This window comes from Elaeis guineensis, chromosome 1, assembly GCF_000442705.2.
Source record: "Elaeis guineensis isolate ETL-2024a chromosome 1, EG11, whole genome shotgun sequence".
Taxonomy (NCBI): Eukaryota; Viridiplantae; Streptophyta; class Magnoliopsida; order Arecales; family Arecaceae; genus Elaeis; species Elaeis guineensis.
Window position 1 is genome coordinate 50,102,019 of NC_025993.2, and position 72,089 is coordinate 50,174,107.

The window sequence follows — 72,089 nt, forward strand, 5'->3', positions numbered from 1 at the left end:
ACAGCAGGAGTGTGTCAGGTTATATCTTTACTCTGAATGGTGGAGCCATCTGCTGGAAGAGTTTCAAGCGGCATACTGTGGCAGACTCTGTTTGTGAAGCGGAGTACATCGCAGCATCAGATGCCACGAAGGAAGCTGTGTGGCTGAGAAAATTCAGCAACGAGCTCGGAGTAGCACCCTCCCTCGATGGTCCAGTCCTGCTCTACTGCGACAGCATTGGTGTCATAGCTCAGGTGAAAGAACCCAAAGCACATCAGCGGACGAAGCACATCTTGCGCCGCTTCCACCTGGTCTGAGAGATCGTGGATCGAGGTGACGTCGACCTTCAGAAGATCGACGGAAAGGAGAACCTAGCCAACCCCTTCACTAAAGCCCTGACAATAAAGGAGTTCGATAACCACAAGTCGAAGATGGGTATTAGATACTGTGCCGAGTGGCTTTAGGACAAGTGGGAGTTGTTGGGAAATGTGTCCCAAAAAGCTAATCATCAAGCTGTTGACGGTTGAGCAACCAAGTATTGTAATTGATTTGTTAATAAATAAAATATATTTGGCATCTTCATCATAAGCTTTCATCTTCTAATGAACTCCGTTCTTATGATGAAGTCCTTAGGACTATTTAGATTCGATAAAGAGAGGATTTATCGATTAGTCCTTAAAACTGTTCACGACCAAATGATAGGCTGTTAATAAGGACAACAGCTTCTATCGAGCATAGGTCGCTGTAGGCCATATGGGTTGGTTGTCCTCTTAACCAAGGAGTGTGGAGATACTGGTATGGCATACAGGTGAGATATAAGGGTACATCATCATTGAACGTGACCAACTCCAGAGTATTCTACTGTCGAGAATATCTCTGATGGGATATAGGTATAAGTGTCCCTTAGACCTGAGATCACCTCAGTGACTTGCAAGCAACTCACTGTGCTTTGGTACTGGACTAACTGAATTTCTAATTCAAGGATGGAAGGCTTCTGGGCACAGTCAAGTACTTGCAAAGTCAGAGTATGATCGAGATGGGATTGACCACTCCAAGAGTTGGAGAAGAATGAGTCGCTGTATTTCAATTTAGCAAAACCTTGGCCAGGGTAATCCATTAGATGGATTTGATATTTTGAAATACAATGTGGACAACCTGATCAGAGTTGACAGTTAAACTCTGGGGTGTCCTATGATCATTTTGATCAAGGGGATGAATTATATGAAAACTATATCCACATGGGTTCTAAGGATGTTGTTCTACACATTCGACCTATCCGATCATCGGGTACCATTGCTAGATGGTCACTTCGATTGGTATAAAAATTTGTTCCTATGCTACCGGCTTAGGTTCGAACCTATGAGGTCACACACATTAGAGTTCATGATCCGATCAGATGGTTGATCAACGATTAAGAATCATTCTAGGGTTAAATGATCAATACGATTGACATTTAACCCAGTGCAAGTGTTGCAGGAGGATCTATTAGCAATTCGATTGCTGATTGGCTTAATTTGATTAAGCCAATGGGTGAGATTAAGTCTAATTAAATATAATTTAATTAGATTTGGTTTGGGCTTGATTGGATCAAGTCCAATTGGTTTATTGGATAAGCCAAGTGCAAGGAAAAACTAGTCCTAGTTCAACTAGGACTTGGGTCAATCTAATTTCTAATTTGATTAGAAAATTAAATCAGATTTAAATCTAATTTAATCTGATTAAATTAGGTTTTTAATTAGGTTAGGACCTATTTTAATTGGGTTGATCTAATTTTGATTTGATTTGGTTTGGAAAACCAAATTAAAACAAGTCATAAGACAGAATCCTAGTAAGACTAGGATTCCACCTTGCGCCACATAAGCCTTCTCCACGCCCTCTCTCTTATTCAATGCCAATCTCCACTTATTTTGTGTGACAAAAGCCCTCTCCCAGATCTCTCTCACGTTCACAAAAGGTCTCCTCTGTTCTTTCTTACATGAAAGGTGGTTTGGATCAAATCTAAAAGGAATAAGTTTGGATTTCGAATTCTATGAGATAGAGTTTTAGAAATCCAAAACTCTTTCAATTTTGCACCGAATTTATCCAATTTTTTTTGAAATTTTCATGGATTTTAGGGTATATATTTCACACCCTTTTCTGGTGATCCATTCATAAAAATATGAAGGAGGTGCTCAAGAGTTGGGCGTCCCTTAACTTGCCATGTTTGGATAAGCCTTGACTAGGTGTTTGACCTAGATAAGAACTCTATCATATCTCTCTATATAAGATGAGTTTCTTTGTAAAATTTTAGGAGAAGTTAGATATTTAAGAGACCTTTGTGCCATCCAAAAATTAGAGAGAAATACTTTTGGGTCGTGGATATATATATAGATGCAAGTTTGGATATCTAGAGAGAAAAACGTGAAGAAGAAGAGGGTCTTCTTCTAGGGTTTTTGTTTTCATATCTTTCCTCCCTCCATCTTGAGTTTTCTGAGAGTGTCTCAGATCTAAAACTCCTCCTTCTACTTTTCATCTTTGGAAGAGTCCAAATCAAGAAGAAGGAGGTACCTGATCGACCATCAAAGAAGGATCAGCGCAGTACTAGCATACTGTGCTGATTTCCTGAAGCAGGACTTCTGATCGAGATTCGTGGGCTCGTGTGGATGACTCCTAGAGGTCGGACATGTGTGCGGCTTGCAACATCATCCTCAAGCCCAGATCAACAAGGTTAGAACGTCTAACTTGCAAGGTAATAGATCTGATCTATTATTTAATACATACATTAGATGTAGTATAGAAACATGTTGATATGATCAACATGTAGTTCATGCTATATTTATATATTTTAATTTTTGATTTAATGCTATATAATAATTATGTAATAGGATCTTAGATCTAGAGATTTTCTGATTTTAAAAAATAAATTTTGATTTATTTTAGTCTTTCGCTGTATGATCTTGAAAAAGTTTCAAGATCTAACCCTGAAACCCTAGATAAGGTTCCTACAAAAATATGGTTGTCTAAGGAGTTCTCTATGAAAGATCTAGGAGAGGCATCCTTTATACTGGGTATTAAGGTCTATAGAGATAGACCAAATAGGATGCTGGGACTTTTACAGAAGATGTATATAGAGGAGGTGCTAAAAAGGTTTAGTATGGAAAACTCCAAAAGAGCTTTAGTACCTTTTAGACATGGCATTCATCTCTCCAAGAAGATGTGCCCTAGCACACTTGAGGAGATTGAACGCATGAGCAAGATCCCTTATGTTTCGACAATAGGAAGCCTCATGTATGCCATGCTATGTACACAACCTGATATAGCCCATGCTGTGAGTGTCACAAGCAGATATCAGTCGAATCCAGGCAAAGAGCACTGGACTTCTGTGAAATGTATCCTTAAGTACTTGAGAAGGACTAAGGATATGTTTCTAGTCTTTGAGAATGGAGAACTCCAGGTTCAAGGATTTACAGACTCAGACTTTATGTTTGATATAGATGATCGAAAATCGATATCTGAAAGTCTGTTCATTTGCAATGGTGGTGCAGTTAGCTGGAAGAGTTCCAAGCAGATAATGATTATTGATTCCACCATGGAGGCAGAATATATTACTGCATTGGAAGCTGCGATGGAGGCACTCTGGTACAAGAAGTTTATCGCAGAGCTTGGAGTGATGTCATCGGATGCCATCCCTCTTTACTACGATAATAATGGTGCCATAGCCCTAGCTAAGGAGCCAAGGTCTCACCAGAAGTCCAAGCATATCGAGCGGCGATTCCATATGATCCGTGATTATCTCAAAAAAGATTATGTCGAGGTTAAGAGAGTTGACTCCATAGACAATATGGCAGATCTACTGACAAAGTCACTAGGCCAGTAGAAGATCGAAGCCCACCTTAAGAAGATGGGACTTAAATATGTAGCCAATTGGCATTAGGTCAAGTGGGAGTTTGTTAGATGTGTGCCCTAGATGCCAGATTGGCTGACACATTTCTATACAAATCTAAGAGCAAATTTATAATTTTGACTATAAATAAATAAAAGGATTACTCTACTATCACATTGTGTACATTATGTCTGTGATACATCCTTTGAGTTAGTAGGAATATTAATTCATATTTTCAAGAGTTGAAAATTTAAGGCATGAATTTACATAACTAACTCATAAACAGCTCCTGACCATAGGATCATCACGAAGATGATGATCGATCCGAAAGGTTGGTGTACGATCGCTTCCTTAAAGTAGATGTGTCTTGAGTCTATGGTGTAGAGACACTGGAGCAAGAGTACAGGTATTCGTTGAGAATGAGAGTACTGAGCGTGACCACCTCGAGCAGTCATAAGAAAATCTACCTTCTCGTCGATGACTAGCTCGATGCTGTAGCTGTATGTCTAGTTCTTTGACCTGAGGTACATCGATAGTTCACCTTGAGTGTGTTATAGTTTGACTACACCATAACTCGATCTTCTAGCCATGCAAAACCCTGAGGTGTATGTTGGCTGTAGCATATTCATTATAGGAACCAGATCGCACCAAGAAGAGATCTATCAACCTCGGTAGATGAGAGGAGTAGTCCTATGATGATCGAAAGATTGAGTCCTTAAGCCCATGGCCATGGCAGAGTAAAATAATGAAAAAGAGTTTTTCATTGAGGTTTCACATCAGACTCGAATCAATCGATTGATTCATATGACTGATGTTGGGTTTGACGAGTTCACCTTAACCCTAATTCAGTCGGAACTCATGATAGAAGAAGTCAATCACACAGGTAGCTGCACCGAGAGGTTCATCTTTATTTCTGATGGGTTGCCACCATATACTACTTGGTGTCACTGGTGGATTTTGAGAGCAATTAGAATGATCTTGATGATCGATCATTCTAATTGTCTGAATCAGAAGAGTTCTGGTCCATCGAAAGGAGTTTTGATGATGTCGATGATGAGATTGTAGGAACCAGATCTAGGGTTTCAGGGTCAGATCTTGAAACCTTTTCAAGATCATACAGCGGAAGACTAAAATAAATTAAAATTTATTTTCTAAAACTAGAGAATCCCTAGATCTAAGATCCTATTACATGATTATTACATGGCATTAAATCAAAAATTAAAATATATAAATAAAGCATGAACTACATGTTGATCATATCAACATGTTTCTATACTACATCTAATGTATGTATTAAACAATAGATCAGATCTATTACCTTGCAAGTTAGACGCTCTAACCTCGCTGATCCGGGCTTAAGGATGATGTTGCAAGCCGCACACGCGTCCGGCCTCTAGGAGTCGTCCACACGAGCCCACGAATCTCGATCAGAAGTCCTGCTTCAGGAAATCAGCACAGTATGCTAGTACTGCGCTGATCCTTCTTTGATGGTTGATCAGGTGCCTCCTTCTTCTTGATTTGGACTCTTCCAAAGATGGAAAGTAGAAGGAGGAGTTTCAGATCTGAGACACTCTCAGGAAACTCAAGATGGAGGGAGGAAAGATGTGAAAACAAAAACCCAAGAAGAAGACCCTCTTCTTCTTCACGTTTTTCTCTCTAAACGCCCTAACTTGCGTATTTTATATCTCCACGACCTAAAGGTATTTCTCTCTGATTTTTGGACGGCAGAAAGGTCTCTCAAATATCTATCTCCCCTTAAAATTTCATGAAGAAACTCATCTTATATAGAGAGATATGATAGAGTCCTTGTCTAGGTCAAACACCTAGTCAAGGCTTATCCAAACATGGCAAGTAAAGGGACGCCCAACTCTTGAGCACCTCCTCCATATTTTCGTGCATGGATCACTAGAAAAGGGTGTACAATGTAAACCCTAAAAGCCACGAAAATTTCAAAAAATTTTTGGATAAATTCGGTGCAAAATTGAAAGAGTTTTGGATTTCTAAAACTCTATCTCATAGAATTCGAAATCCAAACTTATTCCTTTTAGATTTGATCCAAATCACCTTCCATGTAAGAAAGAAGAGAGGAGACATTTTGTGAACGTGGGAGAGATCTGGGAGAGGGCTTTTGTCGCACAAAATAAGTGGAGATTGGCATTGAATAAGAGAGAGGGCGTGGAGAAGGTTTATGTGGTACAAGGTGGAATCCTAGTCCTACTAGGATTCTGTCTCATAACTTGTTTTAATTTGGTTTCCCAAACCAAATCAAATCAAAATTAGATCAACCCATTTAAAATAGGTCTTAACCTAATTAAGAACCTAATTTAATCAGATTAAATTAGATTTAAATCTGATTTAATTTTCTAATCAAATTAGAAATTAGATTGACCCAAGTCCTAGTTGAACTAGGACTAGTCTTTCCTTGCACTTGGCTTATCCAATAAACCAATTGGACTTGATCCAATCAAGCCCAAACCAAATCTAATTAAATCATATTTAATTAGACTTAATCTCAGCCCATTGGCTTAATCAAATTAAGCTAATTAGCAATCGAATTGCTAATCGATCCTCTTGCAACACTTGCACTGGGTTAAATATCAATCGTATTGATCATCTAACCCTAGAACGATTCTTAATCGTTGATCAACCATCTGATCGGATCATGAACTCTAATGTGTGTGACCTCATAGGTCCGAACCTAAGCCGGTAGCATAGGAATAAATTCCTATACCAATCGAAGTGACCATCTAGCAATGATACCCGACGACCGGATAGGTCGAATGTGTAGAACAACATCCTTAGAACCCATGCGGATATAGTTTTCATATAATTCATCCCCTTGACCAAAATGATCATAGGACACCCCAGAGCTCAACTGTCAACTCTGATCAGGTTGTCCACATTGTATTTCAAAATATCAAATCCATCTGATGGATTACCCTGGCCAAGGTTTTGCTAAATTGAAATACAGCGACTCATTCTTCTCCAACTCTTGGAGTGGTCAATCCCATCTCGATCACACTCTGACTTCGCAAGTACTTGACTGCGCCCAGAAGCCTTCCGTCCCTGAATTAGAAATTCAGTTAGTCCAGTACCAAAGCACAGTGAGTTGCTTGCAAGTCACTGAGGTGATCTCAAGTCTAAGGGACACTTATACCTATATCCCATCAGAGACATTCTCGACAGCATAATGCTCTGGAGTTGGTCACGTTCAATGATGATGTACCCTTACATCTCACCTGTATGCCATACCAGTGTCTCCACACTCCTTGGTTAAGAGGACAACCAACCCATATGGCCTACAGCGACCTATGCTTGATAGAAGCTGTCGTCCTTATTAACAGCCTATCATTTGGTCGTGAACAGTTTTAAGGACTAATCGATAAATCCTCTCTTTATCGAACTTAAATAGTCCTAAGGACTTCATCATAACAACGGAGTTCATTAGAAGATGAAAGCTTATGATGAAAATGCCAAATATATTTTATTTATTAACAAATCAATTACAATACTTGGTTGCTCAACCGTCAACAGCTTGACGATTGGCTTTTTGGGACACATTTCCCAACAACTCCCACTTGTCCTAAAGCCACTCGGCACAGTATCTAATACCCATCTTCGACTTGTGGTTGTCGAACTCCTTTATTGCCAGGGCTCTAGTGAAGGGGTCGGCTAGGTTCTCCTTTCAGTCGATCTTCTGAAGGTCGACGTCACCTCGATCCACGATCTCTCAGACCAGGTGGAAGCGGTGCAAGATGTGCTTCATCCGCTGATGTGCTTTGGGTTCCTTCACCTGAGCTATGGTACCAGTGCTGTCGCAGTAGAGCAGGACTGGACCATCAAAGGAGGATGCTACTCCAAGCTCATTGATGAATTTCCTCAGCCACACAGCTTCCTTCGCGGCATCCGATGCTGCGATGTACTCCGCTTCACAAACAGAGTCCGCCACAGTATGCTGCTTGGGACTCTTCCAGCAGATGGCTCCACCATTCAGAGTAAAGATATAACCCGACACACTCCTGCTATCATCATGGTCAGATTGAAAGCTGGAGTCTGTGAACCCCACAAGTTTCAGATCTGACTCGCCATAAACCAACCATTGGTCCTTAGTATTTCTCAAATACTTAAGGATGGCTTTAACCACTTTCCAGTGGTTTTCTCCAAGATCAGATTGGTATCTACTCACTACTCCTAGTGAGTATGTCACATCTGGTCTTGTACATGTCATGGCGTATATGATAGATCCCACGGCTAAAGCATATGGGACTCTACTCATACGCTCTCTCTCTTCAGGAGTTGTCGGACAATCCTTCTTAGAGAGAGAAATTCCATGGCCTATCGGTAGATAGCCCTTCTTGGAATTTTCCATGCTGAACCTCTTCAGCACAGTGTCTATGTACATGGACTGGGATAACCCAAGCATCCTTTTAGATCTATCCCTATAGATCTTCATCCCTAGGATGTAGGATGCTTCACCCAAGTCCTTCAGGGAGAACTGTGATGACAACCAAACTTTTATTCCCTGTAGTGCGGGGATGTCATTCCCGATTAAGAGAATGTCATCCACGTATAAGACAAGGAATACCACAACTGGACCATTTGCCCATTTATAGATGCAGGGATGTTCTCCATTCTTAATGAAGCCATACATTTTGATCACCTTATCAAAACGCATGTTCCAACTCCGAGAAGCTTGCTTCAATCCATAAATGGATCTCTGAAGCTTGCACACCTTGGACTCATCTGTGGATGTAAACCCTTCAGGTTGTATCATATACACCTCTTCAGTCAGCTCTCCATTCAGGAAAGCTGTCTTTACATCCATCTGCCAGATCTCATAATCCAGATGGACAGCTATTGCAAGCATTATCCGAATAGATTTGAGCATTGCCACAGGAGAAAATATCTCGTCATAGTCAATACCATAACGTTGACGATACCCTTTGGCAACCAGACGGGCTTTATAGGTCTCCACCTTTCCGTCTGCGCCCCTCTTCCTTTTGAAGACCCATTTACACCCAATGGGTTTAACCCCTTTAGGTGGGTCAACCAATGTCCATACATCGTTGACCTTCATGGACTCCATTTTGGATTTCATGGCTTCAAGCCATTTCTCGGAATCAGGTCTCTGCATAGCATCCATATAGGTGATCGGATCCTCATTATTCTCATCAAGTTCGATGGGATCACCGTCCCAGACCAAGAAACCGTAGTATCTGTCCGGCTGACGCGGTACTCTACCGGATCGCCTTAATGGTACAGGTATATTGGGCTTCGGATCTGATCTAATCATATCCGACTCAGGTTCAGCTATTGGTGTCGGTCCTTCTACCTGTTGAACTTCATCAAGTTCAACCTTAGAGGCAACGGTTCCTTCACCAAGGAACTCCTTTTCTAAAAAGATTGCCTTAAGGCTGACGAACACCTTTTGTTCATCAGCATGGTAGAAAAAATATCCTTTTGTCTCTTTGGGGTACCCTATGAATGAGCATTTGTCAGATCTAGGTCCAAGTTTGTCTGTGACTAATCGTTTGACATAGGCCGGGCACCCCCAGACCCTAAGGTGTGAAAGTGCTGGCTTATGTCCCGTCCATATCTCATATGAAGTCTTAATTACAGACTTACTTGGAACCCTATTTAATAGATAACAAGCCGATTCGAGTGCATATCCCCAGAAGGATATCGGCAAGCTAGCAAAACCCATCATGGATCGGACCATGTCTAACAGAGTCCGATTCCTCCTTTCAAACACACCATTATGCTGTGGTGTTCCTGGAGGAGTCCATTGGGAGAGAATCCCATTCTCTCCTAGATATGTGAGAAACTCACTAGAAAGGTATTCTCCTCCTCGATCAGATCGAAGAGTTTTAATACTCTTCCCAGTTTGTTTTTCTACTTCACTTCGGAATCGTTTGAACATTTCAAATGAATCCGACTTATGTTTCATCAGATAGACATATCCATATTGGGATAGGTCATCCGTGAAAGCTATGAAGTAGAAATATCCACCTCTAGCACTGGTGCTCATGGGCGCGCATACATCAGTATGTACTAGGCCCAAGAGCTCAGTAGCTCTCTCACCTTTTCCAGTAAAAGGTGACTTGGTCATTTTACCAAGAAGACAGAACTCACAGGTTGGAAGTGATTCACAATCACTGACTTTGAGGATTCCCTCTTGAGTCAACCTGTTTATTCTGTTCTTATTTATATGACCTAGCCTCCAGTGCCATAAGTAGATATTTGACACACTATCTAATCTAGGGTGCTTGCCAGTAGAATAGACTCTTATCAGGCTTGATCTTTTTGGTCTGGCTCTACACAGATGTCCCAGTCTAAACTTGCACCTTCTTGACTTTCTTCTTCTTGTTCTTCTTTCCTTTCTCAAAAGGTCGAGAACCAGAAGATGAACCTCCCACTGAGTTCACTGAGTTCACCGACTCCTTGAGGAGTTGGTGATCCTTCTCAAAGTTCTGAAGCAACCCCATTAACCCATGGTAGTTTACTTCAGGCTTTGTCATTCTATAATGAGTGAGGAATGGGAGACAAGACTTGGGCAGCGAGTTCAGTATTGCATCTTTCCCAAGCTGCTCATGCAAGGGAAAGCCGAGCTTGCTCAATCGTTCCATCAGCTCGATCATGTACAATACATGATCAGTGATAGAGACTCCATCCTGTATTTTGGCGTTGAAGATGGCACAACTAGTCTTGTGCCTCTCTACGTCATCGGGTGTGCCAAAGGTATCCTCCAACACTTGAAGCATGTCCTTTGGCTGAGCCATCTCGAATCTGTGACTGAACTCGTCACTCATGATAGCAGCCAGCATGATACAGCGCACCGTGGTCCGGTCACTGAGCCACTTCTGGTAAGTGTCTCTGACTGTTCCACGTGCATTGACAACTGGCTCCTCAGGTGCAGGATCCATTATCACATATAGGATCCGTTCATGCTCTAGGACTATCTTCAACTTTCGGTACCAGCTACCGAAGTTGGGTCCCACCAACTTATCATTGTCCAACAATGATCGGAGCGATAGGGAAGTGGCCATATCTACACAAAAGAAAACCATAACCTAATTAGTAATTGATTCATTAAACCTAAAGATTTGGACTTTAATCAAAAGGTTTCTCCCACTATTTTATTCGAATTGATAGCCTCTACCTTCAATTCGAGGAATTACCCTAATTCCTTAGCGGGTACAAGAATCCACTTAGACTGCACACAAGCCCAACTTTGGTTGGCCAACCCATGTACATCTAAGGGTAGGTTCATAACCAATTGTTTCTCTAAACAATTTCTAGTAATTTTAATTTTGCCCCAGAAACCTAATCAGTAGGCTTTGGCCTCCACTGTAAGGATCCAGTTAGGTCCAACCATTAACATGATCATACTTGGTGTATCTAACCAACGAATGATTAAGCCCAACTTTGGTTGGCTCACCTAACCACCATTAGAGAGACACTTCCAAGTCATCATATGATGAGTGATAATTCCATTAGTCAACAAGCACCAGGCCTTTGGGTCTGCAATGATTATTGAGTTCATGGACTCATTATCAAACACCTTAATGGGAGGCTATGACTCAGTTATCTCCATAACTTTATCATTTTAAGGACCTAATAATTTTAGAGGATTAAATAATATAGAGGATGAGGTCAGATGAACCAGCTTATCATGATCCTCCCACTGACTTCATCAAGTCAGCTTAAGGGAGACCATTAAAAGGGCTGGTCTAGGAGCACCTAAATCAGTCACACTGATTTACCTAGCTGACATGGGTCAGCTCGAATAGTCAAGTGATCCGATCAAAACATAATTTCACCAAGAGGCCAGGTAAGTTCGATCAGTGGGAGGGTATGCCAAAGCTTGCCTTAGACACCATCATGAATGGCCAGGTAAGCGGGCTCCCAATTAAAAACCACCGGTCTGGTTTACCTTAGACACCAACTGGTTTAATTAGTTTCGATTAGATCAACCTAACAGTTCGTGCTAGACCGCTTAGCCAAGAATCAAGTCCATTTGGTTCTCGTTAAAGACATGGACTTGACCAACTACAACTATTGTAATTGATCTAGAGAATCCTTGACCTAATCTAAGACAACAATTGATTAGATTTAGTCAATTCTCTAATTAAGTCCATCTTTAATCTAACCATAGGTCTAACCCAATTAATGGACCTAATTCCCACTAACCCATTAACCCAATGTGTTATGATTTGTGTCTTAGGTTCTTCAATTCACAATCCTAGAACCTAATCAAACAACTTCTTAATTCTTAATTAAGTTTTGGGCTGAAGGTTGGGTTCGGCTTTTCAAAAAAAATCATTTTCATATTTGTAAAACAATTTTATAATATGATTCTACCAATCATATTGCATGTTTGATTCATAATCAAGATGCAAGTGAAATAAACATGAAACTACTTTAGATCTAATCTGAACAGGTTCACGTAATTGAAATAATTTCAACTTTAAATAATTTCTTTGCATAAAAATTATTAACAAAGAGATTTTATTTCAGATTTAAACATCTTTTAAATCTAATAAATTATAAATTTAATCTAGATCATATCTAACAAATTTATGATTAAAGATAGATCTACACAAACTAGGACAACCTTTGCACTGTAAGGGGTAAACCTTACAGCAGGACAACCTTGCAGTTTGTGATTGATCTAAAATTTTAATTTCAGATTTAATAATCAGATTATAAATTAGATCTAATCTAAAAAATAATCTAAGCATGTACAAATAATCATGTAATAAAGAACCTAGGCTCTGATACCAATTGTAGGAACCAGATCTAGGGTTTCAGGGTTAGATCTTGAAACTTTTTCAAGATCATACAGCGGAAGACTAAAATAAATTAAAATTTATTTTCTAAAACTAGAGAATCCCTAGATCTAAGATCCTATTACATGATTATTACATGGTATTAAATCAAAAATTAAAATATATAAATAAAGCATGAACTACATGTTGATCATATCAACATGTTTCTATACTACATCTAATGTATGTATTAAACAATAGATCAGATCTATTACCTTGCAAGTTAGACGCTCTAACCTCGCTGATCCGGGCTTAAGGATGATGTTGCAAGCCGCACACGCGTCCGGCCTCTAGGAGTCGTCCACACGAGCCCACGAATCTCGATCAGAAGTCCTGCTTCAGGAAATCAGCACAGTATGCTAGTACTGCGCTGATCCTTCTTTGATGGTTGATCAGGTGCCTCCTTCTTCTTGATTTGGACTCTTCCAAAGATGGAAAGTAGAAGGAGGAGTTTCAGATCTGAGACACTCTCAGGAAACTCAAGATGGAGGGAGGAAAGATGTGAAAACAAAAACCCAAGAAGAAGACCCTCTTCTTCTTCACGTTTTTCTCTCTAAATGCCCTAACTTGCGTATTTTATATCTCCACGACCTAAAGGTATTTCTCTCTGATTTTTGGACGGCAGAAAGGTCTCTCAAATGTCTATCTCCCCTTAAAATTTCACGAAGAAACTCATCTTATATAGAGAGATATGATAGAGTCCTTGTCTAGGTCAAACACCTAGTCAAGGCTTATCCAAACATGGCAAGTAAAGGGACGCCCAACTCTTGAGCACCTCCTCCATATTTTCGTACATGGATCACTAGAAAAGGGTGTACAATGTAAACCCTAAAAGCCATGAAAATTCCAAAAAAATTTTGGATAAATTTGGTGCAAAATTGAAAGAGTTTTGGATTTCTAAAACTCTATCTCATAGAATTCGAAATCCAAACTTATTCCTTTTAGATTTGATCCAAATCACCTTCCATGTAAGAAAGAAGAGAGGAGACCTTTTGTGAATGTGGGAGAGATCTGGGAGAGGGCTTTTGTCGCACAAAATAAGTGGAGATTGGCATTGAATAAGAGAGAGGGCGTGGAGAAGGTTTATGTGGTACAAGGTGGAATCCTAGTCCTACTAGGATTCTGTCTCATAACTTGTTTTAATTTGGTTTCCCAAACCAAATCAAATCAAAATTAGATCAACCCAATTAAAATAGGTCTTAACCTAATTAAGAACCTAATTTAATCAGATTAAATTAGATTTAAATCTGATTTAATTTTCTAATCAAATTAGAAATTAGATTGACCCAAGTCCTAGTTGAACTAGGACTAGTCTTTCCTTGCACTTGGCTTATCCAATAAACCAATTGGACTTGATCCAATCAAGCCCAAACCAAATCTAATTAAATCATATTTAATTAGACTTAATCTCAGTCCATTGGCTTAATCAAATTAAGCTAATTAGCAATCAAATTGCTAATCGATCCTCTTGCAACACTTGCACTGGGTTAAATATCAATCGTATTGATCATCTAACCCTAGAACGATTCTTAATCGTTGATCAACCATCTGATCGGATCATGAACTCTAATGTGTGTGACCTCATAGGTCCAAACCTAAGCCGGTAGCATAGGAATAAATTCCTATACCAATCGAAGTGACCATCTAGCAATGATACCCGACGACCGGATAGGTCGAATGTGTAGAACAACATCCTTAGAACCCATGCGGATATAGTTTTCATATAATTCATCCCCTTGACCAAAATGATCATAGGACACCCCAGAGCTCAACTGTCAACTCTGATCAGGTTGTCCACATTGTATTTCAAAATATCAAATCCATCTGATGGATTACCCTGGCCAAGGTTTTGCTAAATTGAAATACAGCGACTCATTCTTCTCCAACTCTTGGAGTGGTCAATCCCATCTCGATCACACTCTGACTTCGCAAGTACTTGACTGCGCCCAGAAGCCTTCCGTCCCTGAATTAGAAATTCAGTTAGTCCAGTACCAAAGCACAGTGAGTTGCTTGCAAGTCACTGAGGTGATCTCAAGTCTAAGGGACACTTATACCTATATCCCATCAGAGACATTCTCGACAGCATAATGCTCTGGAGTTGGTCACGTTCAATGATGATGTACCCTTACATCTCACCTGTATGCCATACCAGTGTCTCCACACTCCTTGGTTAAGAGGACAACCAACCCATATGGCCTACAGCGACCTATGCTTGATAGAAGCTGTCGTCCTTATTAACAGCCTATCATTTGGTCGTGAACAGTTTTAAGGACTAATCGATAAATCCTCTCTTTATCGAACTTAAATAGTCCTAAGGACTTCATCATAACAACGGAGTTCATTAGAAGATGAAAGCTTATGATGAAAATGCCAAATATATTTTATTTATTAACAAATCAATTACAATACTTGGTTGCTCAACCGTCAACAGCTTGACGATTGGCTTTTTGGGACACATTTCCCAACAGAGATCACGACATGTCTTATTACCATACAAAAATGAACCTAACTGGGTCACACAAATAAGAGTTAGGGTCTAGATGTCATCAATTAAGCTAGTCCAGTTCGATTGATTTGGATTAGATCCAATTAGGTTCAAGAAAATCATGCTAGCACACGATTGAGCCTAACTTTCTCCTCGTGTAATCTTTTGTATCTCGACTGAGCCAAATGTGATTTGACTCACCCAGAGAACCTTGAGAAGGTTTCTCACAGTCTGACTGGAGCCAATCCAACTTAGAAAGGATTTGTCTTAATTCATGAGATGAATTTAAGATAACACTTGCTAATTCCTGTCACCTGCTATTTCCATTTTAGGACATTGGTCAAACGTTGACCCATGGAACTTGGACTGAAGGCCACTTGGCAAGAGGTCATTGGATAGTTTTAGTAGAGTGTCCACCTACTAAATTGGGCCTCAAAGTGGGTTCCATATTCAGATTGGACGTGCGTCCCAAGTGGATAAGGATAGAGTCCCATGAGATGAGGACTCTGATCCCTTGATTAACTTGGATTGTGGGGTGCAAATCTCACTGTGCTTATCCAGTGTTGGCACCAATAGTAGGAGGGATTATGGGGATTCTTATCTGATATGATCAGATGACATCACTCCGCCAATCAGAAGTTTTTTAAAATTAATTGAAATTTTTTGATTGATCGAATGATGTGGCACTGCATGGTGCAGCGGGGTCTATTTAAACCTTATCTGCGCCTAGGGTTTAGAGACTCTGTGCAATAACTAGCAAAAGCCTAAATTCTCTCCACTTGTCTATATCCCCTCTTCTCCTCTCCCTCCCCTCTTCATGTCCAAGAGGTTGGGCGTCCATCTGGTGCTTGTCCAAGGTGTGGTGGCTTCCTGATTAGAAGGCTGCAGAGATTTGTCGAGAAGCTGCTGCTCCAGCTTCAGAAAATCTTTCAAAGAACTTTCAGATCATATCCAGATCTGATTTTTGGAGTAAAGATTCATGAGGAGAAGACAATCCAGATCTTGCTTGAGTGGATACCGGTAGAGGCAAGGCGACTGCGTGGTTATTTTAGAACCTCGGGCATGAAAGGTTTTAATTCAACGGCGGAAGCACGGATTTCAAAGCAATTATTATGAAATCATAAAAATAAAAACTAACTCCAAGATCACCTTATCAGAAATTAAACCATATAATATGCATTAATATCAAATAAAAGATATAGAAACATACCTCTTATCGCTAAACCCTGATTTGTGCTTAGTTGCCGGCAGCAATCTGTTTGGGTTTCCACCAGGTGCCCACGTGTTCACCCTCCAATGTTGATCCACACGGAGACTCAACCAACCCTCTAGCACTTATTAAAAATACTCTGCAATTAAATTCTAATTTATCAGAATTTAAATGCAATTTGGGCAGAACCTCCTTTCTTGGCTTTGCTGTCACACTCTTGGACCTTTTCTTCCCTTTCTTTCTTGCTCCTTGTCTCCTTAATTTTTATTCTAATTCTCTAAGCCTTTTGGAATATTTTTTATCCTTTATCAAGACCTTATCTAGGCTAGAGATTAAGAATAAAGAAAATTGGACAAGCAGAGCCTCTTGTAAGAAAGAAAGAAGATTTCAGAAATCCACCAGACTCCTCAGCGTGCACCCCTATTTATATTGCACGTAAAGGTGCAATCCAAAACATCTCACACCCTCTTACAATTTATCTCATGCCTCTTGTCTATTTCTCATGCCCCATAAGTTAAGAAATGCCATGTGTACATTAAAGTTGGGTTGAAGAGACGTCTTATTTCAGAAAGACTCTTCGATCTTAACTTACGGTGTTCAGATGAGAAGTCACGAAGCTTCTCTTATTGGTGCCATCAACCCATGCCTTTGAATCTGGAAGGAAGCCCATCCAATGGCCAAGATAGATGGTGCCAACTTGAAGAATGGTGCAAGAGATTAAGGGGCGTGGATAAGTTAAAACTTATCTCCCCATTTGAAATTTCAAAGGGGCGCTTCCAAGGGGTGGCGCATTGATTTAATCTTTATCCCTTCTCCTAATTTTTTTATGATGTCTTTAATAATCAGAAGGACTCTTAGGCACCTCCTAAGATATTTGAAAAAATATTCGTAGAATAAAAGTTACGGAGAAAAATAGGATAGACCAAGTAAAGGGGCGTCATCTCCTATCCATGCGCCATGTGACACATGCGCATGGATTTAATTCTTACCACTTCTCCTAATTTTTTCTATGAGGAGTTTAATACTTAGAAGGACTCTTAGGTGCCTCCTAAGTCATCTGAAAATCATTCATTGAATAAAAGTTACGGACAATAATAGGATAGACCTTATCTAAAGGTGGTGCCAACTCCATCCATGCACCATGTGGCTCATGCGCATGGATTCAAATCCACACGCCAAGAGAGAGACTCTTAGGTGTGTGGTTCTCTGGTTTTTGGCACCCAACAGCAAGCCCAATTAAAACACTTCGAACCCACTTCAAGACCAAATCCAATTTGGCTCAAATTGGTTCTAAATTAGCCCAAATCGGAACCCGATTCGAATTCGATTCGAATCTAAATGCTAGGGTTTGCAACATGTGCTAGCATGTTCAACTTGCAAATATGGTTTAATCAAATTAAACCCATGATCAATTTCCTTTGTGTGTGACCCATCGGGTTCCACATCTAGCCAGTAGTGAGTCTAGGTGCAATTTAAACTAATTTGGTTAGAACACAATCTAGCCGATTTAGGTCAAATCAAGCTGAACCGTTTTGATCAATCAGAACAGCTTTTAATTAATGATCGAATTAAACTCTTTAATTTGATCAAACTCACAAGACATGATTGACATCTTGCAACATATCATGTCTACCTGAAAGATATAAAATTTTGATAAAAATACCAAAAATACCCTTCAGTGGAAAATTACCGTGCAACTTGATCTTACGATCATCCTGCATCCCGAATATAAGTTTGGGTATGGAAAAATGTCAAACCCAATTTTATGTTCACATTTCTCTTGATCAAATAATAATGATTCGATTTATGAAACATTAGAAATTATTTCTAATTTTTCATAATGCTCTGATCAAAGTCTTCCTGAATCATTATTTGATTGAAGCAGATAGGATGCGATCTCCTCTTACTAGGAGTGATCGTTTCCATATTGACCTACTCACAACCTTCATGAGCAATCCATCATATTCAGAACATCCTGTACATGATTAAATCATGAATGAGTATGATCCAAAATATGGATTCATGCTTATAAGGTTATATGGCAGTCTCAGGTCAAAAGATTTACATGCACAATTCCCACTATAAGAAAAAATCTGTTGACATGTAGATAAGACTTCATCAGATATTCTTTAAGTGGATCAATTTAGTGAATTCATTCTCTAATGAACACTTACATCCTTATATTAGTGTCATACACAAGTAATTGTGAGATCAATTACCCTCTCTGTCGAGCATACATAGGATGTACCAGTCTTACCGAAAATATTGATCCCCTACTCAATGTTCCATCGACTAGAAATATTTAAAATTAGAGTTTTAAAGTTTTAGGTCTCACTTGGTATGATCGCATCATAACCCTAAAACCATAGCCCTAATTTATGGGGTTCATCAAAATAAGATGCAGCATATGATGAACTAAATGCCTTTATTTATTTAAAACATCAGTACATGAGTTGTCGGGAGACAAAAAATATCCATCTATTTATACATTTTGATTGGCTTATAGGGCATATTCCTTTCAATCTCCCACTTGCACTAAAGCTAATCTCCCTTATATTTCAACCCCATACAATCGAGATGGCGATCGAATTGCTGCTGTGGTAAAGCTTTAGTGAATGGATCCGCTATATTATTTTTTGTGTCTACTCGTTCAATAATAACATCTTGTCTTTCAATTATTTCACGAACGAGATGGAAGCATCTCAAAATGTGCTTAGATTTATGGTGAGACCTGGATTCCTTTGCTTGAGCAACTGCTCCAGTATTATCACAATAAAGTGGTACTGGGTTCTCAATCTCAGGAACAACGTCCAATTCAGTGATGAACTTCTTCATCCAGATAGCTTCCTTGGCAGCTTCACTTGCAGCTATGTATTCTGCCTTTGTGGTTGAGTCAGCTACTGTTTGCTACTTAGAACTCTTCCAACTCACTGCTCCACCATTCAAAGTAAAGACATACCCTGAAATAGATTTGCTATCATCTGGGCCTGATTGAAAACTAGAATCAGAGTATCCTTCTAGTTTAAGATCAGATCCACCATATATAAGAAAAATATCCTTAGTCCTTCTTAAGTACTTTAGAATATTTTTCACAGCCTTCCAATGATCCTCTCCTGGATCAGTCTGAAATCTACTGGCTATGCCTAAGGCATAAGCTACATCAGGCCTGGTACATAACATAGCATACATTATTGATCCTACAGCCGAAGCATAAGGAATAGAACTCATTCTATTTCTCTCTTCAGTTGTCTTAGGAGACATCTTCTTAGAGAGATGTATGCCTTGACTCATGGGTAAATAACCTCTTTTACTTTCATTCATACTGAATCTTTTTAGTATTAAGTCAATATACCTAGACTGAGATAAGCCTAGCATCCTTTTAGATCTATCTCTATAGATCTTTATACCAAGTATATAGGATGCTTCCCCCAAGTCTTTCATGAAAAATATATTTGATAGCCATAATTTGACTGTTTGTAACATTGGGATATCATTCCCAATAAGGAGTATGTCATCTACATACAGAACCAAGAAAACTAGGGCACTCCCACTAGTCTTCTTATACACACAAGGTTCATCCACATTTTTGATGAAGCCAAATTCTGTGATTGTTACATCAAAGCGGATGTTCCAACTCCTTGAGGCTTGCTTTAATCCATAAATGGATTTCTTAAGCCTGCATACTAGATTTGGTCTGTCATTTGAGACAAAACCCTCTGGCTGTGACATGTAGACCTCCTCTTCTAGAAAACCATTTAAGAAGGCGGTCTTCACATCCATTTGTCATATTTCATAATCATAGTATGCTGCTATTGCAAGCATTATCCGAATAGATTTGAGCATGGCAACAGGTGAAAAAGTTTCATCATAATCAATACCCTGTTTTTGTCTGAAACCTTTAGCTACCAATCTAGCTTTATAGGTTTCTATTTGACCATCTGCTCCAATCTTTTTCTTATAGACCCATTTGCACCCAATAGGGTTTACCCCTTCTGGTGCATCAACCAAAGTCCATACTTTGTTGGTGTACATGGAGTCCATTTCGGATTTCATAGCATCCTGCCATCTGTCTGAGTCCTTACTCATGATAGCTTTTGTATAGGTCAAAGGTTCGTCATTCTCAATGACTTGGGCTTCATTATTTTCAATAATGAACCCATACCTTATAGGTACATGTCGTACCCTCTCTGACCTACAGATAGGAGTTATGTGTTCTAGTTCTTCTTTATTTATGTGAATATTTGGTTGAGAAATATCTATTTATTTTTGTTGAATTTTATTAATTTCAATATTTCTCCCACTGCCTCTTTCTAGGATAAATTCTTTCTCCATGAAAGTGGCATGCCTACTTACAAATACCTTTTGTTCAGTAGGGTGGTAGAATAGATATCCTATACTATCCTTAGGATATCCTACAAACAAATATTTATCTGCTCTAGTATCTAGTTTATATCCAAAATTTCTTTTGACATATGCTGAACATCCCCATATCTTAAAATATTTAAGATTGGGCTTCTTACCTCTCCATATTTCATATGGAGTGCTAGATACAGATTTAGAAGGTACTTTATTCAAGATAATTATTGCGGTCTCTAAAGCATAACCCCAGAAGGAAGTAGGCAATTCAGTGAAGCACATCATGGATCGTACTATATCTAATAAGGTACGGTTCCTCCTTTCGGCTATACCATTTAATTGTGGCATATAAGGAGGTGTCCATTCAGAGATAATTTTCTTTGCTTTAAGATGGCCTAAAAATTCATTGGACAAGTATTCTCCTCCTCGATCAGATCGAAGGATTTTTATATATTTTCCAGTTTGTTTTTCGACCATGCTTTGATACTCTTTGAATTTATCAAAGGCTTCAGATTTATGTTTCATAAGATACACATATCCAAACCTAGATAAATCATCTGTAAATGTAATAAAATATGAGTATCCACCTGTAGCATGAGTTGTCATAGGGCCACATACATCTGTATGTACAAGTCCTAACAACTCGTTTGTCCTATCTCCATGTCCACTAAATGAAGTCTTGGTCATTTTACCCATGAGACATGATTCACAAGTTTCTAATGATTCACAATCATAAGAATCAAAGAACTTTTCTTTGTACAACTTGTTAATCCTAGTCTCACTAATATGACCAAGTCGACAATGCCAAAGTAAGGTATTATTTACATTATCTCTCTTATGTTTACTATTTTCATCAACATAAAAAATATTATCATTCAAGCATAGAGTCAACAAACCATTGTCAAAAATGCCATGACAAATTATTTCATTAGAAAAATTAATCGTGCAACCATTGCTCGTTACAGATATTTGATATCCTTGTTTTATCAACAAGGGTACAGATACAATATTTCTAATGATCTTAGGCATGTAATAACAATTTGTTAGCTCTAAGATCTTCCCAGAAGGAAACTTCAAGATATATGTCCCTACAGCTTCTACTTGGATAGAATCTCCTCCAGCACCATAGAGCTCAAAGTCTCCCTTCCTCAAACTTCTAATTTTCTGCAGCCCCTGCAATGATTTGCAGATATGAAAATCATAGGCAGTATCTAATACCCATGAGTTTGAAATGGAAGAATTCAATGATAATATTGTATGTATCTCATACATACCTTTTGGTGCATTATTTGCACCAGTCTTCACTGTTGCAAGATAAGCCTTGCAATTCCTTTTCCAATGACCTGCCTTGCCGCAGTGGAAGCAGGTCGACTGTCCAGAGGTCTTCTTTCCCTTCTTTCTCTTATTTATACCACCTTTAGGGTTCAGCCTCCTTTTAGAACCCTTTTTGCCTGCCTTCTTCTTGGAGATCCCATCCACAAGAAGAAGAGGAGCCTTATCCTTCTTGATATGGCTCTCTGCTGTTTTGAGCATATTTAACAGCTCAGGTAAGGAAGAATTTAGTTTGTTCATGTGATAGTTCACGACAAACTGAGAAAATGATTTTGGAAGTGATTGCAGGATTAGATCCTAACTCAACTCCCCATCCATAACAAAACCTAATTGACCTAATTGAGTGATCAGGTCAATAACCATCAAAACATGGTTTTATACGGATGACCCCTCTGTCATTCTGGCATGGAATAACTGCTTAGATATCTCATATCTTGCAGTCCTACTCTGTTCTCCATAAAGCTCTTTTAAATTGAGCAATATGGAATGAGTGTCCATGCTATCATGCTTCCTCTGTAACTCATTTGTCATAGAGGCAAGTATGATACACTTGACAGGTAAAGAATCATTTTGCCACATCCTATATGTGGTTTTTTCTTCCTCTGTGGCATCCTCCCCAACTGGCTCAATGTCAGGGGTATCGAGAATGTAAGAAAGCTTCTCTTGACTAAGTACTATTTTAAGATTTCTCAATCAGTCCACATAGTTGGTACCAGTTAATTTATTTGTATCCAAAATGGAGCGAAGTGAAAGTGAAAAAGCCATTAATCTACATAATAAAGAACATTACATAAGCAAACAACTCAAGATGATATACACAATTAAATTAGGACTTTAATTTTATTGTGTCTCCCACTATTTTTATCAGACATCATAATTCTCTAGTATGATGTTTGAGAAAACCCTGATTGATTTTCTTAATGGGATTGAGACCCTAATTCCTTATAAAAGATCTTGTGATTGCACAACAAACCTTTTATAAGTTTAAAGGTAGGAAACTCTTTCCAATTGCATCTCATGCAATTCTCAATAAAAACCCTGGCCTCTAAAATATTAATAGCCTTGTGTTTACACAATAGACCATAATGTTTTAGTTAAGTAGGACCCTTCATTTTATTACAGTCAAAATAAAATATAAATACTTTTGTGGTTACACAACAAAGCATTATACTCAAAAATTGCTGTAAGCATCTCGATGCGCCAGAACAATATTATGTTAGTTTCCATAATTGGTCTTGTGGTTACACAACAAACCTAATATGGTTCGTGACATAATAATGTCCTAGCATGAAGGAAGGCCATAATGTAGTGAATATAACACCGAGCATCCCAGCCAAGAATTAAATTAATCTAATCAGCCAGGTAAGTGGAAGAGAGGTGGGGGTCCCCCCGTTGCTTTCCTTAGACACCAATAAATTTTGGCCAGGTCAGACAACAGAATCAATTAGAAACCACATTCTCTTTACCAATCATGAATCACTTTCCTAGACACCGATTGATCAATTAGACATCATCGACTGGTTCTGCTATTGGTTAATTACACTACAACTTAATATTATTTTACAGAGGGTTTTTTAGGTCTCAATACATATTTAATTTCTATATCATAATAAATACATGAATAAAAGAAATTAGCATCATAGTGAACATAATTCAATATGACAAAGCAATATTCTATAATTATATACATCATATTTTAATTATGAAATAATGAATATGATCTCATCATATAGCATCATAGTGAAAATAATTCAATATTACAGAGCAACATTCCAAAATTATATATATCATGATTTAATTATAAAATAATGAATATGATCTCATCATATTAATATCATATTAAAACATAAATAATGATCATATCATATTTATAAGAGTGCCTTTTAAATCATTAACATATCATCATATGATTTAATTCTAACAAGGTGGCTCTGATACCACTGAAATGTTTTAATTCAACGGCAGAAGCATGGATTTCAAAGCAATTATTATGAAATCATAAAAATAAAACCTAACTCCAAGATCACCTTATCAGAAATTAAACCATATAATATGTATTAATATCAAATAAAAGATATAGAAACATACCTCTTATCGCTAAACCCTGATTTGTGCTTAGTTGTCGGCAGCAATCTGTTTGGATTTCCATCAGGTGCCCACGTGTTCACCCTCCAACATTGATCCACACGGAGACTCGACCAACCCTATAGCACTTATTAAAAATATTCTATAATTAAATTCTAATTTATCAAAATTTAAATGCAATTTGGGCAGAACCTCCTTTCTTGGCTTTGCTGTCACACTCTTGGACCTTTTCTTCCCTTTCTTTCTTGCTCCTTGTCTCCTTAATTTTTATTCCAATTCTCTAAGCCTTTTGGAAGATTTCTTATCCTTTATCAGGACCTTATCTAGGCTAGAGAGAAAGAGTAAAAAAAATTGGACAAGCAGAGCCTCTTGTAAGAAAGAAAGAAGATTTCTAAAATCCACCAAACTCCTCGGCGTGCACCCCAATTTATATTGCATGTAAAGGTGCAATCCAAAATATCTCACGCCCTCTTATAATTTATCTCACACCTCTTGTCTATTTTTCATACCCCATAAGTTACGAAATGCCATGTGTACATTAAAGTTGGGTTGAAGAGACGTCTTATTTCAGAAAGACTCTTCGATCTTAACTTACGGTGTTTAGATGAGAAGTCACGAAGCTTCTCTTATTGGTGCCATCAACCCATGCCTTTGGATCTGGAAGGAAGCCCATCCAATGGCCAAGATAGATGGTGCCAACTTGAAGAATGGCTCAAGAGATTAAGGGGCATGGATAAGTTAAAACTTATCTCCCCATTTGAAATTTCAAAGGGGCACTTCCAAGGGGTGGCGCATTGATTTAATCTTTATCCCTTCTCCTAATTTTTTTACGATGTCTTTAATACTCAGAAGGACTCTTAGGCGCCTCCTAAGACATCTGAAAAAAAATTCATAGAATAAAAGTTATGGAGAAAAATAGGATAGACCAAGTAAAGGGGCGTCATCTCCTATGCATGCGCCATGTGACACATGCGCATGGATTTAATTCTTACCACTTCTCCTAATTTTTTCTACGAGGAGTTTAATACTTATAAGGACTCTTAGGCTCCTCCTAAGTCATCTGAAAATCATTCATAGAATAAAAGTTACGGAGAAAAATAGGATAGACCTTATCTAAAGGTGGCGCCAACTCCATCCATGCGCCATGTGGCTCATGCGCATGGATTCAAATCCACATGCCAAGAGAGAGACTCTTAGGCATGTGGTTCACTGTTTTTTGGCACCCAACAGTAAGCCCAATTAAAACACTTCGAACCCACTTCAAGACCAAATCCAATTTGGCTCAAATTGGTTCTAAATTAGCCCAAATCGGAACCCGATTCAAATTCGATTCGAATCTAAATGCTAGGGTTTGCAACATGTACTAGCATGTTCAACTTGCAAACATGATTTAATCAAATTAAACCCATGATCAATTCTTTTTGCGTGTGACCCATTGGGTTCCACATCTAGCCAGCAGTGAGTCCAGATGCAATTTAAACTAATTTGGTTAGAACACAATCTAGCCGATTTAGGTCAAATCAAGCTGAACCATTTTGATCAATCAGAACAGCTTTTAATTAATGATCGAATTAAACTCTTTAATTTGATCAAACTCACAAGATATGATTGATGTCTAGCAACATATCATATCTACCTGGAAGATATGAAATTTTGATGGAAATACCAAAAATACCCTTCAGTGGAAAATTACCGTGCAACTTGATCTTACGATCATCCTGCATCCTGAATATAAGTTTGGGTATGGAAAAATGTCAAACCCAATTTTATGTTCACATTTCTCTTGATCAAATAATAATGATTCGATTTATAAAATATTAAAAATTATTTCTAATTTTTCATAATGCTCTGATCAAAGTCTTCCTGAATCATTATTTGATTGAAGCAGATAGGATGCGATCTCCTCTTACTAGGAGTGATCGTTTTCATATTGACCTACTCACAACCTTCATGAGCAATCCATCATATCTAGAACATCCCGTACATGATTAAATCATGAATGAGTATGATCCAAAATATGGATTCATGCTTATAAGGTTCTGTGGCAGTCTCAGGTCAAAAGATTTACATGCACAATTCCCACTATAAGAAAAAATCTGTTGACATGTAGATAAGACTCTATTAGATATTCTTTAATTGGATCAATTCAGTGAATTCATTCTCTAATGAACACTTACATCCTTATATTAGTATCATACACAAGTAATTGTGAGATCAATTACCCTCTCTGCCGAGCATACACAGGATGTACCAGTCTTACTGAAAATATTGATCCCCTACTTAATGTTCCATCGACTAGGAATATTTAAAATTAGAGTTTTAAGGTTTTAGGTCTCACTTGGTATGATCGCATCATAATCCTAAAACCATAGCCCTAATTTATGGGGTTCATCAAAATAAGATGCAGCATATGATGAACTAAATGCCTTTATTTATTTAAAACATCAGTACATGAGTTATTGGGAGATAAAAAATATCCATCTATTTATACATTTTGATTGGCTTATAGGGCATATTCCTTTCAGGGCATTGCTGCGATCATCTACAAGATAATCTAGTAACCCTAGAGGTATTTCTCTATTCCTCATATTTTTAGATTTAATTTTAGATTTAATATCAAATAATAAGAATTAGATCTAATAGATCTTAGATATGAAATATCATAGGATAATTTTTTGAAATATTCTATCCCATGTCTCATTAGATCTGAAAGATCCTACAAGGAAAAAGCTAGTTTTTCATTCACCTTTGACCTGCGGTGTCATTGGCTATTCGCAGCGAGGCTACTGGGTTTGATTGTACGTTCCTTTGATCCTTAGCCATTCGGGTCCTTGCTATATATGTTGGCTTCAGTAGGTTCAAGTTCGCTGTTTGGAGTAGGATGCACTTAGATGGCATCTATTGACCTTAGTAGAAAAGAAGAAGTCCTATGCGATTTGCGAGACTGAGTTCAGAAAATTTTTGACCAAAGCAAATGTAAATACTAAAAAAAAATTTCCACAGGATTCATAAATAAACTCAAGTCGAGCCAATCTAGCATATGACTGATGATGGGGTCTAACAAGTTCTCTATGACATCCATCAAGTCGGGACTCACGATAGAAGGACTGAATCATTCGATAACTGCACCTAGAGATTCATATTTTTATTTTACTGGATTGCTACTACATACTGCTAGGTGTCACTAATGGATTGTGAGACTCATTGGGCATCATCTTGATGATCGATGGCTCTTGAAGGATAGAATTGGAAATATTCTAATCTATCAAAAAGAGTTTCGATGATATTATGATGGAGATCACAATATATCTCACTACCAGATAGAATGAAACCTATGGCGTCACACATTAAGCGATTTAATCTCGAATTTGCCAATTGGGCTTATGAAGTTCCAATTGGGTTAGAGTTTATTGAAATCCTATTAGGTTTATGAGAACCATGCTAGCACACGGTTAAACCTAATTCTTCTCGGGACTTCAATTTGATCAAGTCCATAGCCTTGAACCTAACCTAAATCTATTTGAATTTAATTAGACTCTTAATTATGAGCCTAAGAGGATTTGATTAAGTCAATTAGTTGGCATAATTATCCTAACATTATCTCTTCTTTATCTCCTAACTTTCTCTAAGTGTGCATGTGGAATAGATAGAACATTGGGTGGTGCCTCCCTTCTCTTTTAAAAAATATTGGGTGCCAAATCCTAGAGGGTCCACCCCCTCTTATGTGTCATGGCATGGAGGAGAGAGAGTGGGGGCCACGCCCCATCTCTTTTGGTTAGAGATCCCTTTATGGGGCGTCAAGAGTTGGCGCCCCAACTATATGACAAGTATTCCATAGATGCCTCTTATATATGCTTTAAGGGACTGATTATATATTATTTATATCTTATTTTAATTAACATAAATCAGATTAAAAAGGTAGAAGATTCTTATGAGATAAGGATATACCTTTTTGAGATAATTGGTTTCCTAATATGTGTCAGGATAGTATCTATATAAAGGGAGGTCTCTAGAGTTTCTTGTTAATAAAATTTTTAATCAACAAAATTTCTCTCTCTCTCTTCATGCCTCCTCTCCTCCCTCTCTTCCTTTCCACACCCAAAAGTTGGGTGCCCCTCTTCCACACGCCAAGAAGAAATGTTGGTGACTTAGAGATTGAAGATTGAGGAGAAGAAGAAGAAGGCTGCTAATCAAAGAGTTGATCCTGTAGTCCTGATCAAGGAGTTGATCAAAGTGTTCAAAGCTGAGGTTCTTCATGGGAAGTAGAGTCTTCTACGAGGAGAAAGAAGTTCGAGATTGATCTCGATGAATATCCATAGAGGCCGGACACGTGCGGCTCAAACTTCTATGAATCTGATATCATCAGAAGTGGTGAATATCTACCAGCACCAAGGTAATGAGATCTGATCTCATATATTTTTCTAAATTCTAGATTATTGATATGTGTTTTCTCCTAGGTTTGGATAGGTTTAGATTTGATATCTTGCATGTGGGGTTAAAGGGTTTAACCCATTTGATTTTTCGCTGTCTGTTTTTAAAGTTTTGAAATCTACACATACTGCCTATCCAAATTTCTAACAGTGGTATCAGAGCCACAGATTTTTAAAAACACATATGATCTGATTTTTAGATTAGATTTGAAAGTATTAATGATTTAAAATCAATTTTGTGCTGATATAAGGTTATCCTGGAATAGAGTTTACTCCCTATATTACAAAGGTTGTCCTAGCACAATATTGATCGATTTAAAAAATTATTTTTAAAATAATTAAATAAAATCTTTTAGATCTGAAGATTAGCATATGTGATATATTTATTTTGAGTTTAGATCTAAAATTAGAATGATTAAAGATTCACATCAAAATTGTAAAGGTTATCCTAGTTTGATGTGAATCAATTTTTGAAAAGATATTTTTAAAATATTTTAATTATTATTTTAGATCTGATTTTATACATATTTGATATATGTAAATTTAGTTTTAGATCTAAAATTTGATGTATATATGATGCATATTTAATTTAGATCTAAAACTACATATATATGATATATGAAACTAGGTCTAGATCTGAAATAGTTTTAAGATAATGAGCCTCTAATTGCATGTAATGAAATATAATCTAAAAATTATATTTAGATCTGAAATTATGTTGTTGCATGTGGGTATGGGATGAACAAAATAGATCTAGTGATCAAACTATAATTAAGGTCTAATTGATTAGATCAGGCTAGAATCTATTTTTGATTTTGAGCAGTTGATTGAACCTAATTGATGGATGATTAAGATTAGATCAAAGGGGCTCAAAATTGAGTTTAGTTATAGTTGGTTGTATTGATTTATATTTTGATGTGAGTTGATTGACTCAAGATCAAATTTGGCTCAATGGTTTGGGCCCACTTCAATAGGTTAATCTAATTGATTCTAATCAACCAATTTGATATCTAAGGCAAGTATTTAGATGGTGCTTATTTAATTAATTTTATTATCTGATCTGATCAATTTTGATTGATGTCTAATGAAAGCAACGGGGGATCCCCATGTATCTTAACTTGTTTGGCCATCTTGGGAGATTCAGTTTCATGTTAGGTTATTTGTTTACTCGAGTTCACCCATGCCAACTAGGATGGTTAGACATATTGATGTGCTGACTTAATTTAATCAGTTAGATATCAGATTTGTTGATTTAGAAGAGACCTAAACTCAAATCTTCTCATGAAATATTAAGTCTAGAAGTCTTCCATCATTGTAGAGATGTGGGTGCCTTCTTGGTATTGATCATTTTCGGCTTGTCATAGTGGTTCAATTGCATCAAAATGGTACAACCACTTTATTGATATTTGATGTCTTAGGATAGAGATGGGGTTGGGCCTAATAACTATTAGGTGAGGGTCTCAATAATGGTTTTGCACCTACTGGTGAACGATGGGTCTAACTTAACTAAGGAATGTGCCAATAACTGTTAGGTGAGGCTACAGGACTTAGAGACCAAACCTACTGCATCTTGCTTAGAGAAGTAATGGACAAAATGTTGTCCACTCATTAGTCTGTGCTTACCAATAACTATTAGGTGAGATGTGTATAGATTAATGGGACCGTAGTACCTACATGAAATCGATCGCATATAGATTTTCATTTCTCCACTCGAAGAGTGTGGGAGATTCGAGAAAATAGTGGGAGCTTTTGTTTATTTTTAAAGTCTCTAGAATAAATAATTTTATAAGTATAAAATCTAACTAAAAACTGTTCTCTCGTAGATAATCATGTCGAGTTCAAACCCTTTAGCCTGAATCCTCGATACAAATTGGTTGACCAGCACCAATTACAAAGACTGGCTCCGAAATCTAAGAATTATTCTTAATTTCGAAAAGCTTACCCATGTTCTCGACCAAGAAGCACCTACGTTATTTGCTCGCCCATCCGCTGATCAACAAGCTGCACTTAAAAAGTGGATGGACAAAGATAACAAGGTGAAGTGCTATATCTTAGCATCCATATCTAATGATCTTCAGCAATAGCACGATGATATGAGGACTGCCAAGGAGATACTGGTTCACCTACAAGAGTTGTCTGGTGAACAGAGTCACATAGCTCGCCTTGAGGTCTCCCAGAGATTTTTCAAAGCGAAGATGCATGATGGGCTGTCCGTCAATAATCATTGTTTGACAATGATCAAGGGCATAGAGGAGCTTCAGAAGCTCGGAATGAACATGGACAAGGAACTGCAGGTGGATTTGATCCTCCAGTCTCTTTCTAATTCATATGGACAGTTTATCATGAACTACCATATGAATAAGATTGATGCCACTTTGCCAGAGTTGTTGAATATGGTGGTGACTGTAGAGGGTACCTTGAAGAGTTCAAGGGACACAGTTCTGGCTGTGGAGTAGGCTTCCTCCAAAAAAAAGTCTTCTTTCAAGAAGAAGAAAAAGCTCGTAAAGAAGCAGAAGAACGAGGCCAAGCCCAAGAAACTGGTTCTGAAGAAGGCCGATGATAAAGAAAAATATTTTCATTGCAACGTCGAAAGCCACTGGAGAAGAAACTGTCCGGCCTACTTGGTGACTGTCAAGAACAGAAAGAAGGACAGGCTTTCTGAAGGTATATCTGAGTTTCTCATTATTGAAACTAATCTAATGATTTTCTTTTCTTCTAGTTGGGTTCTTGATTCTAGTTCAAGTGCTCATTTGTGTACTTCAATGTAGGATCTTGAAGAAGTTAGAGGGCTGAAGTTAATGTGAGATCACTTTTTGGATCAACAATGGAGTAAGGGTTGTTGCTGTGGCCGTCGGAACCTACCCTCTGCAACTACCGTTAAGATTTAGTTTGCTTTTGAAATACTGTTACTATATACCTATAGCCAGTAGAAATTTGATTTTTATCTCTGTGCTGGCATAGGATAATTATAATTTTTATTTCAATAAAGATATGTGTTCTATTTATTTTAGAAATAAACTTGTGGCACGTGCTTTATTGATTGATGATTTTTACCATTTTCATATGGATGCAAGTGTAAATATTAATGAGTAAATAGTGAATGTCATAGGGTCTAAAAGATCTAGAGATAGGATTAGCCAAAAGTATCTATGGCACCTTAGACTAGGCCATATTGGAGAGGACAGACTTAACAAACTGAAGAAAGATGTTCTTCTTGGATCATTGACTTTCGAGTCTTATCCAGTCTGTGAATTGTGTCTTCAAGAAAAAATGATCAAGCTGTCCTTTATGGGATAAGGGGAAAGGACCACTGAGATATTAGCCCAAGTACACACTGATGTGTGTGGTCCATTTGATATACAATCTAGGGGTGGCTATGTCTACTTCATAACCTTTACTGATAATTATTCATGGTATGGGTTCATGTATCTGATGTACTGAAAGTTTGAAGTCTTTGAAAAGTTCATAGAGTTCAAACATGAAGTAGAAAAATAGATCAAAAAATCTATAAAGATTCTTCAATTAGATCGAGAAGGCGAATACCTTAGTAGAGAATTTTAGATCTATCTTAAAGATAATGGCATAGTCTCATAATGGACACCTTCAGGAACACCTCAACTCAATAAGGTATCCAAAAGGAGGAATCAGATCCTATTAGATATGGTTTGCTCCATGATGAGCTTCACAGATCTTTCTGATTTTCTTTAGGGACATGCTTTACTTTCTACAATTCATCTTTTGAATCGTGTTCCCTTTAAATCTATTCCTACTACATTATATGAATTATGGTATGGTAAGAAGCCAACTCTTGGGTACCTCAAGATTTGAGGATGTCCGACCTATGTCAAGCGACAGCAGATGGATAAGTTAGAGGCTTGGTCCTTTAGGGTTCACTTTATAGAATATCTCAAAAAAGTCATGGAATACTACTTCTATCTTTTTAAGGATCATAATGTGATTGTGAGCCATCATGCTGTCTTCTTGAAAAGAGAGTTTATCCAAGATTGAGGTAGTGGGAGGAAGATTAAGCTCGAAGAGAAAGTCTCTGAAGAGCATCGAGTCCAAGAATCTAAACTCAGTAATGAGCCAATAGATGTAGTACCTCCTCTACCTCATAAATTAAGTAGGGTCTCTTGTCCTCCTAAAAGGTATTTAGATATTCTTACAGAGGATTTAGAGGAAGCATTCCTTGTAGGAGATAGGAATATTAGGAATGATCCCAAAATCTATGATGAGGCAATGTTAGATGTAGACTCTGAGAAATGGATGGAAGTGATAAAGTCAAAAATTGACTCCATGCATTCCAACTAGATTTGATCCTTAGTAGATCCACCTAAAAGTATTATACCTATTGGGTGTAAATAGATTTACAAAAGAAAGATTGGATCAGATGGTAAGGTAGAGACCTATAAAGCAAAGCTAGTTGTGAAAAATTATAGTCCATGCAAAGGCATCGACTGTCATGAAACCTTTTCGTCTATAGCCATACTGAAATTCAACCGTACTCTGTTTTCCATAGCATTATTTCATGATTATGAAATCTAACAGATGGATATGAAAACTACCTTTCTAAATGGATATCTTGAGGAAGATATCTATATGGAGCAGCCTCTGGGTTTCACGTCCAGTGATAGTGATCACAAGGTCTGTAAATTGCAAAGGTCTGTATATGGACTCAAGCAAGCATCTTGGAGTTGGAACACTCGCTTCAATGATGTGATCAAAATATTTGATTTCATCAAAAATGAGGAAGAGCCATGTGTGTACAAAAAGATCAGTGAGAGCACTATCATATTTTTTGTATTGTATGTGGATGACATCCTCCTGATTGAAAATGATATTCTCATGCTGACGTCGGTCAAAATATGGTTGTCGAAAGAGTTCGTCATGAAAGACCTAGGAGAAGCTTCTTACTTTCTTGGTATAAAGGCTATAGACATAGATCCAAGAGAATGATAGGACTCTCACAGCATATGTACATAGAGGAGGTGCTGAAGAAGTTTAGCATAGAAAACTCCAAGAGAGGTCTTTTGCCCCTTAGACATGGCATTCATCTCTTCAAGAAGATGTGTCCTGACACACCTGAGGAGATCCAACGCATGAGCAAGATCCCTTATGCTTCGGCAATAGAGAGCCTCATGTATGCCATGTTATGTACACACCTTAATATAGCACTTGCCATGAGTGTCAGGAGTAGATATCAGGCGAATCCAGGTGAAGAACACTGGATTGCTGTTAAAAACATCCTTATGTACTTAAGAAGGACTAAAGATTTGATGTTGGTCTTTGGTGGAGGATCGGAGCTAAAAGTTAAAGGATACATCGATTCAAACTTTATGGCTAATGTTGATGGTAGAAAGTCTACATCGGGATATATTTTCTTGGGTAATGGTGGTGTGGTTAACTGAAAAAGTTTCAAGAAGTCGATCATTACAGATTTGATCATGGAAGCTGAGTATATCGCCGCCTCTGAAGCTGCTAAGAAAGTATTTTGGTTGAAAAAGTTCATTGCGGCGCTAGGTGTGATGCCATCAGATGCCATTGCACTGTATTGTGACAACAATGGTGCCATAGCTTTTGCTAAAGAGCCCAGGTCTCACCAGAAATCCAAGCACATAGAGCGATGGTTTCACATCATACGCAAATACCTCGAGAAGAAGTTCGTCGAGGTACAGAGAATCGACTGCGCATTGAACGTGATGGACCTGCTGACCAAGCCTCTCAGCCAGTAGAAGATCGAAGCTCTCCTTAAGAAGATGGGTCTTAGGTATATGGTCAATTGGCTTTAGGTCAAGTGGAAGTTTGTTGGATTTGTGCCCTAGAAGCCAATTGTTGGATGACACATTATGTATTTATAGGACCTAAACTTGTACTTGTAATCTTTTTATTATCAATAAAGATCTTTTTCATTCTAATCATGTATATGTGTCTATGATTTATCCTAAAAATTAATAAAAATAATTTTTGCATATTCTTAAAGAGTTAAGAATTTGAGACATACATTAATTAGTGGTTAATTTCTAAATACTCCCGATCAATGGATCATCACAGAGGATAGTGACTAATTCATTTAAAATCGATACATGGTTCACTTTCTTTGTGGGCAGATGAGTCTTGGGCCTGCAGTGTAGAGACACTGGGGTGAAGGTGCAGATGGTTGTTAGAAAATAACTTGCACTGAGCATGACCAACATGAGAACCACGTGGATGTCTACTTACTCATCAGTGATCTTCTCGATGCTGCAATGGTGTGAGTGGTCTTTTGACCATGGTGTCATTGGCTATTCGCAGTGAGGCTACTGGCTTTGACTGTAAGTTTTTTTGATCCCTAGCCATTCAGGTCCTTGCTGTGTATGTTGGCTTCAGTAGGTTCAGGTTCGTTGTTTGGAGTAGAATGCACCTAAATGGAATCTATCGACCTTGAAAGAAAAAGAGAAGTCCTATGTGATTTGCGAGACTTAGTTCAGAAAGTCTTTGGCCAAAGTAAGTGTGAATATTAGAAAAAAATTTTCATATGATTCACAAATGAACTCGAGTCGAGCCAATCTAGCATATGATTGACAAGGGGGTCTGACGAGTTCTCTATGACCTCCGTCAAATCGGGACTCACGATAGAAAGACTGAATCATACAATAACTGCACCTAAGAATTCATACTTTTATTCTTCTGGATTGTCACTACATACTGCTAGGCATCATTGGTGGATTGTGAGACTCATCGGACATCATCTTGATAATCGATGGCCCTTGAAGGATAGAATTGAAAATGTTCCAATCCATCAAAAAGAGTTTCGATGATATTATGATGGAGATCATAATATATCTCACTTTCAGATAGAATAGAACCTATGGGATCATATATTAATGGATTTAATCTCGAATTTGCCAATTAGACTTATGAAGTTTTAATTGGGTTAGGATTTATTGAAATCTTATTAGGTTTATGAGAACCATGCTAGCACATGGTTAAACCTAATTCTTTTCGAGACTTCGATTTGATCAAGTCCATAGCCTTGAACCTAACCTAAATCTATTTGAGTTTAATTGGGCTCTTAATTATGAGCTCAAAAGGATTTGATTAAGTCCATTAGGTAGCATAATTATCCTAACATTATCTCTTCTTTATCTCCTAATTATCTCTAAGTGTGCATGTGGAATAGATGGAAGATTGGGTGGCGCCTCCCTTCTCTTTTGAAAAATATTGGATGCCAAATCCTAGAGGGGTCCACCCCCTCTTATGTGTCATGGCATGGAGGAGAGAGAGTGGGGGCTACGCTCCATCTCTTTTGGATAGAGATCCCTTTGTGGGGCCCCAAGAGTTGGTGCACCAACTACTTGACAAGTATTCCATGGATACTTCTTGTACATGCTTTAAGAGGCTGATTATATACCATTTATATATGATTTTAATTGGCATAAATCAGATTAAAAAGGTAGAGGATTCTTGTGAGATAAGGATCTACCTTTTTAAGATAATTGGGTTCCTAATATGTGTCAGGATAGTATCTATATAAAGGGAGGTCTCTAGAGTTTCTTGTTAATAGAATTTTTAATCAACAAAATTTCTCTCTCCCTCTCCACACCTCCTCTCCTCCTTCTCTTCTTTTCCACACCCAAAAGTTGGGTGCCCCTCTTCCACATGCCAAGAAGAAGTGTTGATGACTTAGAGATTGAAGATTGAGGAGAAGAATAAGAAGAAGGCTAATAATCAAGGAGTTGATCCTGTAGTCCTGATCAAGGAGTTGATCAAAGTGTTCAATGCTGAAGTTTTTCTTGGGAAGAAGAGTCGTCTACGAGGAGAAAGAAGTTCGAGATCGATCTCAGTGGATATCCGTAGAGGTCGGACACATATGCGGCTCAAACTTTTGTAAATTCAAGATCATCAGAAGCGATGAATATCTACTTGTGCCCAGGTAATGAGATCTGATCTCATATGTATTTCTACATTCTAGATTATTGTATGTATTTTCTCCTGAGCTTGGATAGGTTTAGATTTGATATCTTGTATGTGGGGTTAAAGGGTTTAACCCGTTTGGTTTTGCACTGCCTATTTTCAAAGTTTTAAAATCTACATATGCTGCCTATCTGATTTTCTAACACAAAGCACAAGCTCAATGAAGTCCCAAAATGGTAGAGGTTAGTGACAAGGATGAACATCAAGAGTTGGGCCAACCTCCATGATAATGACAAGTGCATGTTTATGTTAGAAACTAGAGGTTGATTGATATGCATAAACATGCAACAAAATAAAATTAATTTCAGATTAATTATAACGCGAGATCTCATCTCAAATCAACCCTAGATTTCTTATAGTTATTAAGATTAAGATAAAAAGAAGATCAGATCTTCACCTTTGTACGGATAGCTCTTCATCACAATATGATGATCGTGGATGTCTTCACGGTTTCTTTGAAGCCACATAAGCATCTGACCTTTACATGTATCTACATGAGATGATTGTCTGATCAAGATTGTCTAATCTCATTGGGGGTGCTAACTCCCTTATAGAGATCCCCTTTGATGGTAGATTTCTTTTTTCCTCTTTATGTTTGTTGGTGCAAAAATCTGCTTGCGCCGGAGAAGCTGGAGTCGGGGAAGCCGCGGTCGCCGTCGGGACCTGCAAGGGAAGTCTAAACCGGAGGTGGGGTTGCTCCGGCAAGACCCTCCGACGCTCAAGTCAGTTCTCTGCCTCAATAAGAATGGAGTGCTCGAACGGAGAATTTAGCAGAGTTTTGAGATAAGAAAATGAGCTTAAAGAATAACGTATCTGGGTCCCCCTTTTATAGGCGGAGGAGGCAACGGATTGATGGCGACGTTTGTAACCGTCTGGTAGTGGGCCGCCCATGGTCAGGGGAATTTATTGCGAAGGGTAGTGGGGTAGACTCGTGGCTATTGTCATAGCCTGCCACGTAGGGCCTGTTGCAGGTAGTGGAGCGGCGTCCGTTGCTTCTAGTTGTCAGCGAGTAGTGGGATCGTGCAGCACTTGCCGCAGGGAGCGGAGCAGAATCGTGGCCGTTTGGCACAGCCTGTCAGAAAGAAATGGGTCCGCCGCAGGGGATGATGGAGCCGTGCGGAATCCGCTACAGGAAGTGGAACAGGATCATGGTTGTTATTGTGATCTGCCAAGGGGCGCGGATCTGTTGATCGAGGCTCGGCAGCGGTAGGAGTCCGGCCTCTGTAGAAGTCCGGGAAGGGTCCTCCTTTCGGTTGGGGTTGTAGGTGGAGTCCGACTCCCGTAGGAGTCCGGACGGAGCTTACCCGCAGTGGATACTGAAAGCGGAACCCGGCTCCCATAGGAGTCCGGGCAGAGCACTCTGCAATCAAAGTTAGAGGTGAAGTTTGGCTCCCGTAGGAGTCCGGACGGAGCTTACCAGCAGTCCAAGTTAGAGGCAAAGTCCGGCTCCCGTAGGAGTCCGGACGGAGCTTACCAGCAGTTCATACTGAGAGCAGAGCCCGGCTCTCGTAGGAGTCCGGGCGGAGCTGTGCAACAGTTGATGTCGGAGGTGGAGCCCGGCTCCCGTAGGAGTCCGGGCAGAGCTGTTCTGCTGTCGATGGCGGAGCCCGGCTCCCGTAGGAGTCCGGGCGGAGCTGTGCTGCAATCAAAGTTAGAGGTGAAGTTCGGACGGAGCTTACCCGCAGTGGATACTGAAAGCGGAACCCGGCTCCCGTAGGAGTCCGGGCGGAGCACTCTGCAATCAAAGTTAGAGGTGAAGTCCGGCTCCCGTAGGAGTCCGGACGGAGCTTACCAGCAGTCCAAGTTAGAGGCGAAGTCCGGCTCCCGTAGGAGTCCGGACGGAGCTTACCAGCAGTTCATACTGAAAGCGAAACCCAGCTCCCGTAGGAGTCCGGGCGGAGCACTCTGCAATCAAAGTTAGAGGTGAAGTCCGGCTCCCGTAGGAGTCCGGATGGAGCTTACCAGCAGTTCATACTGAAAGCGGAACCCGGCTCCAGTAGGAGTCCGGGCGGAGCACTCTGCAATCAAAGTTAGAGGTGAAGTCCGGCTCCCATAGGAGTCCGGACGAAGCTTACCAGCAGTCCAAGTTAGAGGCGAAGTCCGGCTCCCGTAGGAGTCCGGACGGAGCTTACCAGCAGTTCATACTGAGAGCGGAGCCCGGCTTTCGTAGGAGTCCGGGCGGAGCACTCTGCAATCAAAGTTAGAGGTGAAGTCCGGCTCCCGTAGGAGTCCGGACGGAGCTTACCAGCAGTTCATACTGAAAGCGGTACCCGGCTCCCGTAGGAGTCCGGGCGGAGCACTCTGCAATCAAAGTTAGAGGTGAAGTCTGGCTCCCGTAGGAGTCCGGACGGAGCTTACCAGCAGTCCAAGTTAGAGGCGAAGTCTGGCTCCCGTAGGAGTCCGGACGGAGCTTACCAGCAGTTCATACTGAGAGCGGAGCCCAGCTCCCGTAGGAGTCCGGGCGAAGCACTCTGCAATCAAAGTTAGAGGTGAAGTCTGGCTCCCGTAGGAGTCCGGACGGAGCTTACCAGCAGTCCAAGTTAGAGGCGAAGTCCGGCTCCCGTAGGAGTCCGGACGGGGCTTACCAGCAGTTCATACTGAGAGCGGAGCCCGACTCTCGTAGGAGTCTGGGCGGAGCTGTGCAGCAGTTGATGTCGGAGGCAGAGCCCGGCTCCCGTAGGAGTCCGGGCAGAGCTGTTCTGCTGTCGATGGCGGAGCCCGGCTCCCGTAGGAGTCTGGGCGGAGCTGTTCTGATGTTGCGAAGGAGCCCGGCTCCGGGCAGAGCTGTTCTGATGCCGATTCCGCCGAGGGTTTCAGCTGTGGGTATTTTATACCCAACACCAGTCCCCCTACTTCCGAGTTTGAATTTCAAGCGAAGGAAGTACACAGAGAGAAAGATGGGTACAGCCGGAACCGTCCCTTCGAATCCTGTGCACTGCCGCCTCCAGATATTTTGGCATTTAATGCGTGTATGTCATAGCCCGCTTCTCGGTGAAGAGTCTTTTCGGAACCCCCGTTAGAACGCGATCCCAAGCGTCGTGCCACGAGAATTTGTGAGTGGTCAACCCTCGATAGCAATGAAATGGATAAGCGCGACATGTGGCACACACCAGCTGGCCCAGGAATTCTCGCCGCCATAATTGCGCTAGGATCCGTCGGTTATTTAAACCCCTCAGTCCTTTCGTGGCTTCATCCTGGCACTTTTCTTTCGTCTGAGAGTCTTGTTTCCCTCGCACCAGTCCTTGCCTCCTTCAGCCCCCCCCCAATTCTTCTTTGAGGGTCCCTACGCCATGTCCTCCACCCCGGAAGCCATTCTTGAGGGAATGTTTAGGGCTTGGAGGAAGGCGAGGAGGAGAATGGCTGCCAGTGAGAATCTCTGTCATTTTAAAGGGGGCCCGAGGAAGAATTCCTTCAACAACAGGGGTTTAATAACGGGGGCTGTTGGTGAAGCTATTCTGCCCACGAATTTTGGAGTAGCAAGGCGGGGTGATACCGGTCAAGAGGGCAGAGCAGTCGTCATAAGCCATGACGGGATCCTTGACGCCGTCGGGGCCGAGAGACCAGAGGCGGTCGGCGTCGACGGTGGGACAGTAGAACTTGTTGCGGGGATGGTGGAAGTAGCGCATGCCGACCTTGCCGGAGCAATTTGGGTGGCGGCTGTTGTGGGGCATCTGGAGATGAGGCACATCTCTGGCGTCGCTACCGCTTCCGAGGTGACTCCGGTTCTTCTTGAAACAGGTCTTCGCTACTGCCGCTGTTGCCCTTACCATCTCCGAAGATCTATCCCACCCCTTTCCCGCCAGGGTTGGGACTTCGAAAACAGAATGAGGCGAGATGGGGCGAGAGCTGTTACACGCACTGGAGAACGCGACTGAGAAGGATAGAGACGGAGAGAGGAGTTCGTAGCGGCCTCTGGTTCGTCCTGCCCGAACCGTTCTTGCGAGACTTGTAATGACGTGTATCTTCTTTTTCTCTCTTTTTTTCTGACCCACCGGGTCCTGTAACGTATACTTTTGTTAAATGAAAAAGAGATTTTGGTACCTCGTCTGCATCTCGCGTTAAATAGTTGTCTGTCGAACTTCTTCATTTTCCTTTCCTTCTCTTCGTCTGTGTCACGTCGTCCCAAGGTCGTCGGCGGCCTCTTTAGTGGGGTTATCATTTGCCGAGCTACTTTTTCAGTTCTTACGCCGTTCAAAGATACCCAATTGTGATTCCGTTGACGGCTGCAGGCTCGCTTGGGGCCCTTCGGGCCTGAAGTGCCCCCTAGGGCTTGAATTTGGGGGTCCAGACTTCCGTTGCCTTCGGGCACTGTTTGCTTTCCTTTCTGCTTGGGTTTCTTCTCTGTTGAAGTCAGAGCTGAGTCCGATGCCCTTGGGAGTCCGAGCGGAGAAGTCCTCCTGAAGTTGAAGTAGCTTGGTTCTCGTAGGGGCCAGGGCAAAGCTTTCGTTTTCCTGCAACCAAAGTCCTAGGCAAAGTCCGGCTTCCGTAGAAGTCCGGGCGTAGTTGTCCCATAGCTGATGTCGTCGATGGAGCCCGGCTCCTGTAGGAGTTCAGGTGAAATTTTTTTTGTCGTTGGAACCCGGCTCCCGTAGGAGTCCGGGTGGAGCCTTTCGTTTCCCTCGGAGCTGTTCTGCAGCTGATGTTGGAGGCATTCCCCGGCTCCCGTAGGAGTCCGGGCGGGGTCCTCTACGATCAAAGTTAAAGATAAAGTCCAGCTCCCGTAGGAGTCCGGACGGAGCTTACCAGCGGCTGATACTGAGAGCGGAACCCGGCTCCCGTAGGAGTCCGGGTGAAGTCTTCTTTGTCGCTGGAGCCCGGCTCCCGTAGGAGTCTGGGCCTTTCATTTTGCTCGGGCTGGCGTGAGGTCCTCCTCGCGTTATTAGCCTGGCTTGCGGGGGCGCTTTAGGGCGCTGTGGGGTCTCTCCCCCATCCGGTCTAGAAGAATTGGGTTTTCGGGTTTGCTCCAGTTAGGGCGAGGTTCTCCTCCTGTCCCCAACAGGGCTGTGGGGGCACATATGGGCGTTGCGAGGCCTCTCCCCCCATCCGGTCTAAAAGAACCGGGCCTTTGACTTTGCTCAAGTTAGGGCGAGGTTCTCCTCCTGTCCCTAACAGGGCTGTGGGGGCACATATGGGCATTGTAAGGCCTCTCCCCCCATCCGGTCTAAAAGAACCGGGCCTTTGACTTTGCTCAAGTTAGGGCAAGGTTCTCCTCCTGTCCCTAACAGGGCTGTGGGGGCACATATGGGCGTTGTAAGGCCTCTCCCCCCGTCCGGTCTAAAAGAACCGGGCCTTCGACTTTGCTCAAGTTAGGGCGAGGTTCTCCTCCTGTCCCTAACAGGGCTGTGGGGGCACATATGGGCGTTGTAAGGCCTCTCCCCTCATCCGGTCTAAAAGAATCGGGCCTTTGACTTTGCTCAAGTTAGGGCGAGGTTCTCCTCCTGTCCCTAACAGGGCTGTGGGGGCACATATGGGCGTTGTAAGGCCTCTCCCCCCGTCCGGTCTAAAAGAACCGGGCCTTCGACTTTGCTCAAGTTAGGGTGAGGTTCTCCTCCTGTCCCTAACAGGGCTATGGGGGCACATATGGGCGTTGTAAGGCCTCTCCCCCCATCCGGTCTAAAAGAACCGGGCCTTCGACTTTAAGAGGTTGCCCTCTTGTTTTTAATACAGTTTGCTTGAATTGTCCCAAGACATATGGACACGCATTTTTTGATTAGGACGAAATTACTGGTAGTACATCCGTAAGTTTTTTGAGTTCCATGGTCGTGGGAGGTCGGCTCCTTCGAGCTCCTTAAGATAATAAGTTCCGGACCGAACTACTTCTTTGATTTCTTAAGGTCCCTCCCAGTTCGGGGCAAGTTTCCCCTGGCCCTGTGGTTGCGAGACAGCAGCTCGTCGGAGCACTAGATCTCCTGCTTTAAATGCCTTGTTCTTGACTCGGGCGTTGTAATACCGAGCAACTTTCTGTCTGTAGGCCGCCATCCGAACCTGAGCAATCTCCCGCCTTTCTTCCAGCAGGTCGAGGTTGGCCCTGAGACTTTGTGTGTTTTGGGGTTCGTCGAATGCCACGACTCGTGCCGACGGGAGTTTAAGCTCAATCGGGATGACGACTTCCATACCAAAGGCTAAAGCAAAGGGAGTCTCCCCTGTAGGCAACCTCTGGGTAGTTCGGTACGCCCATAGCACATGATAAAGCTCGTCCGCCCAAGTTCCTTTCACTCTTTCAAGCCTTGTCTTAATTCCCTGCAAAAGGGTTCTGTTAGTTACCTCAGCTTCGCCGTTTGCCTGAGGATGGGCCACTGACATGAAGTTGTGGGAGATGTTTAGATCTTCACAGAATTCAGCAAATCTGGCTCCCGCGAATTGCCGTCCATTATCAGTGATTAGGGTTCTAGGCAAACCGAACCTGCATACGATTGATTTCCAGATGAAATCCTGCACTTTCGCTTCTGTGATTTTTGCTAGTGGCTCGACCTCAACCCTTTTGGTGAAGTAGTCGATCGCTACAAGGAGAAACTTTCTTTGACCGGACGCCATGGGAAAGGGGCCAAGAATATCCATCCCCCACTGTGCAAAAGGCCATGGGGCACTCAAGGGTGTGAGCTCGGTAGCGGGTTGTCTCTGGATGTTGGCGTATCTCTGGCATCGATCACATTTCTTGACATATTCGATCGAATCATGATGCATCGTTGGCCAGTAATACCCTTGGCAGAATAGCTTGTGGGATAAAGATCTGGCACCCAAATGGCTTCCGCAAGCTCCCTCGTGTACTTCCCATAAAGCGTAGTCAGCTTCTGAGGGCCGGAGACACCTTAAAAGGGGCAAGGAGTATGATCTTTTGTACAATTTGCCCTCATAAAGGATGTACCGGGAGGCTTGATTTCGGAGCTTCCGGGCCTCTTTCGCGTCCTGGGGGAGAACCCCATCTTTAAGGTAGGTTGTCAGTGGGTCGACCCAGCTGGGCTCGTGGTTGATCTCCATTACGGGCCGTGGCTCTTCCGTACTCGGATGTTTTAAAACTTCGAAGAGGACGCCTTTGGGCAGTTCGGCCGGAGCCGATGTCACCAGTTTGGAGAGAAGATTGGCTCTGGTATTCTCCGACCTTGGAATTTGCCTGATGTCAAAACTGCTATAGGTAGGGGTGAACTCCTTCACCTTCTCAAGATATTTGGCCATGCTGTCATCCCGTGCTTCATAGCTCCCGCTGACTTGCCCCACCACAAGTTGGGAGTCGCTGTGCACCCGGAGTTGACCTATTCCGAACTCTTTGGCGACCCTTAATCCCGCTATCAGAGCTTCATATTCCGCTCCGTTGTTTGTTGCGGGGAACTCGAAATACAGAGCGTACTCCACGATGACTCCCTCCGGGCTGACCAAGATCAGTCCTGCACCCGCGCCCGCCATGTTGGAAGATCCGTCCACATAGAGGGTTCAAAAGCAATCGGAGGGACTGGCTTCTTTGTTGGGGGAGTTCGGTCGAGTCTTCAGGTCGTCAACTTTGCTTTGCTCAGGTTCGGCCTCCTCGGGGATGGTGCATTCTACTATGAAATCTGCTAATATTTGGGCCTTTATTGCCGGTCTAGGTTTGTAGTTGATGTCGAATTCTGTGAGCTCGATTGCCCATTTTGCCATTCTTCCAGAGGTATCAGCTCGGTGCAAAACCGCCTTGATCGGTTGATCGGTGAGTAGTGTCACCGTGTGTCCTTGAAAGTAAGGTCGGAGTCTCCGAGCTGCAATCAACAAGGCATAGGTCAATTTTTCTAATTTAGTATACCTGGTCTCGGCGTCCCTCAGCGCACGGCTAATGTAGTAGACTGGTCGCTGGACTTTCATTTCTTCTTTGACAAGGATGGCTGCGAGGGCTGTGGGAGAGACTGCCAGGTACAAAAATAATTTCTCCCCAGGTTCGGGCTTCGCCAGCAGTGGGGGTGAGCTAAGGTAGCCTTTTAATTCTTCGAATGCCCGTTGGCATTCAGAGGTCCAACAGAAGTTCTTCGGCTGCTTGAGGGTTTGAAAGAAGGGCAAACATCGTTCGGCCGACCTCGCGACAAAGCGATTAAGGGCTGCAATCCTCCCCGTGAGGCACTGAACCTCCTTGATCGACCTTGGGGCGGTCATATTTTGGATGGCGCAAATTTTCTCCGGATTGGCCTCAATCCCGCGCCCTGATACCATGAAGCCCAGGAACTTTCCTGAGGTTACCCCAAAGGTGCATTTGGTCGGGTTCAGCTTCATTCTGTACTTTCGAAGAGCGCCAAAGGTTTCCTCGAGGTCGGCGACATGATTTCCGGAAGACCTGCTTTTCACGAGCATATCGTCCACGTAAACCTCCATGTTTCGGCCGATCTGCTCCTTGAAGATTTTGTTCACCAGTCACTGATAGGTTGCGCCCGCGTTCTTGAGGCCGAACGGCATAACCCTGTAGCAGTAGAGGCCGCGATTAGTGATAAAAACTGTCTTTTCTTCATCTTCCGATGCCATTCTAATCTGGTTATAGCCGGAGAACGCATCCATAAAAGTGAGAAGCTCATGGCCCGAGGTAGCATCCATCAGTTGGTCGATCCTGGGAAGGGGGTAGCTGTCCTTTGGGCAAGCCTTATTCAGCTTTTTGAAGTCGATACACATCCTCCACTTGCCGTTTACTTTCTTGACCAAGACGACATTGGAGATCCACTCAGGATAATTGACTTCCTTGATAAATCCGGCCTTGAGAAGCTTATCCACTTCCTCGGCTATTGCCTTCTGCCTCTCCGGGGCATGACTCCGGATTTTTTCTTTTGTCGGCCGATGTTTAGGGTCGATCGCCAGATGATGTTCCATGACTTCTGTGTCGATCCCCGGCATATCCGCCGGGACCCATGCGAAAACATCCGCATTTCTTCGGAGGAAATCCACAAGACGCGTCTGCACCTCCTCCCCCAGGTTGGAGCCAATTAATACCACATGCTCTGTGTTCCCATCATTCAGAGGGATTGGTATTAGATCTTCAATTGGTCTGCCCCTCTCTTCAGCGAGGTCATCGCGGGTATCCAATCCATCGACCGGGCAGGGGTCCGCCTGATCGCTTCTTTGCAAGGCAATGTTGTAGCAATGCCTGGCTAGTGCTTGGTCTCCCCGGACCTCTCCGATCCCCTGGTTGGTGGGGAACTTCAATTTCAAATGGTAGGTTGAAACAACAGCTCTGAGGGCATTGAGGCCGGGTCGGCCAAGAATCGCATTATAGGCAGACGTCGCCTTTACCACCAGGAAATTCACCAGGGCTCTGGACTGCTTTGGATGCTGACCCGTGGTCACAGTTAGGGCTATCATTCCCTCCATCGAAACGGCATCATCGGTAAACCCTATCAAGGGGGAGCAAATCGGCCTTAGATGACCGCCAAGAGTGGCCATTCCTGAAAAGGCATTGTAGAACAAGATATCGGCCGAACTCCCGTTGTCGACGAGAATGCGACGGACGTTGTAATTTGCTATGTTCAAGGAAACTACGACCGCATCGTCATGAGGGAATTGGACTCCCTGGGCATCTTCTTCAGTGAAGGCTATGGGTTCTTCAACTTTTTGCCGCTTGAGGGATGCAGCTGATGTGCTGATTGCCTCCCGCCGGGATTCCCCTGAGATGACGTTGACAGAATCTGGAGGAGACCGATCATCCGGCCACCCTTTGTCGGCGACCATAGCCGGAGGTAGTTGTGCAGAGACCTCGTGAGAGGGCATCAGATGAGGGAAGGAGGATTGGGCGTCGGAAAAGATGGCCGAAAGTGGATCCGTTGAGCACTCCTTCAAGAACAAGGGTGCTGCGAAGACACAGCCCCTTCCTCTAGCGCCAATCCTGTTGGTGCAAAAATCTGCTTGCGCCGGAGAAGCTGGAGTCGGGAAAGCCGCGGTCGCCACCGGGACCTGCAAGGGAAGTCTAAACCGGAGGTGGGGTTGCTCCGGCAAGACCCTCCGACGCTCAAGTCAGTTCTCTGCCTCAACAAGAATGGAGTGCTCGAACGGAGAATTTAGCAGAGTTTTGAGATAAGAAAATGAGCTTAAAGAATAACGTATCTGGGTCCCCCTTTTATAGGCGGAGGAGGCAACGGATTGATGGCGACGTTTGTAACCGTCTGGTAGTGGGCCGCCCATGGTCAGGGGAATTTATTGCGAAGGGTAGTGGGGTAGACTCGTGGCTATTGTCATAGCCTGCCACGTAGGGCCTGTTGCAGGTAGTGGAGCGACGTCCGTTGCCGCTAGTTGTCAGCGAGTAGTGGGATCGTGCAGCACCTACCGCAGGGAGTGGAGCAGAATCGTGGCCATTTGGTACAACCTGTCAGAAAGTAATGGGTCCACCGCAGGGGATGATGGAGCTGCAAGGAATCCGCTACAGGAAGTGGAACAGGATCATGGTTGTTATTGTGATCTGCCAAGGGGCGCGGATCTGTTGATCGAGGCTCGGCAGCGGTAGGAGTCCGGCCTCTGTAGAAGTCCGGGAAGGGTCCTCCTTTCGGTTGGGGTTGTAGGTGGAGTCCGACTCCCGTAGGAGTCCGGACGGAGCTTACCCGCAGTGGATACTGAAAGCGGAACCCGGCTCCCGTAGGATTCCGGGCGGAGCACTCTACAATCAAAGTTAGAGGTGAAGTCCGGCTCCCGTAGGAGTCCGGACGGAGCTTACCAGTAGTCCAAGTTAGAGGCGAAGTCCGGCTCCCGTAGGAGTCCGGACGGAGCTTACCAGCAGTTCATACTGAGAGCGGAGCCCGGCTCTCGTAGGAGTCCGGGCGGAGCTGTGCAGTAGTTGATGTCGGAAGCGGAGCCTGGCTCCCGTAGGAGTCCGGGCGGAGCTGTTCTGCTGTCGATGGCAGAGCCCGTCTCCCGTAGGAGTCCGAGCGGAGCTGTGCTGCAATCAAAGTTAGAGGTGAAGTTTGGCTCCCGTAGGAGTCCAGACGGAGCTTACCAGCAGTCCAAGTTAGAGGCGAAGTCCGGCTCCCGTAGGAGTCCGGATGGAGCTTACCAGCAGTTCATACTGAAAGCGGAACCCGGCTCCCGTAGGAGTCCGGGTGGAGCACTCTGCAATCAAAGTTAGAGGTGAAGTCCGGCTCCCGTAGGAGTCCGGACGGAGCTTACCAGCAGTTCATACTGAAAGCGGAACCCGGCTCCCGTAGGAGTCCGGGCGGAGCACTCTGCAATCAAAGTTAGAGGTGAAGTCCGGCTCCCGTAGGAGTCCGGACGGAGCTTACCAGCAGTCCAAGTTAGAGGCGAAGTCCGGCTCTCGTAGGAGTCCGGATGGAGCTTACCAGCAGTTCATACTGAGAGCGGAGCCCGGCTCCCGTAGGAGTCCGGGCGGAGCACTCTGCAATCAAAGTTAGAGGTGAAGTCCGGCTCCCGTAGGAGTCCGGACGGAGCTTACCAGCAGTTCATACTGAAAGCGAAACCCGGCTCCCATAGGCGTCCGGGCGGAGCACTCTGCAATCAAAGTTAGAGGTGAAGTCCGGCTCCCGTAGGAGTCCGGACGGAGCTTACCAGCAGTCCAAGTTAAAGGCAAAGTCTGGCTCCCGTAGGAGTCCGGACGGAGCTTACCAGCAGTTCATACTGAGAGCGGAGCCCGGCTCCCGTAGGAGTCCGGGCGGAGCACTCTGCAATCAAAGTTAGAGGTGAAGTCCGGCTCCTGTAGGAGTCCGGATGTAGCTTACCAGCAGTCCAAGTTAGAGGCGAAGTCCGGCTCCCGTAGGAGTCCGGACGGAGCTTACCAGCAGTTCATACTGAGAGCGGAGCCCGGCTCTCGTAGGAGTCCGGGCGGAGCTGTGCAGCAGTTGATGTCGGAGGCGGAGCCCGGCTCCCTTAGGAGTCCGGGCGGAGCTGTTCTGCTGTCGATGGCGGAGCCCGACTCCCGTAGGAGTCCGGGCGGAGCTGTTCTGATGTTGCGGAGGAGCCCGGCTCCGGGCGGAGCTGTTCTGATGCCGATTCCGCCGAGGGTTTCGGCTGTGGGTATTTTATACCCAACAATGTTGAAAATTCTTCTCAAGCATTTTAGCCTTTCCTCTTCACAGATCATGCTCTACGTGTGAATAGATCAGGAATATTTCTTAATCCTTTTTGATTACCTTCTCAAGAAAATCCAGCTCTTCAGCCTTTCCAATTTTCTTCTTAAGAAAATCCATCAAAGCCTCTTATGTGAGAGTGGTTTCATATTCCAACAACCTCTCTTTTCTTCTCTTTCTTCGATGAGCCCAATCCTATGAATATGAGACACTTTCACATGAGATCAAATTGGGCATGAGATGTGAGTAGACATGAGATAAGAGAAGGAGGCATCCAACAATGTTGGGAAAAAGAAGAGGGGGCATGAGATAGCTTTGGGGTGAGGAATTTTGTAGGAACCTGATCTAGGATTTCAGGGTTAGATCTTGAAACTTTTTCAAGATCATACAGCGGAAGACTAAAATAAATCAAAATTTATTTTCTAAAACCAGAGAATCCCTAGATCTAAGATCCTATTACATGATTATTACATGGAATTAAATCAGAAATTAAAATATATAAATATAGCATGAACTACATGTTGATCATATCAACATGTTTTTATACCACATCTAATGTATGTATTAAACAATAGATCAGATCTATTACCTTGCAAGTTAGATGCTCTAACCTCACTGATCCGGGCTTAAGAATGATGTTGCAAGCTGCACACGCGTCCGGCCTCTAGGAGTCATCCACACGAGCCCATGAATCTCGATCAGAAGTCCTGCTTCAGGAAATCAGCACAGTATGCTAGTACTGCGCTGATCCTTCTTTGATGGTTGATCAGGTGCCTCCTTCTTCTTGATTTGGACTCTTCTAAAGATGAAAAGTAGAAGGAGAAGTTTTAGATCTGAGACGCTCTCAGGAAACTCAAGATGGAAGGAGGAAAGATATGAAAATAGAAACCCTAGAAGAAGACCCTCTTCTTCTTCACGTTTTTCTCTCTAGACACCCAAACTTTCATCTTTTATATCTCCACGACCCAAAGGTATTTCTCTCTAATTTTTGGATGGTAGAAAGGTCTCTCAAATATCTATCTCTCTCTAAAATTGCACAAAGAAATTATCTTATATAGAGAGATATGATAGAGTCCTTGTCTAGGTCAAACACCTAGTCAAGGCTTATCCAAACATGGCAAGTTAAGGGACGCCCAACTCTTGAGCATCTCCTCCATATTTTCGTGAATGGATCACCAGCAAAGGGTTCATAATGTAAATCCTAAAGGCCATGAAAATTCCAAAAAAAATTTGGATAAATTCGGTGCAAAATTGAAAGAGTTTTGGATTTCTAAAACTCTATCTCATAGAATTCAAAATCCAAACTTATTCCTTTTAGATTTGATCCAAACCACCTTCCATGTAAGAAAGAAGAGAAGAGACCTTTTGTGAACGTGAGAGAGATCTGGGATAGGGCTTTTGTCACATAAAATAAGTGGAGATTGGCGTTGAATAAGAGAGAGGGCGTGGAGAAGGCTTATGTGGCGCAAGGTGGAATCCTAGTCCTACTAGGATTCTGTCTCATGACTTGTTTTAATTTGGTTTCCCAAACGAAATCAAATCAAAATTAGATCAACCCAATTAAAATAGGTCTTAACCTAATTAATAACTTAATTTAATCAGATTAAATTATATTTAAATCTGATTTAATTTTCTAATCAAATTAGAAATTAGATTGACCCAAGTCCTAGTTGAACTAGGACTAGTTTTTCCTTACACTTGGCTTATCCAATAAACCAATTGGACTTGATTCAATCAAACCCAAACCAAATCTAATTAAATCATATTTAATTAGACTTAATCTCAGCCCATTGGCTTAATCAAATTAAGCCAATTAGCAATCGAATTGCTAATCGATCCTCCTGCAACACTTGCACTGGGTTAAATATCAATCGTATTGATCATCTAACCCTAGAATGATTATTAATCGTTGATCATCCATCTGATCAGATCATGAACTCTAATGTGTGTGACCTCATAGGTCCGAACCTAAGCCGGTAGCATAGAAGCAAATTTCTATACCAATCGAAGTGACCATCTAGCAATGGTACCCGACGAGCGGATAGGTCGAATGTGTAGAACAACATCCTTAGAACCCATGCGGATATAGTTTTCATATAATTCATCCCCTTGACCAAAATGATCATAGGACACCCCAGAGTTTAACTGTCAACTCTGATCAGGTTGTCCACATTGTATTTCAAAATATCAAATCCATCTGATGGATTACCCTGGCCAAGGTTTTGCTAAATTGAAATACAGCGACTCATTCTTCTCCAACTCTTGGAGTGGTCAATCCCATCTCGATCACACTCTGACTTTGCAAGTACTTGACTGTGCCCAGAAGCCTTCCGTCCCTGAATTAGAAATTCAGTTAGTCCAGTACCAAAGCACAGTGAGTTGCTTGCAAGTCACTGAGGCGATCTCAAGTCTAAGGGACACTTATACCTATATCCCATCAGAGACATTCTCGACAGCAGAATGCTCTGGAGTTGGTCACGTTCAATGACGATGTACCCATACATCTCACCTGTATGCCATACCAGTGTCTCCACACTCTTTGGTTAAGAGGACAACCAACCCATATGGCCTACAGTGACCTATGCTCGATAGAAGCTGTCATCCTTATTAACAGCCTATCATTTGGTCGTGAACAGTTTTAAGGACTAATCGATAAATCCTCTCTTTATCGAATCTAAATAGTCCTAAGGACTTCATCATAACAACAGAGTTCATTAGAAGATGAAAGCTTATGATGAAAATACCAAATATATTTTATTTATTAACAAATCAATTACAATACTTGGTTGCTCAACCGTCAACAGCTTGACGATTGGCTTTTTTGGGACACATTTTCCAACAACTCCCACTTGTCCTAAAGCCACTCGGCACAGTATCTAATACCCATCTTTGACTTGTGGTTGTCGAACTCCTTTATTGCCAGGGCTCTAGTGAAGGGGTCGGTTAGGTTCTCCTTTCAATCGATCTTCTGAAGGTCGACGTCACCTCGATCCACGATCTCTCGGACCAGGTGGGAGCGGTGCAAGATGTGCTTCGTCCGCTGATGTGCTTTGGGTTCCTTCACCTGAGCTATGGTACCAGTGCTGTCGCAGTAGAGCAGGACTGGACCATCAAAGGAGGATGCTACTCTGAGCTCATTGATGAATTTTCTCAGCCACACAGCTTCCTTCCGGCATCCGATGCTGCGATGTACTCCGCTTCACAAACAGAGTCCGCCACAGTATGCTGCTTGGAACTCTTCTAGCAGATGGCTCCACCATTCAGAGTAAAGATATAACCCGACACACTCCTGCTGTCATCATGGTCAGATTGAAAGCTGGAGTCTGTGAACCCCACAAGTTTCAGATCTGACTCGCCATAAACCAACCATTGGTCCTTAGTATTTCTCAAATACTTAAGGATGGCTTTAACCACTTTCCAGTGATCTTCTCCAGGATCAGATTGGTATCTACTCACTACTCCTAGTGAGTATGCCACATCTGGTCTTGTACATGTCATGGCGTACATGATAGATCCCATGGCTGAAGCATATGGGACTCTACTCATACGCTCTCTCTCTTCAGGAGTTGTCGGACAATCCTTCTTAGAGAGAGAAATTCCATGGCCTATCGGTAGATAGCCCTTCTTGGAATTTTCCATGCTGAACCTTTTCAGCACAGTGTCTATGTATATGGACTGGGATAACCCAAGCATCCTTTTAGATCTATCCCTATAGATCTTCATCCCTAGGATGTAGGATGCTTCACCCAAGTCCTTCATGGAGAACTGTGATGACAACCAAACTTTTATTCCCTGTAGTGCGGGGATGTCATTCCCAATTAAGAGAATGTCATCCACGTACAAGACAAGGAATACCACAACTAGACCATTTGCCCATTTATAGATGCAAGGATCTTCTCCATTCTTAATGAAGCCATACGTTTTGATCACCTTATCAAAACGCATGTTCCAACTCCGAGAAGCTTGCTTCAATCCATAAATGGATCTCTGAAGCTTGCACACCTTGGACTCATCTGTGGATGTAAACCCCTCAGGTTGTATCATATACACCTCTTCGGTCAGCTCTCCATTCAGAAAAGCTGTCTTTACATCCATCTGCCAGATCTCATAATCTAGATGGGCAGCTATTGCAAGCATTATCCGAATAGATTTGAGCATTGCCACAGGAGAAAATGTCTCGTCATAGTCAATACCATAATGTTGACGATACCCCTTGGCAACCAGACGGGCTTTATAGGTCTCCACCTTTCCGTCTGCGCCCCTCTTCCTTTTGAAGACCCATTTACACCCAATGGGTTTAACCCCTTCAGGTGGGTCAACCAATGTCCATACATCATTGACCTTCATGGACTCTATTTCGGATTTCATGGCTTCAAGCCATTTCTCGGAATCAGGTCTCTGCATAGCATCCATATAGGTGATCGGATCCTCATTATTCTCATCAAGTTCGATGGGATCACCATCCCGGACCAAGAAATCGTAGTATCTGTCCGGCTGACTCGGTACTCTACCGGATCGCCTTAATGGTGCAGGTATATTGGGCTCCAGATCTGATCTAATCATATCAAACTCAGGTTCAGCTATTGGTGTCGGTACTTCTACCTGTTGAACTTCATCAAGTTCAATCTTAGAGGCAACGATTCCTTCACCAAGGAACTCCTTTTCTAAAAAGATTGCCTTAAGGCTGATGAACACCTTTTGTTCATCAGCATGGTAGAAAAAAATATCCTTTTGTCTCTTTGGGGTACCCTATGAATGAGCATTTGTCAGACCTAGGTCCAAGTTTGTCTGTGACTAATTGTTTGATATAGGCCGGGCACCCCCAGACCCTAAGGTGTGAAAGTGCTGGCTTACGTTCCGTCCATATCTCATATGGAGTCTTAATTACAGACTTACTTGGAATCCTATTTAACAGATAACAGGCCGATTCGAGTGCATATCCCCAGAAGGATATCAGCAAGCTAGCAAAAACCCATCATGGATCAGACCATGTCTAACAAAGTCCGATTCCTCCTTTCAAACACACCATTATGCTGTGGTGTTCCTGGAGGAGTCCATTGGGAGAGAATCCCATTCTCTCCTAGATATGTGAGAAATTCACTAGAAAGGTATTCTCCTCCTCGATCAGATCGAAGAGTTTTAATACTTTTCCCAGTTTGTTTTTCTACTTCACTTCGGAATCGTTTGAACATTTCAAATGAATCCGACTTATGTTTCATCAGATAGACATATCCATATCGGGATAGGTCATCTGTGAAAGTTATGAAGTAGAAATATCCACCTCTAGCACTGGTGCTCATGGGTCCGCATACATCAGTATGTACTAGGCCCAAGAGCTCAGTAGCTCTCTCACCTTTTCCAGTAAAAGGTGACCTGGTCATTTTACCAAGAAGACAGGACTCACAGGTTGGAAGTGATTCACAATCACTGACTTCGAGGATTCCCTCTTGAGTCAACCTGTTTATTCTGTTCTTGTTTATATGACCTAGCCTACAGTGCCATAAGTAGATATCTGACACACTATCTAATCTAGGGTGTTTTCCAGTTGAATAGACTCTTATCAGGCTTGATCTTTTTGGTCTGGCTCTGCACTGATGTCCCAGTCTGAACTTGCACCTTCTTCACTTTCTTCTTCTTGTTCTTCTTCCCTTTCTCAAAGGATCGAGAACCAGAAGACGAACCTCCCACTGAGTTCACTGACTCCTTGTAAAGTTGGTGATCCTTCTCAAAGTTCTGAAGCAATCCCAGTTTCCCGTGGTAGTTCTCTTCAGGCTTTGTCATTCTATAATGAGTGAGGAATGGGAGATAAGACTTGGGCAGCGAGTTCAGTATTGCATCTTTCCCAAGCTACTCATGCAAGGAAAAGCCGAGCTTGCTCAATCGTTCCATCAGCTCGATCATGTACAATGCATGATCGGTGACAGAGGCACCATCCCGCATTTTGGCATTGAAGACGGCACAACTAGTCTTGTGCCTCTCGACGTCATCGGATGTGCCAAAGGCATCCTCCAACACTTGAAGCATGTCCTTTGACTGAGCCATCTCGAATCTGCGACTGAACTCATCGCTCATGGCAGCCAGCATGATACAGCGCACCATGGTCCGGTCACTGAGCCACTTCTGGTAAGTGTCTCTGACTATTCCACGTACATTGACAGCTGGCTCCTCAGATGCAAGATCCATTATCACATATAGGATCCGTTCATGCTCCAAGACTATCTTCAACTTTCGGTACCAGCTACCGAAGTTGGGTCCCACCAACTTATCATTGTCCAACAATGATCGGGGCGATAGGGAAGTGGCCATATTTGCACAAAGGAGAACCATAACCTAATTAGTAATTGATTCATTAAACCTAAAGATTTGGACTTTAATCAAAAGGTTTCTCCCACTATTTTATTCGAATTGGTAGCCTCTACCTTCAATTCGAGGAATTACCCTAATTCCTTAGCGGGTACTAGAATCCACTTAGACTGCACACAAGCCCAACTTTGGTTGGCCAACCCATGTACATCTAAGGGTAGGTTCATAACCAATTGTTTCTCTAAACAATTTCTAGTAATTTTAATTTTGCCCCAGAAACCTAATCAGTAGGCTTTGGCCTCCACTGTAAGGATCCAGTTAGGTCCAACCATTAACATGATCATACTTGGTGTATCTAACCAATGAATGATTAAGCCCAACTTTGGTTGGCTCACCTAACCACCATTAGAGAGATACTTCCAAGTCGTCATATGATGAGTGATAATTCCATTAGTCAACAAGCACCGGGCCTTTGGGTCTGCAATGATTATTGAGTTCATGGACTCATTATCAAACACCTTAATGGGAGGCTATGACTCAGTTATCTTCATAACTTTATCATTTTAAGGACCTAATAATTTTAGAGGATTTAAATAATATAGAGGATGAGGTCAGATGAACCAGCTTATCATGATCCTCCCACTGGCTTCACCAAGTCAGCTAAGGGAGACCATTAAAAGGGCTGGTCTAGGAGCACCTAAATTAGTCACACTGATTTACCTAGCTGACATGGGTCAGCTCGAATAGTCAAGTGATTCGATCAAAACATAATTTCACCAAGAGGCCAGGTAAGTTCGATCAGTGGGAGGGTCTGCCAAAGCTTGCCTTAGACACCATCAGAAATGGCCAGGTAAGCGGGCTCCCAATTAAAAACCACCGGTCTGGTTTACCTTAGACACCAACTGGTTTAATTAGTTTCGATTAGATCAACCTAACAGTTTGTGCTAGACCGCTTAGCCAAGAATCAAGTCCATTTGGTTCTCGTTAAAGACATGGACTTGACCAACTACAACTATTGTAATTGATCTAGAGAATCCTTGACCTAATCTAAGACAACAATTGATTAGATTTAGTCAATTCTCTAATTAAGTCCATCTTTAATCTAACCATAGGTCTAACCCAATTAATGGACCTAATTCCCACTGACCCATTAACCCAATGTGTTATGATTTGTGTCTTAGGTTCTTCAATTCACAATCCTAGAACCTAATCAAACAACTTCTTAATTCTTAATTAAGTTTTGGGCTGAGGGTTGGGTTCGACTTTTCAAAAAAATAATTTTCATATTTGTAAAATAATTTTATAATATGATTCTACCAACCATATTGCATGTTTGATTCATAATCAAGATGCAAGTGAAATAAACATGAAACTACTTTAGATCTAATCTAAACAGGTTCATGTAATTGAAACAATTTCAACTTTAAACAATTTCTTTGCACAAAAATTATTAACAAAGAGATTTTATTTCAGATTTAAATATCTTTTAAATCTAATAAATCATAAATTTAATCTAGATCATATCTAATAAATTTATGATTAAAGATAGATCTACACAAACTAGGACAACCTTTGCACTGTAAGGGGTAAACCTTACAGCAGGACAACCTTGCAGTTTGTGATTGATCTAAAATTTTAATTTCAGATTTAATAATTAGATTATAAATTAGATCTAATCTAAAAAATAATCTAAGCATGTATAAATAATCATGTAATAAAGAACCTAGGCTCTGATACCAATTGAAGGGACCAGATCTAGGATTTCAGGGTTAGATCTTGAAACTTTTTCAAGATCATACAGCGGAAGACTAAAATAAATCAAAATTTATTTTCTAAAACTAGAGAATCCCTAGATCTAAGATCTTATTACATAATTATTACATAGAATTAAATCAGAAATTAAAATATATAAATATAGCATGAACAACATGTTGATCATATCAACATATTTTTATACCACATCTAATGTATGTATTAAACAATAGATCAGATCTATTACCTTGCAAGTTAGACGCTCTAACCTCGCTGATCCGGGCTTAAGGATGATGTTGCAAGCCGCACACACGTCCAGCCTCTAGGAGTCGTCCACACGAGCTCACGAATCTCGATCAGAAGTCCTGCTTCAGGAAATCAGCACAGTATGCTAGCACTGCGCTGATCCTTCTTTGATGGTTGATCAGGTGCCTTCTTATTCTTGATTTAGACTCTTCCAAAGATGAAAAGTAGAAGGAGAAGTTTCAGATCTGAGACGCTCTCAGGAAACTCAAGATGGAAGGAGGAAAGATATGAAAATAGAAACCCTAGAAGAAGACCCTCTTCTTCTTCACGTTTTTCTCTCTAGACACCCAAACTTACATCTTTTATATCTCTATGACCCAAAGGTATTTCTCTCTAATTTTTGGATGGAAGAAAGGTCTCTCAAATATCTATCTTCTCCTAAAATTTTACAAAGAAACTCATCTTATATAGAGAGATATGATAGAGTCCTTGTCTAGGTCAAATACCTAGTCAAGGCTTATCCAAACATGGCAAGTTAAGGGACGCCCAACTCTTTAGCTTCTCCTCCATATTTTCGTAAATGGATCACCAGCAAAGGGTTCACAATTTAAACTCTAAAGGCCACGAAAATTCCAAAAAAAATTTGGATAAATTCGGTGCAAAATTGAAAGAGTTTTGGATTTCTAAAACTCTATCTCATAGAATTCAAAATCCAAACTTATTCCTTTTAGATTTGATCCAAACCACCTTCCATGTAAGAAAGAAGAGAAGAGACCTTTTGTGAATGTGAGAGAGATCTGGGAGAGGGCTTTTGTCACACAAAATAAGTGGAGATTGACGTTGAATAAGAGAGAGGGCGTGGAGAAGGCTTATGTGGCGCAAGGTGGAATCCTAGTCCTACTAGGATTCTGTCTCATGACTTGTTTTAATTTGGTTTCCCAAACCAAATCAAATAAAAATTAGATAAATCTAATTAAAATAGGTCTTAACCCAATTAAGAACCTAATTTAATCAGATTAAATTATATTTAAATCTGATTTAATTTTCTAATCAAATTAGAAATTAGATTGACCCAAGTCCTAGTTGAACTAGGACTAGTTTTTCCTTGCACTTGGCTTATCCAATAAACCAATTGAACTTGATCCAATCAAATCCAAACCAAATCTACTTAAATCATATTTAATTAGACTTAATCTCAGCCCATTGCCTTAATCAAATTAAGCCAATTAGCAATCAAATTGCTAATCGATCCTCCTGCAACACTTGCACTGGGTTAAATATCAATCGTATTGATCATCTAACCCTAGAACGATTCTTAATCGTTGATCATCCATCTGATCGGATCATGAACTCTAATGTGTGTGACCTCATAGGTCCGAACCTAAGCCGATTGCATAGGAACAAATTCCTATACCAATCGAAGTGACCATCTAGCAATGGTACCCGTCGACCGGATAGGTCGAATGTGTAGAACAACATCCTTAGAACCCATGTGGATATAGTTTTCATATAATTCATCCCCTTGACCAAAATGATCATAGGACACCCCAGAGTTTAACTATCAACTCTGATCAGGTTGTCCATATTGTATTTCAAAATATCAAATCCAACTGATGGATTACCCTGGCCAAGGTTTTGCTAAATTGAAATACAGCGACTCATTCTTCTCCAACTCTTGGAGTGGTCAATCCCATCTCGATCACACTCTGACTTCGCAAGTACTTGACTGTGCCCAGAAGCCTTCCATCCCTGAATTAGAAATTCAGTTGGTCCAGTACCAAAGCACAGTGAGTTGCTTGCAAGTCACTGAGGCGATCTCAAATCTAAGGGACACTTATACCTATATCCCATCAGAGATATTCTCGACAGCAGAATGCTCTGGAGTTGGTCACGTTCAGTGACGATGTACCCTTACATCTCACCTGTATGCCATACCAGTGTCTCCACACTCTTTGGTTAAGAGGACAACCAACCCATATGGCCTACAGCGACCTATGCTCGATAGAAGCTGTCGTCCTTATTAACAGCCTATCATTTGGTCATGAACAGTTTTAAGGACTAATCGATAAATCCTCTCTTTATCGAATCTAAATAGTCCTAAGGACTTCATCATAACAACGGAGTTCATTAGAAGATGAAAGTTTATGATGAAAATGTCAAATATATTTTATTTATTAACAAATCAATTACAATACTTGGTTGCTCAACCGTCAACAGCTTGACGTTTGGCTTTTTTGGGACACATTTCCCAACAAATTTAGCATGAGGAAAAGTGGGGTGCCCATCTCATGGGAGGAGAGTCCTTCATCTTGTTAATCATCTTTATGGATAGAGTCCCAAGAGGTATGGACTTTGACCAAATAAAAAATATTATCTTATAAGGAATTCAATTGCCTTTGGGCTTGATTATATCAACTCTTTGATATGTCAAATTAAATTCAACCATCTAATCAAATATATCCTTTTGTGTGTGATCCCATAGGTTCTATTCTGTCTGGTAGTAAGAAATATTATGAACTCTATCAACAATATTATTAAAATTTCTTTCAATAGATTGGAATAATTCTAACTCATCCAATGAGAATTGTTAACCATCAAAATAATTCTTATAAGTCTCATAATTTATCAATGACGCCTAGTGATGTTTGTCGTAACATATCAAAATTAATCTTACTCACTATTATGTAGATAAGGTGAGTCGGAATCGTATCCACAAGGATCTTAGGCTGATTATTTCAAAAATACAAATGAAAAGAATAGTGGATTGCAAAAAACTAAGAATGAAACATGAAGATTGCAATAAGAGTATTTTTCATTGATCAAATAAAGAAGCATATAATGAAAAAAAAATAAAAGTTCAATATAAGAATAATGAAACCAAGTTGACTTCTCGCCACACCCGATAGTGGATGTACCTCATTAAATTCTTCATCTTTCTCTGTGCAGATAGCGGCAGGATGGCTGGAAGGCTTGATTTAGGAACTCCAAGAAAAAAAAGTAGATGGAAGAGGATATGAAAATATGAAAAGAATAGTGGCACTAGGATTAGGACCTCTTCTAGATTTCTTGGGATATAGAAAAGAAATCTATAGAATATGGTGATGGGTACATAAGAAGAAGATGGATTGCTTGGGTTAGTACCTCCCCTAGACTTATGGAGAAAAAAAAGAGAGGGAAAAAGAGAGAGAAGCTTGAGGATAACTTAGGTTGGCTTGATTGGAGAAGATGGAGGCCTTGGGGTTCTATTTATTGAGTGGAGAGTGACTGATTTCTCATAAATAAAGGCACAAGAGAATTTAGGGTTTCATAAAGGAAGGTTAGAGTGTGAATAAGGACCCTTAGATCAAGCCTCTTACTTTCCTTCCGTTGATCAATAAGTTGTGTTCCCACTTGATCTTTATTTAGACTGATCTTTTAATTTGAACCCTTGATATTTAAGTTGTATTCACACTTGAATGGGATCTGGTTGTCTGGTTCACTCAAATTTGATCCGATTTAAGTCCAATTTGATTTGTATGAACCCAAACTCCAAATTACCTGTAAAATAGACTAGAGAGCATCAAATTCTTAATAAATAAAGTATAATTAAATAAAATTATGTGCCTTTAGTGACTTAATTTAAGTATTCATCATACTGTCTAACTTGAACTTTACTCATCCTCGAGTAAAATAGATACATTAGCATTGTGTACCGACTTATCTTTGAATTGAAAGTTATCTTAAGTACTCCTAAAAGTAGCGATATCCTGTTAGATCATTAAAGAGGTACTTCATTGGATTATTAATTCAATCCAATTAGTGATTGAGTGAAGCCCGCAAAAATTTTAAAATTTTTCTTCTTTCACCAACTTTCCACTCTATTCTTTAATCCTCTAACTTAATGTGGATTTGGTATAATATCTTTTTTGCAGTTTATTCCCCATATTCTCTCTCTTCTTCTCTTTTTTTTATAATAAAAATATTTACATGTATAGTCGGTGCAATGTCCTAACCTTTTAAGTTTTCTAATTGACTCTTGTAGTGAGTTTTAGGCCAATGACTCCCAAACTAGTTGCTTTTAGGACATTAGATGTAAAACAACCCCTAGGCTTACTAACTCGAGTCAAAAAGGCTACGAGTTAAAACTAACTATACAAGAGATTTCTTCACATTTTCACCTTTTGATATGAACAACAATACTTACTTAGGTGAAGGGATCCAATTACTTAGTAAGAAATGCTAAAATTTTTTTTTTCATCAATGATTAAAGTAGACTTTTTGCATACTTTGACATTTTTATCCATACCCACATGAAGCAGATTCTTCATTGAGATAGGTGGGAAGAAGGTTCTAAAATCACTTCTAAATTTAGTCTGATCTAAATTCTACCATTAATTAGGTATTCTTAATAATTTCTTCCTCGATATCTCTAAAATTATCTAAACCATAATCACTGATTGATTAGAATGTGTAGTTAACTTCAAATTGAGACAAAGTTCAGATACACAAAACTAATTATTTTTTATCATACTTAAGGACTTAATTAAATTTATTATTCTCCCTCCCCCAACTTAATTTCTATTGTCTCCAATGGAAGAAAAAAATCATAACAAAACTAAAATAGAATGTAACAAGGAAGGACACCACTTGAGTTCTGTTAGAAAACCACTACGGATTCGTACATGAAGTTTAAAAATTTTCCTAAACATCTATGCAGTGAAAATAAATAAATTAAGATAATTTTTAATTTATTCATATATCAGATCTGATCTAAAAATTATAGCATGAATCTTGATACGAACATGTAACCACGATCTGAAATCTGCAAAAGAAAAATAAACAGTTAGAAAAATAAATGGGAGATAAGGTGGGGTGCCAATAATTGGCGCCCCTCCCCTTTCATGCGTGCAAGAAGAGAGTAGCAAGAAAACCATCGCTCTACCTCCCATCTTGGCATGATATCTAGAGAGAGAGTCCTAAAGGACCTAGACTCTTCAAGTCATAATTCATCTGGTTTAAGTTGGGTCTTAATCAGGTTCAAATCGAGTCCAAAACGAGTCGAATTCGAAAAGGCCGTCAAGCCTGATCCAATCAAGCTTGAAATCTAAATATGATTTGGATAATTAAACTCAATTAATATTAAATTAAATTAAATTTTATTAAATTTAATTTAATTTAAATTAATTAAAACTTAATTTATAATTTAATCTATTTTAAAAAATTATAATATTTATAATTAAGTCTCTGTGCTAACAATTAGTAGCTGCCAAAACTGTAACGCTTACAATTTAGCAGTTTCTAAAATTCAAACTATCAATCTGATTGATAATTTAAATATGATCCAAGCCATTGATCAAGTCATGCTTTTTTTTTGTGTGACCCCTCAGGTTTTATTTGGTCTGGTAGTGAGATATACCGTAATCTCCATCACAATATCATCGAAACTCTTTTCGATAGGCTGAAACAATTCCAACTCACCTCAACAAAGTCATTGATCTGAAAATAATCTTAGTGAGTTCTCATGATCCACCAGTGATATCTAGCAATATATAGTGAGAATCTAGTAGAATAAAAAAATGAACCCCTAGAGACAGTTATCGTGTGATACAATCTCTCTATCGTGAGTCCCGACTTGATAGAGGTCATCGAGAACTCATCAAATTCCATTGTCAATCATATGCTAGATTGGCTCGACTCGAGTTCATCTGTGAATTCTTTAAAAACTCTTTTTTAATATTCACACTTACTCTGGCCAGAGATTTTCTGAACTTAGTCTTATGAATCATATAGGACTTCTCCTTTTCTACCAAGGATGATAGATTTTATCTAGATGCATCTTACTCCAAATAGTGAACCTGAACCTATAATAGCCAACATACACAATAAGGATTCGAATAGCTAGGGACCATGGGAACATGCAGTCAAACTAAGTAGTCTCACTATGAATAGCCAACACACTGAGGTCAAAAGACCAGTCACATCACTGTAGCATCGAAAAAACTACTGACGAGTGAGTAGACATCCAAGTGATTTCTCATGTTGGTCATGCTCAGTACAAGTTGTTCTCTAACAACCACCTCCATTCTCATCCTAGTGTCTCTACACCACAGACTTGAGACTCATCTATCCTAAAGGGAGGTGATTCATGCACCAATCTTGAATGGATTGATCACTATCCTCTGTGACAATCCTTTGATTGGGAGCATTTAGAAATTAACCACTAATGATGTATGTCTCAAATTCTCAATATCTTGAGAATATACAAAATCATCTTTGTAATTTTTAGGATAAATCATGGACACAAAAGACATGATTGGTTATAAAGACTGCCCATCAAGTGCAAAACATGCCCTAAAGAAAGATATGTGTTAGCCAAGATTAGCTTCTAGGGCACACATCTAACAAACTCCCATTTGAACTAAAGCCAATCTCCCATATACATGAGCCCCATCTTCTGAAGACAGGCTTCGGTGTTTAGCTGGCTAAGTGACTCGAGCCTATCACATTTTATGTGGAGTCTACTTTCTATATCTCGATATATTTCTACTTGAGTTAATCGCATATATCCTTGTTCTATGTGCATAGACTTCTGATGAGATCTTGACTCCTTAACAAGGACTATGGACTATTATCTTTACAGTACAATGTCACAACATCCAATGGTATGATATTTAGTTTCGCAAGTATCACAAGAATCAAAATGCATCTTGCACATCTATAACATATTCAGCATCCATGGGTCGATTGCTTAGAATCCTTCCAACAAATCAAATCAATATAACTCAAGAATACATGCTGATGTAGATATTCTTCTATCAGTATCAATGTATTCTCCTACTCTTAGCTCTAACCCTTTTTTAAAGATGAAAAATAATCTCTTAGTACCTCTCAAGCACTCAAGATTATTTTTCACAGCAATCCAATGCTCCTAGCCTGGATTCGACTAATATCTGCTCATGACTTTCACAGCCAGATATATTAAGTCAAGTACATAGCTTGGCATACACCTATGCCTAAGAGGATAATGGATCCCTCTTGAAGGTTTCAATACTGAATTCTTTCAGCACCTCTTTTATGTACTTGTCTATTAAAACTGAACATCCTTTTAGGATCTATCTCTATAGACCTTTATTTTCAGAATGTTTGACCTAGGTTTTTGATAAAAAAATTCTATATGTAACTACATCATAATCGATGTCAGCATGGGACCCTCCCGCTGACCTTCATGTAACTACATGATTCCTCATATCACGTCGTTGTAGGTTTTGGGATCATTCCTATGTTCCTAATCTCCTTCGAGAAATACTTTCTCTAATTTTTTTGTAAGAATACCAAGTATCTTTCTAAAGGATGGGAGATCCTACTAGATCTATGAGGTGAAGGAGTTATTACATATACTGGCTCATCTTAAATAGGTTGTACAGGTTTGGTGACTTGTTGTTCTTTAAAGATTTTCTCTTTGAGTTCATCCTCTCACTATTTTTAAGAAAACAGTATGATTGCTCACAATCACATTGTGAACCACTAGGAAGAGAAAATGATATCTTAAAACCCTTTTGGAATACCCCATAAATGAGTTCTCAAAGACCTATTCTCTAACTTGTCCATCATTTCATATCTCATATGGTGTGGTGAAACCAACTTTAGAGAAAATCTAATCTAGATTTTAAAAATTAAATCTTGTTCCTAAAGAAATAATAATTAAATTAGTAACATTCATGATGGATTGAATCATATCTCATACAGTGCCATCACTCCTCACAGATATCCTGTTGAGCTGAGGTGTATAAGAAGAATTTTATTATGAAACTATGCCATTCTCTTTAAATAATCGATAAATTTTGTATTCGATATTGCATCCTCGATCTGATCGAAAAACCTTTAGAAATTTTTTGATTTATCCTTTTTACTTCACATTTGAATTTTTTGAATCTTTCAAAATCTTTTAGATTTTTATCTCACATACATACCGATATCATAACTGCTCATCAAAAATGGTGATGAAGTAGTGATAACCTCCTAGTTTGGCTCATCAAATAAATCATGCACATCATATGTGTACTAGGGTAAGTATCTCAGTGGTCTTTATCCTTTTGATCCACAAAGGACAGTTTGGTTATTAATCTTCAAAGAGATGATTCACAGACTTGATATAATTAAACAGTCAATGAGACCAAAAGCCCATTTTCTTTAGTCGGCAAATTATTTTTTCCCATACATGATCTAGCCAAAAGAACCATCTATATACTTCAGATTATTTGGTTCTAGATCTCTCAGACCTAATGGCATTTACTATTTACTCAAATAAGTTCACAAATGCATCACCATACAAATGATCAAGAACTAAATCCAAACGATAATCACCGAAGTTAGGTGCCCACGGCCTTAGTGCAACTTTTGCACCATTGCCTACTTAAAAGAGTCAGTTCACCTTCCTTCAATCCTTTTTCTCCTTAGATCTTATATTAAAGTGCGTAATATGCACTAGAGTCTAATGAAAAAGAGAAAATCATAAGATCAAATTTGAGTAATTCGACATACCTACCAAAGGCATGTCAATATTTCTTTAAGTTCTCTAGGTATGTACCTCTGAACTTTTCAAGGTTCCTTAGTTACCAGCATATTGACCAATTTAGTTAAAGTGCTATAATATTTATTCATATAATAGTTTCACAAACTATTCATATAAATAAAAAATTATAGGATCAAATCTATTAGCAATTTCTTACACATGGTCATATCGAGCCTTTCAAGCTCTTCAATATCCTTGATCATCGATCATGGACAAACTGTCCATCATGCATCTTATGTACTGTGTAACTCTGATCATCTCACAACTATTGCAGATGAATCAACATATCATTGACAGCCTATATGTCCATATGCATACATTAGATTTCATCAACTATGAAGTCTAATTTATAGCACCTAACCTAATTGTCAATGTCCAACCATTTGTCAAGTATAGCTCGTTAACTATGGATGGGATAAGCTGATGATATTGGGTTAACCTGTTCAAGATCATGGCTTAATTTTTAAAAGCTAAAATTATTTTTTAAATTTTTTGAGCCAGGATATGCAATTGATTTTGGTTAAGTGGTTGATATCTAGGATTCAAGCTAGAGGGTTGGAAGCTGAAGAATTGATTATAGAGAGTAAAGATTTAATTAGATAATTATACTTGTAATAGTTTGTTCTAGGAACTTTAAAAATAAACAAATGGCTCTCATTAATTTTTTGAATCTCTCACACTCTTCGGATGGAGAAACAAAAATCCTAACATGATAAGTGTTTCTAGTGGGTGCTGCGGTCCCATTGATGTATGGTACTTCACCTAACAGTTATTGGTAACATGTATACTAATGTGTGGATAACTCTTTGTTCAGATGCTTCTCCAAGCATATTATAGCGACTTGATCTCTAAGTCCTGTGGCCTCACCTAATAGTTATTGACATATTTCTTAGTTAAGTCCAACCCACCATTCACCAGTAAGTGCAAAGCCGTCATTGGGTCCCTCACCTAACAGTTATTAGGTCCAACCCCATCTTTACCCCAGGGCATCTAATACCAATAGAGTGGTTGTGCCTTCTCGATGCAACTGAACTACTGTAATCAGTCGAGAATGATCAACGTCGGAAAAGGCATCCGCATCTCTACAACAGTGAAAAACAAGTAGACTTAATATTTAGTGAGAAGATTTGGGTTCAGATCTCTTCTAATTATCACATACATCTGAAGTAATGACTAATTTGGTTTGAGTCAGCGCATTTTATGTCTGATCAATCTAGTCAGTATGAGTGAACTCGAATCAACAAGTAATCTAATACAAAACATAATCTCCTACAATGGCCAGGTAAGTTAAGATGAGTGGGAGTCCCCCCATTGCTTTTTTTAGACAACAACAAGTTGGCCAGGTTAGACAACGGAACTAGTTAAATAACCACCATCTAATACTTGCCTTAGACACCAAATTGATTGATTAGAATTAATTACATTAACCTATAGACCTGATCTCGAACCGTTAAGCCAAATTCGATCTTGACTTAATCAATTCACATCAAATGTGAATCAATTTGACCAACTACAACTAAATTAAATTTTGAGCCCCTTTGACCTAATCCCAACCAACTCTTGATTAGGTTTAATCAACTACTCAAAATCAAAAAAAAAAAAAATTCTAACCTGATCTAATCAATGATCCTAGTTATAGTTTAATCTCTAAACCTAATTTGTTCAACCCATACCCGAAGCTCATATTTTATGCATTGAAATTTAGATCTTAAATTCATAATTTTAGATCATATAATTTCTAATCTTAATTCTCAATTGAGTACATTATGTCATAGATTTAAATTTAAATCTAGAAATAATTTCTAATCTAAATAATTTATATTGTATCTCATACAATGTCACTGTTTGCAAAATCAAGTTGACTTCGTCTTGGTACACGAATCGACTTGTCACAGTGAGTCGGCACACACTGAGATAAATAAAAATCTATAGATCTAACCTGCATAATTGAGTCAGCTCATCAGTAAATGAGCTGACCTATCAGGATCTCGAGTCGACTCCAATAAAAATGAGTCAACTCACCTCAACAACTCGAGTCGATCCAATTGAGAATCGAGTCGACTCCATAGGCATAGTCATAGTTTCATGTTTTCATGCAAATAGAGCTTAAAATTTTGGATCTAAAATTTTGTAGAAATTAAGTTTTAGATCATGTGTCAAATAATATATCAAATATAATATTTTAGTGATCTAAAATATATAAAAATATATACATAATTTGATTTAAATCTAAAATATGTATCATATATAAATTTTTTATTCACTGTTCATCTTCATAGAAAATATCATAATCGGCACCCCTACACGTCATAAGAGAGAACCCATAGAATGGGCAAGAGAGGAACTTTAATCCCTTCATCATCTTATGATCAGACAGCCACGGTGATTATTTCAATTCGATTACTAAGCTATTAAGAATTTAATCTAACATATCACATATGTAATCAATTAAAAATCAGATCTAATTATCTTTCATATGTCAAACATATGAACAATAACATTGAATCTATGCATGTAAGAAAAATTTTAGCAATCATATTAGATTCAAATTAAATCTTAATTAATATTTTTAGATCTAAAACTAATTTTAGATCTAAATAATTCATGATTTATTTCAGATTTGAAATAATTTTAGATTAAAAATAATCCCATAATCATATTACAGCAAGTAAAAAATTCAGATCTAACCTTAATCGATATTTTACATCGTTCTAGGATAACCATTCAGTATAACAGAATTATACCAAGATAACCTTATTTTAGACTGAGTAGATCATCAAACTAACCTTCAGATCTAATTTTTATAAATCAAATTTTAGATCTAAGAGAGTTTTCATGTTCGTATCAGAACTTATACTCTGATACCACTATTAGAAAACTGCTATGGATTCGTACATGAAGTTTAAATTTTTTTCTAAATATTTATGCAGCAAAAATAAATAAATTAAAATAATTTTTAATTTATTGATGTACCAAATTTGATCTGAAAATCATAGCATGGATCTTGATACGATCATGCAACCATGATTTGAAATATGAAAAAAAAAAATAAACCATTAGAAAAATAAATAGAGATTAGATCTCCATACCTCGGATCATGTGGATATCCCAGGTTCTGATCGTAGCCGCACACACGCTCGACCTCTACTGGTATCCACACAGAGATGTTTGATCGAAGCACCAAGATCACTGATGTACTAGCACCTTGCAGATCTCACTCCTCATCCTTGGATCTAGATCTCTTCTTTCAGATCTTGAAGAAGAAGATCACTGTGCGAACTCTTTCGCACTGATCCATCAAAATTTGAACTAGATCACCATGAAGAGAAGAACACTTTTTCTTCTCTTCTTCTCTCTCTTTTCTCTTCTTAGATCTGATCACCATTAGATCTAGGCATTGGATGAAGGGGAGAAGGGAGGAGGAGGCACTGGGAGAGGAAGTTGTGATGTGAGGAAGAAGACTCTATGCCATCTCACGCATGCCACTTCCCTCCTCTTACTTTTTGTCACACCAACCACAAATATCTCATGCCCAAACCTTTCTTAATGCCTTAATAGATCAAATCCTATTTGATCTTGGGTGTTCAAATCAAATCAAAGGGTAGAAAGGGCTTTGAAATAAAGTTTATACGGCAAGAAAGAAATCTCCAATCCCTTTTAGCGCACATCGAAACTTTCTCCAATTTTTTATCACAAAAAAATTTCTTACATGCCTAATATGAGATGATTTGATTGTATTTTAAATCATATTCAAATAGAAAAAAATTTGGATGAGAAAGAATACCAGATAAGGTGGGGTGCCAATAGTTGGCACCCCCTCCCCTTTCACGCACGCAAGAAGAGAGTAGCAAGAAAACCATCGCTCCACCTCCCATATTGGCATGATATCTAGAGGGAGAGTCTTAGAGGACCTGGACTCTCCAAGTCGTGGTTCATCTGGTTCATGTTGGGTCTTAATCAGAATCAAATCGAGTCCAAAACAAATTAAATTGAAAAAAACTGTCAAGCCTAATCCAATCAAGCTTGAAATCTAAATCTGATTTGGATAATTGAATCTAATTAATATTAAATTAAATTAGATCTCATTAAATTAAATCTAATTTAAATTAAATAAAATTTAATCTATAATTTAATTAATCTCAAAAAAATTATAATATTTATAATTAAGTCCCTGCGTTAACAATTAGCAGCTGTCAAAATTGTAACGTTTACAATTTAGCAGTTTCTAAAATTTAAACTATCAATCTGATTGATAATTCGAATATGATCCAAACTATTGATCAGATCATGCTCTTTTTGTATATGACCCCTCAGGTTCTATTCTGTCTGGTAGTGAGACATACCGTGATCTCCATTACAATATCATCGAAACTCTTTTCGATGGGCTGAAATGATTCTAACTCATCTCAACAAAGATTGTTGATCCAAAAATGATCTTAATAAGTTCTCATGATCCACCAGTGATGCTAGCAATATGTAGTGATAACTCAATAAATAAAAAAGTGAATCTCTAGGTGCAGTTATCGTATGATACAATCCATCTATCTTGAGTCTCGACTTGACGGAGGTCATGTAGAACTTGTCAAACCCCATCATCAGTCATATGCTAGATTGGCTCGACTCAAGTTTATCTGTAAATTCTGTGGAAACTCTTTTCTAGTATTCACACTTATTCTGGTTAGAGATTTTCTGAACTCAGTCTTACAAATCACGTAGAACTCTCCTTTTCTACCAAGGATGATAGATTCCATCTAGGTGCATCTTACTCCAAACAGTGAGTCAAACTAAGTAGCCTCGCTGCGAATAGTCAACACACCGTAGGTCAAAAGATCAGTCATACTACTGTAGCATCAAAAAAATTACTGACAAGAGAGTAGACATCCAAGTAGTTTTTTGTCTTGGTCATGCTTAGTGTATGTTGTTCTCTAACAACTACCTACACTCTCACCCCAGTATCTCTACACCACAGACTCAAGACTCATCTGTCCTAAAGAGAGGTGATCCATACACTGATCTTGAATGGATTGATCACTGTCCTCCTTGATGATCCTTCAATCGAGAGTATTTAGAAATTAACCACTAATGATGTATGTCTCAAATTTTCAATACCTTGAGAATATATAAAATCATCTTTATTAATTTTTAGAACAAATCATGGACATATAAGACATGATTGGTTATAAAGATTGTCCATCAAGTACAAAACATGCCCTAGAGAAAGGTATGTGTCAGCTAAAATTGACTTCTAGAGCACATATCTAACAAGTTCGATGTGTGGAATATTGATTGAGAGGTCCTTCATTGCTGGGTGTAGTATGTTCTTGACTCCATTGATCGTGATGCTGCCTCCAACTTGGCTAATTGTCTCATTTTTCTACTCTATTATAAAGATCCAACTTGGCTAATTATCTTTCTCAGAGATTCTTACAAAATAAAAAGAAATTAAGAAAAAATTACATTAGTTGGGTTGCCCCCTGACAAGCGCTAAGTTTAATGTCTTCAGCTAGACTATATTCAGTTGTAGACTGGATCCTGTAATTCAATTAAGTCAACTTGCTCATCATCTCTGATTTTATCCACATAATGTTTCAATTGTTGGCCATTCACTTTGAAGGTATTTCCCTATTTAGAGCCTTTGATTTCAATTGCTCCATGAGGGAACACCTGAGTTATGACATATGGTCCATCTCAATGTAAATGGAGTTTTTTAGGGAATAGTCGCAATCTCGAATTATAAAGCCACACTTTTTGATTAGGTTCGAACATTTTTTATGAAATATGTTTATCATGATAAGCCTTAGTTAGAGCCTTATAAATTAGTGAACTCTTGTATGCTTCATTGCGTAGTTTTTTTAATTCATTCAATTATAGTCTCCTATTACTACTTGTATTTTTCATGTCAAAATTGAATTGCTTTATGGCTCAAAATGCGTGGTGTTCTAGTTCTATCGGTAGATGATAGGCTTTTTCAAAAATGAGTTGGTAAAGAGATATTCCTATCGAGGTCCTATATGCAGTGTGGTAGGTCCATAATGCATCATCTAATCATCCAGACTAATCTTTTCGATCAGGCCTAACCATCTTCTCGAGAATTTGTTTGATCTCCCTATTGAAGACTTTCACTTGGCCACTAGTTTGGGGGTGGTATGGTGCAGTAATTTTATGAGTGATCCCATATTTCTTCATCAAACTTTCAAAGTGTCTATTTGTGAAGTGTGTACCTCTGTCACTAATAATGACTCTTGGGCAACAAAATTGACTTAAGATATTCTGTTGGATGAATTTGATTACCATCTTGTGATCATTCATTCTAGTTGCCATAGTCTCAACCCATTTAGATATGTAATCTACCGCAATCAAAATATATTCGTATCCATAAAATGGATGAAAGGGGCCCATAAAATCGATTCTCCAGATATCAACAACTTCTATGACTAAGATGGGGGATAGAGGCATCATATTTTTTTAGAAATATTCTCCATCTGCTGACAGTGCAAGCACTCAAGATAAAATTTATGTGCATCCTTAAACAATGTCAGCCAGTAAAATCTACTTTATAACACTTTTGTGGCTATTCTCTTCTCACTGAAATGTCTCCTGCATGCATGAGAGTGGCAAAAGGTAAGTATACTTTGATATTCACTCTTAGGGACACCGCATCAAATCACTTGGTCAGGACAATGCTTGAACAATTTGGGTTCCTCTC